We start from the raw sequence: 72,089 nt of genomic DNA, 5'->3' as shown, positions 1-72,089 counted from the left end.
TATAACATTTTCAGAAAAATACAATATGGGCAAATATATTTTGTGTCATAGACAGTTAAAGTGGAGTATTATTGTAGTTGTGATCATTTTACTATTATTAATAATCCTTTATTTTTACTGGTTAGCCTCTTGAGACTTAATGTATCAATTTCAAGAAAGAGATTAAATTGTAAATATATGTTAATTTTGTAAACCCAAATTTAAAACCTTGTACATGAATAACACATTGTGTTCTCTGTTTGCCAGAAGCCCCAGAATGCCTTGGCCTTGGGTGCAGGGCAGAACAATGGCCTCCCAGTCCTCCTGTCCAGAAATAGTGTATAGCTCACTGATGGAGAACATATTTCCCAATAGCAGGTGTCTGGGTGAGTCCACGCTGATCCTCACCATGACTGTAAATGAAAGGGCCAGCTCGTCCAGGTGCGGGGCAGTCCTTTTGACCGCTCAGGTTACTCCTTGATGCAGGGGCTCTCTATGGAAGAATGAACAAGACAAATATGAACTTAAAGTCTTCTATAAAGTGGAGACCTTGACACAAATTTCACAAGTTTTTAAGGAGTTGTGGTTAAGGAGGTTAATTGACATTTTGTTTGTTAATGATTATGCTTGTTGATGAATCAATAACACTCAGAGGTGTTTAACTATAATTTATTTGCATTTGATGTATATGCAAGTAAAATTTTCTTTGAAAGTAAATTTTATTTACTTTATCTCTAACTACTACTATTCTGCTATACACAAATTATAGGCCTACTTTCAATGTAGTTTTTTAATCATTATTAAGTATTATTTTATCTTAACTGCACTTGTACATACCTCCAGATTTGTTCAACTTTCTTCTTGTTAATCAGAATAACCTTAAGTTTTTTCAACCACACAAGAATTACTCAATTTGCATACATTTAATTTTAAAACCAGCTGGGCTCCAAACCAAATCAGCTGCCGACAAAACTGTATGAAGGCTACGATTTGGCATCACAGTGCAATTAATGAGCTCTCGGATGTGTTATATGTTTGACTGAGAAATGAAGCCAATTTGTGGAAATGGTGGCCTGGGGTTGCGGAGGGAATACGGAGTGGCTTGTAAAGATGAGTGATATCTGGCACAGCATGAAGAGAATGAGAGGTGTGCTGCCCGGTGCTTAGCTCAAATGAAAGCTCTGATTAGTGGACCAAAGATCAAAATGGCCGATCGCACAGAGGCTTCAGCTGGGCCCTTTGTTATTGATAAGTCTGTCATCTCCGCAGATATTGGAGCAGTAATGGCAGCTGATGATTAGGCCACTCCTGAGCTATTAACTACATTTCTTATCCTTTTTACTGGGGCCCAAGAGAGAGACAAAGATAGCCTTTATGAAGCCGAGGTCTTAAGCGCCATCCACCTGACCTAAAAGCCACAACTGTTACGTCTTTCTGCCAGGCCAAAGCAGTGCAGGATCATGATGAGATACATGTCAGAGGTCGCCCTGAGCTGCTGTTTGAAATGAAGGGGTTCTGAGTGAGTAAGCTGATGAAAGAAGGCCGCAGTGAAATTACAGAAAATTGGCTGTTTTGTCAACATTTCATCAGCAGATTTACAGAAAGCTGAGCCATGCCGTTCTCTCTTCTCTTTCACAGAGCTGAGGAGATTGAGTAGGTCCGAACTGACTGACAAACAAATCTCCTCTTTATTTCTTTCTCGCTTTCTCTTTCCTTTTCTCAAAGTGACATTTAATATGATCTCTTTTTAATGATCTTAAGTGGCTGTAATTCAATATCTCCTAATGGTAAAGGCTAGTTTATCCTTAGGGGATCTGGCAAAAATATGTAAAAACATACATTAAATGTATTTATATAACACAAGACAGACTATGGCCACATGAAAACAGAACACTGTATAGTACATTGCCAATGCTAATGCGTTATTCAATTTAGTTTAGTGCTTTGACATTCTTGTAATGTTCCCCTACAATGAATTTTAGAAATTAGCTATCCACTTATGTACGTCATACTTCACACTGCCCTTGTATAAAAGTATATAGATACAGTATATTAGATACATACATTCAGTGTATTTATTCATGTTGTACAAACATGTAGTTAAGAAGTATGCAGGCAAATTAAATGAAACTGTACAAATAATTTATTTTGATTTGAAAAGCAGATGTCTGTAACATAATCTATAATATTATAGTCTCCTGCTTTTGTTTAGGGCACAACATTTGCAGCCTCTGCTGTGCTGTCTCTGACCCCAGCTCAGTGTCTGGCTCTCACCAACAAAGGCCAAGTGGAATCCGAGGCTTGTTGGTTTAGCCCCCAGTGGCTGCAGGCAAAGCATCTTTCATTAACGTCTAAAACCTCAGGAATGAGATACTGGCCCCACGATAAGATCTGGTAACGCAGTAACATGGAATTATGGAAGAAGAAAATTGCCATTTTGTTTATAAGCACCTGTGATCTCCCATGGAAGCCCCCCACTCCTGTTCCCTCTGCTTGGGCCAGTCCCAGGAGAAGAGCTGAGGGGTCCCGGAACCCAATCCATCGAGGGGAGATTTTCAAGGCCTGGAGCCACGGTGCTGCTATTGAAGGTCAGCCTAGAGGAGCAGACAGTGAATCAGCGCGGCTGCCAGAGAAACTCATCCCCTGCACTCCTGAGACATTTTCTTTCTATGGTCAGCAAATGCTTAAAAGGTCAATATACAGCAGTTATAAGGCACTCTGGAGGTATTGTCACTGTACTTTATCGCTTTACCAGTGAGTGTGGACAAATCAGACGGCTGCCCTGAGAATAAGGGAGTTCTTGTTTTGGTGTTTTGCTCCTCTGAAGGTATGTCAGCCGTGCAACTTTCAGAAAGGTGTTTCTTTATCCAAGCCACAAAGGGCACAGCATATCGGTCACAATAGAGTTATGAGTCATTCTGACATTTGGAGGAAGTTGGATACCCTTTTACTTTGACAGGGAGGTCAGATAAACCCCATGAGACAAATGGGTTTGAATACAAATAATTAAATAATATGCAAAAAAATCGAATTTCCCAAAAATATTAGAGGCATTAGGTTCTAATGCATATTATGAGTAGTCAGTCAGTTTATCAGACTAATAACCACCCATTTTCTTTCTTATTTTCTTTTTCGTGAGAATATCTAATTCACATTTACATATTCTTGCAACCACTATGTAGAAACCATGCCATTTCTTAGTAAAATAGTAAAACTTTTTATTAACTTTTTAGGTATTATTATTCTCAAAACTTTGTGATCTGTTTTGTCTCCTTCACAGTCTTCAGACAATCTTTTGCCACCTAAAAATAAAAAATAAACATTTTATCCATCAAGAAAGAAGACATGATGCCACTACACTCAACTTAAAAGCACCAGAGCAACTTAACCAGAAAACCATTCATTTGAACGCTATGCTTCAGAATACACCCATATGGTATAATAACATACAAATGTAAAGTGTATTGGGATTTTAAATAAAGGGCTTTATGAGACTTTCCCAGAGTTTCTTTTAGCAGATTTTTTTTAGGTTCCAAATATGGGACTGAATGTGAGACCCAGTTTAAATGGCTGGCAATGGGTGCACACAGAAAAGCCGATTGGATGAAAGAAGAAAGAGAAAAGTCTTATTGTGGCAGAACTGATGTGTTTTTGTCCTCTCTGGATAGTTTCTTCATCACCTCTTTAAATTTTAAAGCATTTGGCTCACAACCCATGGGCAGGTTCTCTTGAGGAAGCAGCAAAGCAATCAGGGTCAATGGCACCATAAATCTTCAATTGTCCTCTTCTGAGTCCAACTTGAACACTTGAGATCTGCATATTTAATAGAATATTCATGGTGGTGTGATTTGAAGGGTCAAGAAACATTTTACAAGAACACATTTTGGTTAACATCCACCAAGTGAGTATTATGTTTTGTGTATTTAGTGCTAGTCCCAGCCGATATTTATTTGTGTGCAAGCCAAATGGATTCTACATTAGCTTTGTCTTAAGGGGATGAATTGGGGGGTCTTAGAGCATGTATTTTGCACCTCATTTTAGATCAGGGCCTCACCAAAAGTATATGGACTTAACATAAGCCAGCTTTCATCTCTTTGTTCTACTATTGCTCTATACATTACAGTCCACCTCAGTGGCTCGTTCATCAAATAGAATACAATAAAGATGGACAAAGCAGGTGGACAAATTCTATAGCCTTGGACATTTTAATTAAGTGTTTTTAGAATGGCAGTACAGACAAAAACATAATATAACCACAACTAAGTGGGAAAAGTGAAGTCTTACAAACAGCTTGTTGCGAAAGGAAAGGGTACAAGTTCATGACAATATTTGGAAGCTAAGAGGCTGACAGTAATTCAATTAGAGAGGAATCCTCAGCCATTCTAAGGGTCAGAGTTATCCATGTTAATCAGTGCAGACCGGGGACTTATAAGCTCCTGGTTTCCTGCAGCGTCTCTACAGTCTGAACGTGTGGTAGTGCTGTGTACACAATATGAACTTTTGCAGCTGATTCCATATTGAGAATAAATTTGACCAATTATAAGGTTGGATACTATAGTAATAGATATGATATATTTGAGAGATGAGATATTTTGTTTATTTCATAAATTAAAATCAAATTAGTTACTTTAAGTCAAAGTAGGTCTGGAATTTTGCAAAATTCTAAGTAGAGACATTCTTAGTTGATACCTGTGGCCCCTGAACAGGTGGATGCTGCAGACTTGTGCATGAACCCAAACCCACACGGAGGGGAGAGAGCCAGAGCTGTCATCTGGACTTTCAGATGAAGTGGAGGATTAGAGCGGAGGTGAAAGCAGCTGAGGCCTGCAGTGACAGCACATGAAGGCAGATGAAGGCAGATAGGGCAAACTTCTGTGGAATTCCCCAGGATTCAATAGGTGGAGCCAAGAGCAGAACCTACATCACTGAGGTGTTTTGTCCAAGTTTTGTTATTCACATCTAAAAGAGTCGTGCACTGGTCTAGAGGTTAAATACAGTTTTCAGATGAGACGCCTGAGTCAGCATATAACATACCACATTTTTGACATCATGTAGTGTGTATGACAAAGCTGACGTGTTACAAATTGCTGCCAGATCGCAGTGAGCCTGTCCACTCTGTGTGTGTATGTGTGTGTGTGTCATATATCTTTGGCAGTATTATGGTTGAACAGGAATGTGCTTTTGACTGAGCTGCGGTGGTCCCTCGGCCCCAGTCATTCGTCCTTCCACAGACACGCTGACTGGGCCGCACTGGCTCAAGTATCTCCACTAACCTCCCTTTGTCCTGTTGCAAAATGGCCCCTTTTGTGTGCTGTTTTCTGCAGGTCATTGTGTGGAGCGCTTCTTAGTGTCAGCTTTAATTCTCACTGTAACCTTAGCTGTGATGCCTCCCGACTATCACCGCAGCGTGCCTGGCATTCGCTGCTCCTCGGGGAGCTGAGTCTGCACTTACACCCCCTTCTCTTAACATAACTACACCCCGGGGACAACTCACAAACTTTGTTGTTTAAATATTTAAAATGCCCTTTAATTGACATCCGTCAGACCTCACCCCAAGCACAACTTACTGCTGCTCTGTGGCCATAAAGATGATGCTGTGGTGTGTCTTCTTTACGCAGGAGAAAAGCAGTGAGTGCAAATGGTGAACTGCATTCAACTGCTGACAGAGGGCTCACTGGAGGAAGCTATTATCAACTAGTACAAAAATTGCATTCAGCATTATATCAGGCTAATTTATATTAAATTCTAATATTTTCTGTGCCACAACAAAATCTATTATATGTAAGATAACTTTGTTACTTTGAAAGTCTGCTCCTATTATGGCCATAGAAGGACCCCCTGTATTGTTTTTATAACCTATGACCACTACATAAACCAGAAATTAAATTGACCTCAGTCCAAATCCCGCCCACAAAGCAGAGTGATGGGAACTGTCCTGGAGGAACACTAGTGGAGTTGCATTGTAGAAAAATGCATCACAAAGTCAACAGCAGCAGTATTTTTCTCCTTCTCTGAACTTAAGCTGTGATCGCAGCTGGAGAGATAGAGCCGCCGGCTCCGTCTGGATGTCGAGACTCTGAGATGAGAAGAAACAACAGGAGAGAAGAGAAAAGAAGCTGGTGTTAAGACAGCAAACATCATAACCTGATCTCCACATTCAACTGGGGCGCACTTCACTCCTGGGATACTGTGGTCCATCTTCCGCTAAAAATAAAGTCTGTCAATAGCTGAAAATAATGTTATGTAGTAAAAATGGACATATGCCGTATCTACTACTACATATTTAACCAGATTTAAAAACAAACAATATTTATTCACATTACACTTTTTCTCTTGGTGTTTCTTATATTCGGGGATCTATATAAAATTTCACTTGGTCGTATCAAAAGATTTAAAGGAATGAAGAGGATAAAATACCTAATAGATTTAAAGTTATTCCTAAAGTTAGGAAAAAAATTTGAAAAAACTACTTGAATTTTACTTGATCAGGTTGTATCACTGAGTTTCAGCTACATGCAACATTTTTCATCATTCTGAAACCCCTGGACAGCAAGTTAGTATAGCTATCATTGTACACTACAGTTCTATTTAAACATGCCAGTGATGCTGGAGGAGCACACTCGCTGCTCTCGGCTCACATTCTCCTGGTTGAACCCGTGTCTAGGGGCCAAATGGGCGGGACAGTCTCATGTCTCAAGTCCTCACAGTTCACTGGGCCCTTTAAAGTAAGCACACCCATCGGGGCCACGGAGACTACAAAAACTACAAACACTAGTTCAGTCTGAGACACACACAAGCACTCAAGCACACACAATATTTTTACTAACCCATCTACTATGTAAATTATTAAGTATAAGTATTAAGTATTAACAGGTTATTAGGTGCAAGCTGCTAATATGTTTATTGATTTGATTATAATTCCACGGGATTTGTTTATCAAGTGGTATAAATCCTGAAGGAGGAAAATGTCAGAGGGTGGATCAGTTTTCAGACATGGCACACTCCGGTGAACATACTCACACTGATCAAAGCAGAAGTCTTGCCTACCGCAGAGCATCCCCGGCAGATCGGACAAAGTGCCCCCATTGTGTGACCCCCTCCTCCGACCCGGTTCTGAAAATACATGAACTCCCCCTCTGAGATTCAAGGAGTTTCAGGACAGTCCACATTTGCAGCATTGATGATGATCACATGAAGAACACACATGATATGAAATGTCAACTCTCATGTATTGTGACAGGCTCCAAGTGATTAAAGCAACATGTGCCACCAAAAATGACTGAGCACTGTAATAATCAATAATCAATGAAAGGGTGTATTTATGGTAGTTTAAACAAAAACTGTTACAAAAGAAGTTATTAAAGAAATTGCTATTATATGTTGAAATTTACCTTCTGTTATCTATGTATGTGTTTTTTGACAAAAGTATCAAACATTTTCGTTATTGACAAACTACTTTGCAGATGCTGGCTTGAGTTTTATGAAGCCTCATCCAAAGTCTCAATTTTAAAAGACCAACTAATGTGGATTAAGACACCCTGGTTGGAGAATCAGTACTGATAACTATATGTCATGGAATAGTTTGAAATGCATGGTGTAAATCAAACACAGAGATATGCAATTTCCTCAGACAGCATTGTGCTACCATTTCAGTATTCTGAGTTCAGGTCCATCACAATTTGCTAATTGTCACAACTATTGGACCCTATGGCCAAATGAGTTTTCCAAAATCATTAATAAAATATATGGATCCAATTCACAGAAAAATATTTGGACTGTGGTGATGCTACATTCTTTCGAAGAACCTTGTCAGTCTGACATTCCTGCAATAATGCAACTTACGCAACTGAATTTATTTATCTGTTGCCAATTTGACTCACTTCATACGTAATGCACATGCTGTGTTTGGGTGTTGCTTGTGTTCTAACTGCAACTATGTGCACAACACACCCGTATCACATACAAACCACAGCGTTATTCCAGTCTGTCGTACCATCACTGCCTCAGGCTGTCCTGGGTTTGCTGCCCCTCCCTCCTCATAATTACTTTAGTGATCAAGGTTAGCGCAGTAGTAAAGCACACTAACCCTTTAACCTTGCTGAACTCTCCCATTAGGAGACCTCTGGAGGCTGATGCTGGGTGTCAGACACTGCCAGAGCTGGGAATTACTCCTGGCATGGGTCTTTGGGGACATGAAAGGAATGCATGGGTCAAACAAAGATGGGCACAAATAATAATAATAAGTTACATCTATGTGATTAACCTTTTGAATAACATGAACATGTAGGCATTTTTTGCTTCAACCTTGAGTACAATTTACTACTACTTTACCTACATGTTCCCTTTAGGCTCCTTTCCTCACCTCTGGGGTCAGACGCTGAAGCAGAGACACTGAGATCATGAGGGGGTCAAAAATGTAGCATTCTGGGCCTCTCTTCATGTCAGCCCTCCTGCCTGGGCTTACAGAAACAGGACAGACTCCCGCTACGCACCCCTGCCAGCCGGGACACCCCCTTAGGGCTGCTCCAGACAGCTCAGGAATCCAGGATAGGGATCCGACATGGGCTGCAGCTGGGAGGAGAATTCCGACCATCCCGAGTCCTGTGCGTCTTATTGTCTGCCAGTGGTATCCCAGAGCTCCCCTGTCTGCCCATGTTGTCTTTCCTTTGCTGAATGTTTTTATATTATTTTTCGCTGAAGGTCAAAATGTCACCAGGACCCTGACCTGCCAGGAAAATTTGCAGTGGTGAAAACAAAGGTGAAAATTTGACAGCACAGAAAAATTTTGAGAGTAATGCAGTGAACTTCTAAGACTTGCAGTGTTAATAGTTACCTGGATTAGTGGGTGACCTGCCAGCAGGATGCCACTTTATCAGAGAAGGAGCAGGGTTGAAATGAATAATTCTGTATGTAATTATTTTTAGTATCACTCGATCCTGTTGGAAACCACTACCATTATGATTTCTATCTTTCAGAATTTATAATTAACACAATGCAATAGAATGTGATATATTTATGGTAGAGGGTCCGAGAGGCAAAGTGCAATTCTCATTCATCATGTAAACTAACCACATATAGGTGGACAAATATGTGTTAGCAAGTAAGCTAGTAAATTTCACAAATATCAACAAATGCAAAATAGGGTTCACAATATCAACAAATGTAACTTTCTTACCTACTTTAGTTGGCGAGCGAGCTGTCATCTTGATCATGTTTCATTATAACTATTTCACGTAGCTGTGGAATTTTACATTTCGAAACAGACTTCTAAAATCAACCATCTCAGGTTCTGCCATGATCTGATCATGCTCACAGCACACTGCAGACAGCTGTGTGCACTTCATAGACTAATATCCAGGGGGCAGTGTTGAGCTGAGACAAAGTGGTTGAGAGGAAACAGAGAAAACACTGTCTGTAGAATCAATGTTAAATAATGAAAATAAAATGTTTTACAGGACCTGTTCGTTCTAAAATACTTAAACCTATTTCCTCAATTTTATGGTGGCCAGGACTGAACCAAAACTGACATAGGTCATTATACTTTCTCTGTTAGGCTGCTGGCTGCTTCTGACTCAAATAAATGCACAATATATTGAAGAATTTTTATACTAAAATTAGAATCACTATCAGTTGTCGTTGTGTAAAATGATGGAGATAACAAGGTAGGTAGTGACAGTAAATCATCTAATAAAGGGGAGAGACCAAAAAAAAAAAAAAAGAATAATAAATGTAGGCCCTAAGTTCTAAGTTTATGAATATGTGAAAATGCACTTTTCTGAAGTATAAAGATTTGTATTTTCACTGTTTTGGATGTAGGTGTAAGGTGTTCCTATTGCAGCTGAGTCATTAACTTGTATCATTGCAATCTCTATGTGTGTGTGTTGATGATGATGAGACGTGAATTTGTCTGACCTCCCCTCCGGGGCCTGCACAAAGGGCTGGATTCACAAAGCGTGGTTGGGGGGGGGCATTGGGTAGTGAGGGGGGTCAGAGACGTGTGTCGGGGGCCTATAGCTGGCGGCTGTCCCATCTGAAGCACACACCAGTCAGCCACCACCTGCAAACACTGCTGCTGCCCCCCACTTCCTCCCCCTCCATACACACACAGACACACACATACACACCTCACAAAGCATCATCTGCGCCCCGTCATATCCCCCTCAATATCAGGCCAGTCCATCTGATCTGTCCATCAAACTGCACAGGTCCCGGTGACACTGGAGACACTGTGGCCTCAGCTGTGCAGCCTTTTATTCTACCACAATTTTCACATTTGACATTGACAATGAAATCTACTGTCTTTCTATCTGTTCAGTTTTAAAGTAACTCAGTTTTGGTCACATCAGTGTAAAATGTGAACAAAAATAATCCTCTTCCCATGAAACCAACAACAAAATATTTTATGATAGCAACATTAAAATTAAACTTGTAGATAAGCACATAGACCATATTTCAGTGAATACTCTCATGCCACATATTCCCTACAATCCCTTCAGTTCTTCCATTGATTCCATGGGCAAGACACTTTATCCCAACTACAGAGTCTGTGTACATTGCTGTATAAATGTGAGAGAGCTTGAATGGGTGAATGATTCCTGAATGCAAAACAAAGCATAGAAAAGGGCAAATTTACCATTATCTGTAATCTGTCTTTTTTATGTGTTTTTAGAGTACTGAACTGTTAAAAAAAAAAAAAAAAAATTTTGGTGTTTGTTGTTTTTGGTGGAACTACAGACAAGTGCGTCAGTGACTTTGGGTGGTGGCCGGTTAGTCTGGTCCGGCCCGTGCTGGACAGTCCTAATGAAAAGCAGGAGCAGTGAGGTGGGAGTGGGACGGGCTATGTGCAGGGGTCACCTGGGGTTAACTATCAAAGATGAGTGCAAACCTATCCCTGTGGAAAAGCCGCCGAAGAAAACATCAGCCTGGACATGCTAAGCTCCTCCAAACTGGGAGTTCCTTCAGGCCTAATTAATCCAAGACACTCGATTTTCACCTCCAGCTGCACCAAAAGGACAAGTTAACCTCCCTGTCAGTTACAAAAGTTAGTGTACATATGTGTCTTGTATTGTCAATAGAGCACATTTTATTTTATGATTAGCATTGCAGTAATTTTGGATCTTTTCTTACTTTAATTGAAAACATAATTATAGTCACATAATTTTATTGCACATCATTATTGTGGAAACATTTTTTTGTTATAGAGAGAGCAGCTTTAAGCATTATTATTTGGGTTACAGTAGTTGTTGAAAAGAATAATATTTACTGTCTGTTTGGTGATTTACAATTTGTATATTAATCTGTAATGTAATTAAATTTGCGGGTCGAAGTGGTAAGCCACAAAAATAAGTAAGCAATATTTATTTTGGGAAGAATGTGTCTGGGTGTGTTCATTCAAAATAGATGTTTTTGTAATCAGTCAAAATCAGTGTGATTTCAGATATACAAGTAAATAATCCTACTCCTCCTGAACACTGGGGATTTTAATGATCTCTCTATATCTGTTTTACTTTCACAATCAAATTCAATTATGGCGTTAATAACTCAGATCTGCCAACAGCTGTCAACAAGAGGCAGACTCTTCTTTGTGCACATTTTATAGAGCGCATAAACTATTCACTAAATCTCCACTGTCTGACACATTCATCACACAAATGAAACTTACAACATGTAAAACAAATGTTAGAGCAGCAGTGTGCTCATTTTGGTCTTGTAATTGCTGATTCGATATTGTGGAAATTATGCATAACAGTAATATATTGTATTTACTCATATTTATTCATTTTTGGAGTGAATACATATAAAACCAAACTGGAAAGTACATGAGACAAATCATTTTAATATTTCAGGTATAGGCGTAATCTTGTTAAAACATGTTAAATGTAACTAAATAGGCACCATCTGTTATGTTGATATTTTCATTATTATTGAAGAAGAAATATATGAGGAACTTTAGAATTTTTGAAGATTAAGCAACAGGCCAGGAAAAAATATTTAAAAATAGTATTTAGCATTAAAGTACAAAATTATCTTGATTATTATTTAACATTTTGAAAACTACAAAATTGGTCCACTGACCTGTTCAAAACTATAAAACTGAGAGACTCTATTCGTTTGGTGAAAATAGCTGTTACATCAGGCATGTCCAAACTATGGCCCGTGGGCCAAATGAGGCCCTCAGACAAATATTTCTTGGCCCTCAGGCTTCCAGGTGAATTGGCCCAAATTACCTTGCATCAATTAAAAATTAGCTTTCTACTGCAAGTTTTTTGAAAATCTACCTTGATAAAGCTAATATTTAATATTTCTTGTTGTTTTAAGGATCTTAGAATGAGCCATCAGTCTATATTCATGCTAACATATTAAACATGCACATGTTTCAATTATTCACTGTACTGAGGACCAGTCTATGGCCCTCGGTTAGCCCTCTGCTTCGTTTGTGTTTACAAATGTGGCCCTTGATGAAAAAAGTTTGGACACCCCTGTATTACATGTTTAAATCCACACATGCCCTGGAAACTGAAATGTTCTGAGCACTGACTCAGGCATTGAATGTGAGACAGAACTACTCACTCATGAATCAAAACAGCTAATCATGTGACCACTTTATGACATTATAACTTGGTTAAAAGGTCAACATTGATTGTATAAAATGTGTCTCAATTATGTGTATACTTTTGTATGTGTACATGTATTTAATTATTTGTGTATATTTGTGTGAATAGATTTTTTGAAGCCAAAGCAAGAATTTTTAAAGACACCATCATATTACCTCCTCTCTCATGTCTGGACAAGGCTCTCCCTACTAATAACCCTCTAATGATGTGTAGCTCCTTGGGCACATCAGCTAAAGACCATATTATGGAACACATTGACTGACACCATGTACCTCTGTAAAATGACTAAACTAAAGTGTAACTGTCCTGCTCAGCAGCCAAAGGGAAAGGAGGGCCGTGACACTGATGAGGGAGGAACATAGTTTAAAGAGCATGTCCCAGGCCAGGCTCAGGTCAGCAGACAGGACCATATCTGTGAGAAGGCTCTGTGCTGTTGCCCTGGAGCTAAGAGCATTCTGTTCAGACATGCACATGTTTTTCACACCTCTTCTCACATCAAAGCAACAGCACTCAGGCCAAAAATCATCATTAACAAGTTCACCAGGCGGCTTGAGGGATCAACTGTAAACATTTTCTTAATAATATTTGGTTTTGTTGTGATTTAGGCTATTTAATTGAAATATATATGAGACATTGTTTATTGCAATATTAGCAGTGGTTGAAGAAGAATTCCAAATTTCTGTCGTTGCCATGGCCACGATTGCTCCTGTGGCTGGCTGACACAGTGAGCAATTTTGGGTTCATTTTGACAGTCATTGTTTGAGGACTTTAACCAACAAAGAAATGCAAGTTGTACAGTTCAAATGATAGAAGTTAAGAATTGTTGAATAGTACGAATTGAGCTGTTTGTTTTTCCTATATGCTGTACATGTAGACTCCATGGGGCTGGACTTCTGAAAAGCAACAATGCGAAATGAAACAAAAAATGGCTGAACAAGACTCCCCAGAATGGCCTGTCTCACAACCTTCCAAACAGAAATATGGAAAGCAGAGTATGAGTAAGGCTTAGAAGAAAACCTTCCTGTGTCTCCACTGGCTCCCCCATGGACGCTAGGATGCACTACACAGATGAGGGACACTTTTGTCTTGATGGCTGTTACTCACCTCAAACAGTGACACAGGATCTGCTGACCATTCCTCCTGATATCTTTGTTCTTGTATTTAACTACTAGTGTTTGCTAACATTTCCCCTTGGAGATAAATAAAGTTATATTTATTTATTCACTCAAGTAAAACCCTTGCACTGTAGCCTATATTTAAAAGATGAACTAATATATAGGTCTACTATTGGAGCTCAGAAGCTCATGATAATTTGATACAGCTGCTTTGTAACAACCAAAATGAGTGATAGAAAGAATGATATTTTATATGGGTTGAGTATTTGGCAATTCTGTCTGATATTTTTTTCAACCTGAGGTGAGATCCAGATCATTTATTTGTCTAATTTTCATTGTATGATACTCAATACATGTGTGGTTTATATTTCTGGTGGCTGGGGCTGCTCCCACTGAGGTCATCCCTGCTCTTTGTCTGGAGCACAGCTTATTATTGGACCTCCCAGACATCCTGTATTAATCCTGCACTATCACCGTGACGATATTTGTTGGAAGATCTTTGTAGTAAACACTAAAGATGGCTGGCACCTGTCTCCACCGATAGCACAGAGCAGCGGTGGCACCCCTGCGCACTTTGCATATTCATGTTTTAATTGTGTTACAAGCCACATGGTCTATTAATGCTGCTCGGTTTCAATAGCAGAAGTGACACAAACACGCCATGTTCCTGTCAGCCCTGATTTCAATCTGTTTTATTCAATATAAAGGTAGTGACTTAAAAAACACTGGATCAAAAATAATTGTTATTCAAAGGGCATACTGAGATACTAAGGTTTTCTGTCTTGTGAATTAACTATTTTATAATGGGACTTCTAGGGACATTCATTTGGTGTGGATCAGTGGGATTTATTTTGCACAGTTTTCTGATATAGGTTAGTCCAAAGATATCAACCGACCTAAAAAAAAAAAATACAAATCTTTACTTCAGGTCTGGGGGCAGCATCTTTGCCACTGTGAGACTAGACCAATGCATGTTAAAATCTCTGAGCTTTTTCTCATTTTCCTATGTTGTTACATTGCCACAGTTTTTAAAAATCCAAATTAAAATTTCATATTAAGAAAAAGGCTTGATACTTTGATTTAAAAAAAAACAAAAAAAAAACACACCAGACAGTAGAAAGTAATTTTCAACACAAAATAATAATAGTCTTGTTTTTTTGTTTGTTTGTTTGTTTGTTTTTAATAGTATAATAGTGCCATTATACTAGTTCTGATATTGATCAAAATTATTTGTGTTACTTAGATAATACTTTTCAATTAAAGTCTTTTGTAAATTACTTCAATTAGTATCTGGGTATCAAGACTTTTCACTGTACTTTGAGCTATTGTTTTGTGGCAGTTTGCATCTTGCCCCCTCTTATAAAAGTGTTGTGTGGTGTACCAGGCTGGGATTTGTTTTGGAATTCTTAATGCTAACGTTAAGAATTAATGAGTTGGTAATTCACTTGAAAGACATTGAAGTGGTTTATATCTCCTGCATCAGCCCAGACAGTTTGAACACAAACTTTGGACCACAGGGCTGGAATCCAATGTTCCCAAGGCGATTGACAAGAAATATCAAGAAGAGACACGTACCTTCAAAGGGCAAGCCACAGGCAAGGGATTGTGGGTAGGTTGCTTCTGCTGTGTGAGTCTGCAATGGCAGCTCTCTGTCAGGGCTTGCTGCTTTCTACAAAAGGCTCCAGAAACCACCAAAGAAGAAAATCTAGCTTTTTTGTCAGATCAATGTTTAGATGTATATTAACTTGTTTAATTAGACTTTCACATCACATTGACATTCACATTAGACAGTCTGCATTGTACTGTTCAGAACTGTGATGACTACTCTGAAGTGGACTGCAGTGCTGTTACTCAGTTATCTTCAGTTTTTTCAGAAATGTTTCTTTGTATGAAGACTATGTAAACTGACTTGACATGACACAGCCAACATCAATTTAAAAAATAATTATAGCTACAGTCTATAACATAATGAATGAATATTTTCGCACACATAGCTTTCCTTGTAAATGGCTCTTACAAAAGTATGACCAAACCATTTCAAATTGAATATTGTTCATTTGGCACAGTAAAGCGTTTCATAACACACTTGTATTTATTCAGTTCCAGGTTTTGCTCGTGGTGAGCGCTCAGCACTGTGCCGCTGCTCCGGTCGTACTTGTCATCAAAGGAAGTGAGCAGAGACTTTAGACTGGGACAAATGCGGATGCTCTGATGACATGTCAGAAGGAACACGTGAACCCAGAAAACACCATACTGTTCCTAGAGGCAGCCCAATGGTGCCCGGGGAAACTTCAAGAACCACAAACTTTTACATCCAGTAGCCATTTTTCTACCACGTAACTCAGAGAAACCTGAGCTGAGAACAGAGAGGTGCATGCTGGTCGACACAGCAGTGCAGGTATTAGGGCACATATTAGAACTCTACAGTGCATGCTTGTGCTCTGCTTCAGTGGCTCCACTTAACTGACTGACGGCTGTGTGATCAATATTTACTCATAACTGCCACCGAAGGAGGTCGCGACCTTTGGTCTTTGAAACTGGCTGTAATCTTGAGCCAGAGCTTATAGATTGTACAGTGAGAACAACATGTTGTAAACATGCAGGACCCCTTGAACAGAAGAATGTATCGTTCTCACACCTCGGGCAGGACTCTTTGACTAACCCTCAACAATGATGAGGTGGATAGTTTAGAAGGTTACTCTTTGGGCCAAACCCAAGCCTGTATAAATGCAGGTCGCACCACTTCCAAGAGTATATCATGTTATTTAGTTTTCAATGTTGCATTTTTGTCTTTCGAAATTTTATAATAGAAGAATCACTGGTTGGGAAGAAATTTTAGTTAGTTCTGTCATTGTGATCAGAAATGCAACCACTGCTATCAGAATATTTACAATCAATATTAATAATCTGTAATAATTAACTGCCTTCAACACAGAGGTTCCCTTCATATCTGGTATGTTCAGCATTTTCGTTGTCGTAGTAGCTACAGTATATCATTTCCCCATCCCACTACCATAAACATGTTGTCCCAGCTTGGACCCTTGAAAAGGTCACTGTGTCTTTATTATGCCCTACACTTCACTCCTAAATCCATCTTCATTAAACACAGACGCAGGACAATGGGCTTCCTCTCACTTTTAACGCTTACCCTCACCAGGCTCTACAATATTGTAAAAGTGCAAATCTCTCTCCAAAATGGCCCCACGGTTAATAATTAAACCATGACATTTGGGCTAGACACTGAAAAAAATCCATACGGTGAAATATAGTAACCTTTTGAAAAGCCAGGGAATGTGTAGTTTACTCTAGCTTGGTAATAAAACTGTCAAAAACACAAAGCGACACACAAAAGACATGCTATTGGCTGTTAAGTAGAGAGGTACCTATAAGACTAATCAATAACATGCAAATCAAGGCACGGGCTATTAGGGGACTTGGCTATCTCTGAGGACAGCTACAGACTGGCAGGCCTGACAAATGATATTCATATGTGGCTTCATGGATTATAATGAAAGGATGATGATGGCGCTACATTCAGAAGGTCACCAGAGGGCAAAGAACCACAGAGATTGTAGTGGACAGGGCAGTGAGGAGTGGGTTAGAAGATCGAAGAACAGCCCGGCAGTCATTACAACATCACAGGGCAATATAAGGGGAATAATTGGTTCGTTTGATTTACAGTTTTACAATGACGGTCAATTGGATTTACTGTGAAAAAATAAACTAAAGACACTCCGTAATAGACCGTAGTTACTCAAAGGCGAAAGGTCAACCTGTAATTTCAGAGCACTCTTAAAGTTGGACATTGTCATTATAGTGGTTGTACCGGGAAAATAAAATCTAGTGGATTTCAACAACACCACTCACTAACGGAATAGCAATTTCAGGCTCTAATTAGATTGACAAACTCTTCTTGAGTTTAGCATGATGTTATCTTACTTTGTATTGGTGATATTATCAGCATTTCTTACTACTGGTTATTTTTTCAGCACTGTTTAATAATAAGAGTAGTGCCTTGAAGTAGGACATTAAAATATTCAAAGAACTTTACATCAAAGTATTGCAGCAGCTCTTAAAGACAAAATGAGTCCATTATGTGTTTTCTGTATCTAATTATAAAGGATGCTATCGTCCGAGAATCAGGCAGTGTGTGCTTAGCATGATAGTTGTTGTTAGTGTTACCATGATAAATATGTAATATAAACTCATTGTGAATAATCAGGATGCTCAGAATGCAAAAGGTAAATGAGGAATAACTTTGGACCACTGCAAACTATTTAAAATGAATGTCAGTTTTTCATGTTTTTGCCTTTACTAGAAACAAACAAACAAACAAAAACTGGGTTTTCATCAAGGGTTAAAATGTTACGTTCATGTTTAAAGGTCCTATTATGCAAAATTGACTCTTATGAGCTTTAAGCCATGTTAGAATGTTGTAAGCTCTATAAAAACATACCAGGATTTAGTTTCATTCACCCATGTTTGAGTTATCCTTTATTATTAGTTTACATCTCCAAAGCTCAAAATGCTCTGGTCCATCTTGTGCTGTCATGAAGTGGTAGTTTTCAAGTTGAAAGCTCTTTTTACCTTTTGTTCAGTAAGGCAAGATTTGAGTGTTAAACATGTGTAAATGAAACAAAACACAACTCCAGGTATGATTTTGACAATGAAACAACATTATAACAAAGACACAAAAAAAAAAAAAAATTGCATAATATTGGCCCTTTAAGTTGTGACGTCCATGCCTCTCATTACAGTCATTAAGTCGATGAAGTAAATGAAGCGTGGCAGGAAGTTTGCCAAAGACCAAATTCCTCTCAGTTTGGTTCAGCTTTGCTCATGTTGACGTTCAGATTTACTGTCCACACTTGACCCTGAGCTACACTGGCAGTGATTTAAGGCCTCCACAGGTGAGTTCTGTCCATTGCTCCAGGGCTCACTGTACTGCATTGTACTGCACATCCAGGGTGTTTTTATTTGAGCTGCAACAACAATGTGTCAATGTTACACAAGCAAGCTCTCAAATAAATCATTCTATTCCACTTTGTGATGTCATGTGGTAATACAGGAATTGCTTCACTCCATACACCTTCACGAGAATCATTTTGGATAATTTCAGAACTAAAGGTAAAAGGCAGCTGTTACACACAACAAACACAAGAACTCTAGGTATGTTTTTGAGGAGGTGACAACATTATACTTAATTACACTTACTTATGACTTAAAGCTATCAAGAGTCAATTTTGTATAATATAGGATCTTAGTAATGACCACTAGGCTTTTCACACCTTAGGGTGGTTCAGTGGATTTAATTATTAAAAGATATTCCTTACTGTAAGCAATTAGGGTGTGTTAGTTTCAGTGTAGTTTGTTCCTTCATTCAGAAGAAAAAAAGAGAGAACGGAAGTAGCTACTGGGATGAGAGATGAAACGTATTCACTCAGCCATGTTAGAAAGTTGTTATCTCCTTAAAAACATACCTGGAGCTTTGTTTTGTTTCATTCACATGTTTGAATACTAAGACTTTATATTACTGTCTACAGCTACAAAGCTCAAAATGCTCTTTTCCACCTTCTGATGTCATGAAGTGGTAGTTTTCATGTTAACAGCTACATTTTACCCTTTGTTCATCAGAAAAGAGCAATTCCAGGTCTGAAATAATCCAAACGATTCTAGTGAAGATGTATGAAGTTTAGAAACACAGTGGAGCGCCGTATTATTGTGTGACATCACAACATGGAACAGAGTGGTTTCCCTTTCAAAGAACTCAGCCTAAATATGTGGAATTTGTGCTTTAAACATGCGTGAATGAAACAAAATAAAACACCGGGTAAGTTTTTGACAAAGAAACAACGTTAGAACAGATCAGAAAATAGCATGATATGGGCCCTTTAAAACTTTGGTGCAGTTGATAAAATTTCACTTTCTTTCGCACTAAGCACAAACTCCTGCGTGATTCTCAACTTCCTCTATCTTTCTGACATTTTGGAGTGAATTTTTCTTCCTTTGGGCAATGAGCCTGTGTATTTGAACTGTGCGACTGAGCTTACTGCGCTACAACTACTCCATAAACATCGCCATAGCAACGCTCTTCCGGTTTGACTCGTGCTTCTGTAGATTTAATGTAACTATGATGTTTGCTCAAAACATAGAAAAGTTATATCCTGTTGAAAGCAGGGATAAATAAGGATTGCTATTTCTGCTCCAATGTTTAATGCATGCATGAATGTGTTCTTTACTTTGGCATGGTTCTCTTGCCAGATGAGGGCGATATGAAAGACAGTGAAAGTCCATGGGGTGTGTGGGGCAGAGGAGGGCGGACTTGGATTCAAACTTCAGAGAGCCGCTGGCGAAGGTTAAAGTGCTACTTAGGTCACGCCTTGGGGTCATCATATCTCCGACTAAGGCCCCTGGCATCACCTCCTGCTCCACTTCAAACACAGTGGATACATTCCCACAACATGTACCAATAAGCACTAATAATGCAAAGAAATGAAAAGCAAAACAGATGGGCTGCAATAGAGCTGGGATTACAGTGCCATATCCCGGGCTCTGTGCTGCTCTAGCCACTCAAAGGTGAATCCTGCACCAGGGTTTCACACAGAAGGGATACAGGAGATACAAGTTAACTGAGTTGGAACAAGCAGACCTACACTGATCTAAGTCAACAGAAATGAGAAAATAGTAAGAGCAAGAATACTTTTACTGGCACGTTTGCTGATGATGCAGCAATAACTGTACCAATATATGTTGTTAATTTATATATATATATATATATATATATATATATATATATATATATATATATATATATATATATATATATATATTATTTTTTTTTTTATTTATTTATTTTTTTTTACAGTTTGAAGTGGTACAAAGTTTGCTCACACATACCTTACACATTCCTAGCATTTTAATTATTCACAGTGATAAATTTATAAGAACTTTCACAACTCCCAGACACCAGAGCGGAGTTTTGCAGTGAAGTTAAAGTTAACTAGCATGTTAATGGGCACTTCCTGATAATCAAACAATTTAATTTCTTTCTAATTTGATGTAGACAGCATGCAGCAGATTTATTTGACCCAAGTGCTGCTTATACAATATGTCTGTACTGAGGCAAGTCCTTGAATTACTAACTCTGATCACTGTGAGGATTGCTTACAGTAAAAATATTATAAACTAATCAAAAATATAGAACAATGGTCATTATTAAATTATCAGCAAGATAAGATCAGATTGAACTCCTGTATAAAGGAAAGCCAACAGTGTGTTAGTTGTGCCACTTTCTGAGCTGTTGACTCACACATAAGCCAGTCCAATGTTTTCCTCTCACCACAGCCTCGACACACTCTGTCATTTGATTAGGCACAGGCCAACCCCTCCAGCTCACAGACTTTTATGTGTCAGAGACAGGCTAAAAGTTCTCCATAACAATTAACCACACACCATGGAGATTACCCAACACAAACAGCCCCAAACCTCCCCCAACTTACCATCCAGTTCTCACCACCAACCCAATGAGAGAAGCCACAAGGGCCAGGACATCTTGATTATATGAAGCAATGTTCAGAAATTAATATCAGGAAAGATGATGAACATAAACTATGGCTACCGTAATTTCAAATGACAATGTTGAAAGTGATGCTGAGGGTCTCATTGCTGGTCACACACTGAGCACTCATAAGACCACTGGTGAGAATTCCTCTTTAAATTAGCCCCAATAACAAATAAAAGACGCCTATGTTTTTCAAGGGACGGCTAGAGTAGCTAACAGTTGGGAGAGAACACAAATCACAAACGATCAATTGTGTCTCAGGTGGAGAATTTGAGGATTTTGGTTATCTAATGAAAATATTGTCACTAGACTCATTTCCTATGTGGTGCCAGAAGGGCAGAAGAGTAAATGTGTGAACAGTTTAGTGAAGGCACCACTTAACTTCTCTGGGTGAGACAGAGTGTGTGTCTATGGCTTAGGTTACACAGCACTGTTTGGATATCCAGGCCACAGTTACCTCAACCTCTCACAGGCTAGTGCACTGGGAACCCTTGTGCAGGGTGGGAAGAATCTTTTCATTTTTGATAATTAGGGAAAAAATACATTTTTCTATTGGACAGAGGTTGCTCTAGCAGCATATTTTAAATGGTCTTCAATGATGTGTTTGAGGACTGGCTATAAATATGTGGTGGTGATACTTAATACATTATTTATGTAATTATCATAAACACTTAATGAATATCTATTTACAATGCAGAAAGTATCACTTACCAAGAAACACTTAAAATAACATTTTAAGTACCACCAGGCACCAGAGTTAAACCAGGTCTAAAATTGGATTACATCAAGAAATTACCCATGCTAGGAGAACCAAAACATGGATAACATACCACGGGCAGACCATTTCACTGCAGGAGAATGTGCGGTTAGACACAGAGCACTGTGACATTGGCTGCAGTGTGACCTGGTGTTCTCCACACAGACACCTCTCTGTGGCTTCACCTGGTGCTCTGTACAAAGGGACAGCTTCATTGTCATTATCCTGTCCATTTTGTGTAAACACTGCAGCTTGGTCCATGTTTACTGTAATTGGTGCCCCATGTAGTATGTTTACCCAGTCTGCCACCTCTTTCACTGTATAATGCATATAAACCTGTGGCCAGCATGCTCATTGTTGCTACTTTCAGGCTCATTGCTTAAATACAGAGAAATCATGTAAAACATATGAGGCTGTGTCATTTGAGTTGCTTTGAAAGTGACATTTGCATACACTTAAACAGTTGAGACAGACTAAAACTCAGATGACACCACAGCGTGTTCCTTCTTGGGTGCTGGCGTGACGAGTGGAGATGAATGTAAGTGTAACATTGCCAACAAGTCCAACACCTGGCTGTCAGATTGAAGTCGAGATAGCTGACACATATCTATATCTATACAAGACTGTGCAAAAGTCTTACATTTCAAACACAGGCTGTGGGCAAAACATGTGTATAACTGAACTCAAATATATCAATTAAGATCACTGAAAAGGTAAGTCAGAACCACAGTCTAAGTTTTATCTATCCATTTAGCCTCCATCCAAACTTATTTTTATTTTGTATTTAATCTCCCATATTTCTTTTACTATTAGTAACCATGCCTAAACTCATCATGCCATCTAAGTTTAAGATGGCATAGCCTTTGACAATAGAGAAATAGAGAAATGTGCTTATTTACGTCGGAGGTCACATGACAGTTTGAAAGCTTGCTGGTCCACATAGAAGGCTTGTCAAAGCTGTGACAGAGCACCCAGATGGTAGATCCAAGCTGCCGCTGCACAGGCCCTGAGGTGATGGGTGGGGCCAGCCTCTGCTCATGCACTTTTATAGCTATAGCACGTGAACTCTTTGCCTTTGCACTCACAGGTCTCTGTGTCCTCATTCACTTACTGTCACAGAATGACAGCTGAGAGGCTTCTTCAAATCTTCATCTTAAAGACATACTTTACATGATTTGTCAATTTAGATCTGTTTGTAAACAGAAACAGCTCATCTTGTGTAGGTCAGTTCAGTCACTGAGTTGTACATATTCACCTGAGAGACTTATTGGCTAATTGTTATAAAAAAGTAATAGCAGAAGCTACTTGGAGCACAACAGAACTTATTTTATGAGTTTAAGGTGGTTCTTTATTCATAGGGGACATTATATTGAAGGCATGACACCTTTAAGTTAACATATTAATGTAAAGATACAAACCACAAAATGTTCAATGAATGGGGTTTATTTGATGTCATCAGGAGAAATATGTTGTTTACTTTTGTCTAACCAGTCGACTTTGGTCAATTAGCAACTTTTACATTAGTCAGAATGCACATGACAGTGACAACAAAACAGTTTATGGTCTGTACGAAATAAATAGCACATTGCTCATTTACAGCTTGGCTGAAGAGAAAACAAACAAAGGGTTAATCTTCATATTAATGCATACCAATGAGTGGTGATACTCATGTGTTCACTAACTGTTCAACAAAGACAAAATGCTCTCCTTTTAAATAAAGCTTTCAGTTTTAATATGTACCTTCAAGAGCCTGTTATAGTTAAATAAATAGAATGCTTTCCATTTGAACATGCACATCCAATTTGCCTGGGAAAACTATTTACATTTTCACTGATCCTACGTGTCCACCAAATCTGCACTGTTTTTTCCTCTCATACTTACTTACACAAATGTACAGTCACTCTTGCAGACATCATGCTGCAGCTATTCACTATTCACACAATATCTAAACCTACTCGAAGTGATCTGAATGCTAACGGTGAACATGGCCATCCAAGTATGGCCTAAAGACACAACATCTTCACCAGGGGCTTACAAAAAACTTAGTATACAATTGATCATGCACTGTATAAATGATGGTTATTTGGTTTGAGTGTGTCGTCAGTGGCTTCTGCTTACTTGAGTGAACAAAGTGAGACAGATATCCAACCAAATAATGTCATTATTTTCAATAATTTTGAAGCCTTCATCCCCAGGTGTTGTCATGGATCAGTGGTTTCTGTGTCTTGTAAGCTTCCACACATAACCAGGAGCCGTCTTCTTTCTAGTCCTCCAGGCCATCACACATTTAGTTGAGTTAGGCAGTTTTTCTGGTGCTGGTGTCATTTTTTGTTTCAGTTTTTCATGACGCAAAGTAAGAGTTCTGCATGGAGTAGAGGCGGTCAATGGGGTTTCCCACTCGGGCCTGCAGGGAGCTGACATCTGATGACGCCATGAAGCAGTCACTGAGGCTGGTTAAAGACGTGTCTATGTCGTGGAAGGCCGAGTCGTTACCTGTACGATACACACAGGATCAGTTGTAATAACCAATGTTTTAACTACGTTACATTTTAAATTATTTTTCATCAACTCTCAATGTAAATCAGATGAGGTTTTAACTGTTATTCAGCATTTGAATATCACAAAATACCGTATGTATTTATTTATCATTACTTAAGTATTTTGGTGGCTACTTTTAAATTGAATTATACTAAAATAATCCTACTTTACTACAATTTTTGTCTACTTTCCTCACCGAGCTTTATATACAAGTGACTGTATCATTAAAATGTGATCCCAGATACTTATGTTTTAAAAAATTTCCTTCCAACAAAGTAAATAAGTACTTGACTACACCAACACTACACACAATGACTTACAACCTCCTCTTCTAACAACACTGAGTAAAGTTTGCAAGAAAAACAAGTCAATCTTGAAGAACAAATTTATAGCAGTGTTGGGAAATTATAATTACTAATAGTCACCATGTGAAATAGCTGCATGGTGTCATCACAACAGTGAGAAGTGTTTCGGTAGATATCATCAAAGCTTCCTGTTTGCTGCCCTCGCTGGGACAATTGCGGTCTATGATGGGGCATGTAAACTAGGGGCATCCCGCTCAAAGATCTGGTTAATAGCAACTGTTTACGCCTTTCATAAAAGCTCAACATGTTATTTCTCTGGAGGGAATAGTTAACTTTATTACACTCTGGATCTTAATGATAGTGTTGCACAAAATGGGGACAGTGTTTGGAGACATATCTTTTAATGCCTTGCCAATATTGTTGCTTTCCCCAAACCAAAAGAGAGTGATGAGACTGGGGATTTGGGTTCTCACTACCAAGAACAACTAAATGGAGGCAAATTATGAGGAAGCTATGAATACAAGGCAATGGTCCCACAGGGAAAAGTGAAGAACAGTTACATCCTGTGGACCAAAGTTTGATTGACAACATTTTGTTTTTTAATTTTACATTGTGTAACTCAGAAATCAGTTGTGTGCCATTTGATGGATTAGCTCACACATTTTAATGGTGTGGTTCACCATTTAAATCAATCGCTGGAAAACAGTAACATGGGGTGGCTTAGAGCAGAAGGCAATAAATTAGTTCTAAAAAAGTTTCAAGATTTATAAATAATGGCTAAAGAAATTAGAAGAGGGGGGTGGGATTAAATAAATTTTCTTGTTCCCAATTATATTTTGCCAAATTTTTTGTTGTTGTTCTTGTTTCTGTTGTTATGATTGCACTAATGTTATTATGGATAATACTATGTGTCACTGTAAAAGAATGTACATGCATGAACATAAATAAAAACTATTAGTATGTTTTACTAGTAGATTATGTATGTATTTGTATTTAAGGCTAAACACCTGGCCTTTAATCTATTTTGATGCATTCTATTCTCTTTGAAATCACTAGAATTGGTGTATGTCCCAAACGTTCATGCATAAGTGAGTCCTTTGGTTTTCTGATGTGGGAGGAGAAGCTTCTTGTATGTGTCTATGAAAGTCTAAAACCAGGAGGCTGTGGCCAGAACACATGTCCTGCATTGAGGAGCCACGAGGTTGATCAAGGGACAAGCATGTGCTTAGAGCAGGAGTGGAGTGGGTGTTGCTTTAATGAAAGACGGAGAGGGGGGTAGTAGTAGTGACTGGATGCTCACCATATGGGTTCATGTGGTCCCCGGGCATCTGAGGGGGGGTGAGTCCCTGCTGGAAGGGGTCTGTGCTGTAACTGTTCTGGTCCATGGCCACGAGCTGCTGTTGTGGGGGGGCCAGCGGCGTGAAGGAGCTCATCATACCCTCCATGCGGTTGGACATCACCTCTGCAGAACAACACAACAAACATGAGAGTGAGCAAGTGAAACAGCAAATATGGAGGATCATATATTACTATGATTATAATATAGTCTTTTAATATTTATGTTGCATCATAAGGCTCTGTGTCTTAGCTAAATGTGTATTAAAATAGAGGATTAATTTAACAGATTATGGGGTTCTGACAGTCAGATTCATCACCAAATAAAATAAAATATTACATATTGCATATTTAAGACGTTTACAGTGTTAAATGTAAAACTGTATGCTGCATTAGACACTAAAGAGAAAGGACCCCTGTTATAACTCATGTGGCTCCCCTTTTCCCACAATCCCTTGCACAAACACTCTGCTCTGGACAGCCGTCAAAGTTCGAGGACATATTTTTTGTGGCTTCATCCCCAAATCCCTGCCCCCTGAGCTTTCCTGTGCGGTGGTTTGGTCCTATGAAGTCATCATTTTAAACAGCTTGACTTTCAAACCAGTTTGAAACACAAAACACATTTTATTCATTTTACATAAATTGTTAAAATTGAGTCAGATTACATACCTTGTCCAAGTCTTTGCGAGTTTTGCTGTTCTTGCTGTTGCTGCTGTCTTCTCGCCAACTTCTTCATCTGAGACAGAGGAGTCAAAGTTGTGAGGAACTCCCAAAACTAACATGCACTCTTTAATTTAAAAAGGATGCTCCTCACAGTTCACCCTTAAATGAACTTCATAAAACTGCAGCAGAGTGCACTTCATTGTCAAGAATCAAAGCTTTTCACAGATAATAATCAGTAAGAGAGGAGGGTGTAGATGTTAAATGCAACTTTTTTTCTACATTTGTGGTTGGAATGCAGTGATAACTTTAACAAACACAGTGGAGGTGATTTATAGGTGACACTGTGTAAATCCCTGATGGAAAAGAGCTGTTGTGAGCTCCCCAGCAAAGTTCTGCATTGTGCAAGGGTCTTACCTTAGCTCTTTGGTTCTGGAACCAGACCTGAACCACACGGACACTCAGACCGGTCTCTGCTGCCAGCGTCTCTCGAACCTTGAGACAAAATAAGAAATATGTTTTTTAAAAGTCAAAAAAGTGAAAGGATACTGATCTGATGCAAGCTTGTGGTGGGTCTGTTTTATGGTTAAGGCTACAGGCAGTAGTGTTGTGTCAGTTTGTCATTCATTGTAGTCAGTTAACACAGACCAGAAAGCAGAGCCCTACTTCAAAGCTCAGATCTGACGAGAGGGAGTATTTTCAAAGTTCTTTGGGCCATTTTGGTCGGCAGTGTTTGTGAAAATGAATGTTAACACCAAGACCTGCTTTCTAGTCTTAGCAGATCTTTACTGATTTATTTTGTCACAGTAGCTTAATAAATGCAATTAAGCAATTCATTTTTAAAAACATATAACATGGCAAATTGTTTTATTATTTGTTTGCAAGCACTACCACCAAACAACTGTATGTTTAGGAATTAACACATATAACACATGAATAAAACACAGAATAGATCTTTCCATACTATTTTATCTATTATTAGAAACATACCTTTCTGCAGGGTTTGGAAGACACCTCAAAAGAAGCCTTGAACGCACGCCTCTGCTGAGTGGTCAGGATGGTGCGCGGTCTCTTGGGTCTCCGTGGATCTTTCCCATCATCCCCTTTGCCTTGACCTCCAATGCCCTTCTCTGGTTTGATGTCCAGCTCCTCATCGTCACTTTTCTCTGCACAATAAAACTAAGATTTACTGACAGTGCTCTGACAAATCTGTTTTTTCTTCTTTCCCTCTTCACACACACAGAGTATAATCAAAGGAGACATGTGTTTTTCATACGTTGTTATCAATTTATTACAATAGCAGAGGGCCGCACGAAACGATTAGCCTACAGAAGTGAAATATGCACATTTGTCACTGAGCTGGATACTGCATCACTTGTAATTTATGGCTCTCAGCTTTGTCTGATTTACACTAAATCAATCTCTGATAAGGGAACTACACCAAGTGCAGCATGAAAAGGCAGAACAAGCACATAAGGAGAATGATATTTTATTACTTAAATGTTTAAGAAAGACAAGATGGTTCAGGATGGTTATTTTTAAATGGCATCAGCAGGTGTTGCAAGGAAAACAGAATAGTAAAATATTTCATATATATTATGAAATAGATATTATGTTGTATATAAGTTTACTTTTGGACTATGTGTTAGTTCTTTCTATGAGCATCACTTCTCTGCCATGACAAATCATCTTACACTATCCAATAATTTACAAATAGATGTTTTATACTACATGCCATGCCTTCTTATTCATATATTGAAGTTTGGGCCAGGCACAAAGATTATGCAGATATGTGGCTCGATTGGTTTATTACGTTATTTATGTAGCGTTAAAATTTCAATAAATATCCGTTTGACACCACATAACAGGAGATCGTAAATTTAAGTGAGTCAACAAACAACTGTGTTACTCACGTGCTCTGCTGGATTAATGTTTCCAAATGAGAAACAGCACTAAACATGACACTACAACGTCCCCTATCATCTGGTTTTGATGTCTTCACAGGGAAGAACCCATATTAAAAAAAAAATGGGACACTGGCCTCTTCCTTGTAAATATAGCTATGTTAAAGAATGTCTTTCAATTTCTATAGTGAATAATAATGTCATAATGCAGTTTCCCATTTTCAAAATTTAACTTGAACATTTTTGTCTTTTGATAAGGTCATCTTCTGTCTTCCGAGTGACACGACCAAATGGGGAAGAGGCCGAGCAAATATTCCCACAAGTTGACAAAAGTTGACACAGGCACAGATGTATTTGACAAATTCCCTTGCTTTTGTGCATGTTTAAATGTGAGCCAGATGGCGGTGAACGGCGAGGCTTGGCGAGGAGCCGTGTGGTGTGCAGTGTGTGTAGAGAAGGCTACAGGGCGAGGAACACTAGAGCTGATAAGACTGGGGCGCATGCAGGCCCCAAATCCCGCTGTCACTCACTATCATGCACTGCTTTAATTCTTTCCAGCACATGATTCGACCCACGCATGGATGGCCATTAATACAGGTTTGACTTGCTCAGTTTTGTTTCCACTTCCTACTGTATCATAAACCTATACTCTCTGTTTATATTTCCTTAGACCTTAAGGAATCTAATTGGCAATATTGTGCAGTGACATTTTGTTAAGATACAAGACAAGAAAAGTGAGCAGAACATGGTAAGAGAAAATTATGGTCAACAGAAAAAGGAATAATCTAAGCAATGTTATGCAGATATACTAAATAAATATAAATTAGCTATTGATCTTAATTGGAGCAGTTGTGAAACTATGTGTCCTAAATCCTATTAAATGGAAAGGATTGTGTTGTCATTGCATCTTGTATATAAATCAAGGCCCAATCCATCAGTGCCAATGAGTAAACAGAATATTTATCAATATATTCTAAGTGTATTTAATTTAATACATTGTCATTTGAAAGTGACAGATCTATCATATGTATTTCTCCAGGCGTGAGTGAACCCTGTGGCATTTGCACTTTCCGCACGGTGCCCTGCTCTAGCACTGCTGGGTTAGGTCCTTCATGGCGGACTTCTCTGTTGGCTGCGAGTGCTCCTGGCTGGCGTGTACAGAATACAACAGGAGGGTGCCATGTGATGGTCGCACCCCGGTGTGTGCTTGTCATGGAGGTGTGAGAGGGTGCTCACCTGAGTCTGAGTCATCGGGGCTGACGCTGCTGAGAAGGTCCTTCTCTCTCTCATAGTCCACTTTACACAGCAGCTGGCCCTCCTTCAGCACAAACTCATCACCCTTCCTGAGCTGCCGATCACACACGCAGCAGCAGAAACAGTTCAGGTGGTAGACACACTCCAGCGCACGCATCACAAACTCTGTGGGAGCGATCTTCTCCATGCACCCACTGCACTTGGTCGCAAACAACCTACAAGAGAAATAAGAACACAAAGTGAGCATCACTGACTTTAAAGATTTTTTTCTTTTCTTTCTTTTCAAATTGAGTTTGATTCTACTTTCCAGACCTTGCTGCATGTGAAGGTGTCAGAAAATGTTTTACAACCAAAAAACTACAAATAACCACACTCATCTTATTGACCCATGAAGTTTATTTTTCCAAAAAAACGTGAAAAATTACTTGAGCACTTTTGTTATGAAGCTAATGATAAACAATATTTCATGTAATCATATTTTCCATCTTATTTCTGCTACTTAGAGGATCCTGTTTGTTGCAGATATACATAAAAACAATTCCCTGGAAGGACATTTCAGTTGTACTTTTGTAAAGAATGCATTTATCAGTTTGTCTTTTACTAAGGCAAAGCACATGCATTCAGCACTGGGTTTGCTTGATAGTCAAAATTGGAGGTCGCAACTATAGGCCTTTGGAGGATGCACCTGGACAGTGGCATAGCACAAACAATCATAAAAATTATATAGTTAATAGGGAAACCAATTAAATAGTTATATAGATTTTTTGACAACACTTCCCAATGAGTGTGGCTTTGCTCTTATGAGACTGCAGTTGACGTGCTGGTCCAGTGGGCATTTTTGGCAGAAGCTCATCTATTGGGTGGACCCTGGCTCGTGTCTGTCCCGGTGAGCTCAGTCACGGGTGCCCCCTCCCCCTCAATCACATTCAACAGGAGTCGACTGCACACTGCACCACCAGCAGGCCTGCTCCTTTCACATCCATAAGTCTTTATCTATGCAAGCGGCCATATCTGAGCCCGTGATTCATTGCCAACTGCCAGGCTGCCCTGCGGTCGCTTCATATCTCATCTCAGCGTTTGATATTACTCCGCAATGACCGCCTCCATCACACCTCCATCTTCTTTTATATCCTTTCGGGAAGATGTTTGCATTGTTTTATTGGCGACTGAGAGGCATTTAATTGTGTTGTTCGGAAGACGCCACATTAAGTGCAGCAAGAAGGCAAGGGAGTGCGGTTAGATCTTGTCCGGCCGTAAAGCCCAGGATTTATTAGTGGACTCTTTTGTTTGCCCTGGTGTGTAAGACAGCTGGCAGCCGCCTATCTATTTGTGGTGGACATCTTTTTCATTGTCGAGGGGAGCAATTGACATCACGAGAAGCAGGATTCGGGACAGGGCTGAGCGATAGTGATGAATATAATGTGTAAATATGAGAGAGGCGGAGACCAGAGGATGTTTTTTGTTATGCTAATGTAGTTATAGGTGCTGATAGAGTAGTGATATGGTCTGAGCAGCTGTATGCACATTCAAAAGCACATTGTGTGGTTGTCATCTATACAGAGCTGTGAATTAATAGCCAGACCAATAATCAACAATGAGAAATATTAGGGAGCCTTAATTACATCATAGCGTTTGAAAGGGCTTTTTTGTATATCAAAAGCTAATGTTGAAACCGCAGAAGATCTCCAATTACAGATGCCAATTGCAGAAAAAGGGGAGGTATATTTGTCTTTTTATCTTTCATTTATTACAACAGATTAAAAAGATTATTATTTCACAGTGGAAAAAACCTCAAGGGTTATCCCACACAAAAACACTGCCACTTTCAGTCATCTGCCAAAACAGATCTGATGTCCAAATAAACTACATTTTGATCACTTTATAAAGACATTTAAAAGTGACACAAAATAATCTTAGACACTTAACGTAAAATTACTGTCAATATTATAAATGCTACCTCTATTATCTTATTCAGAAGCATTATCTTATTACATGCAGGGATCAGTACAAAGTGGTGATGAATCTGTCAAGACAAGTTCTCAGCTCCAACTCTAATGTTTAGCTAATGATTGCCGGCTTAGGCTCTTGCTCGTGGGTGCAAAAGGTGGCGGAAATGACTTGTTAGCTAGATTTTGATACGTCCATGGCCTGGGCATTCACCTATAACATCCCGCTAAAACCTCCTCATCTAGATGAAAACATTCTCATTCAAGCCCCTCTTTCCTTTCTTCTCACTGAGTCTAATCTTGTAAGCCATTATTTTTCTATTTCCCCTCTCTGTCACTTTGCATTATTTTTGCTGCTGTAATTCCTATTGGTCTCTTCTGGAATCTTCCTGTCCTGCTTTTGTCCGGGACCCTAATCCGGACTTTCGGCCTGTTTTCAGTCTCCAGTCTCCATTCTCAGCGGGACTCAGATGGAATAGCCATGCATGACGCCTCCTCTATGGCAACCACACCTCCACAGGAAGGCAACGGCGACTTTTCGGATGGGCAGAGAGGGCCTTTGAGAAGCTGGCAGCAGAAGTAAATCCTTCTCTAGGGAACAAGGGGAATTAGCAGGGAGCAGTGGACTAGGGATTTAACCCTACCCCTGTGCTTTGAAAGGGCTCGGTCGGTCCCACTCCTGCGGCTAGTCACAATCAAACAGGGGAGGAGCGGGGAGGCGGCAGCAGGGACAGAGAACACAAACTCCCTGAATGACACAAGCAGTGGATTGTGGAGGAGCCTAATCCCACTTTAATACCTTTCCAAGTTCAGCTGCTAAAGAATGCTCTCTAAAACAACACCACTGTGTGAGCAGTGGAGGCAGACCGGAGGGAGGCTTGCCATTCAACCTCTCGACATTACCTGATTAGTGGTTAGAGGAGCAGAGGAGCAGAGCAGCGGGCCACTGGGCCAGTGTATACAGGGAAAATGGAATGCATTGTTTTAAAATAATTTAGCACCATCTTTAAGGCTCATGTTATTCTATACGATATCAAATATGTCATGAACCTGTTCTGTCAATGTTTTGATGACCAAGAGGGACAGTGAAAGTTAGATTGTTGTGCTTAAAGGGTCAATCTATATACAACAAAATCCTGCAGGGACTTTATGAGGACTTTAAAATGGTTATGGTGATCATCAACCATGTCCTGTTTCTTCTTTATCCCACTGACCTTCTCCGAGTCCCTCTAAAATCCACTTTGCTTGGACTCGCGGGTGCCTTGGTAACATGACTCCCTGTCGCAGAGCTAGCACAACATAGAAGGGACCACCAGAGTACAGCCACATCCCTGCACTCTCTCTCTCCCTCTGCCCTCCCACACCTGAGTGCATGGATGCTCGGAAGGACCCTACTGTGCAGATCAATGGCTGCATCTAACTCACAGAAATGTCAATATTTACACTGGCCTCCCAGAACTGGACACAAACCATAAGGGAGAGTCTGTGTCAGCAGATCCTCCAGTGTCCAGCCAGTGTCCAGCCATGTTTATTCTTGCAGACACTAAATGCAACATTCTTTACTATATGCAAACTATATTACAAAGCAACAGGTTTTGGTTGTACAAGTCAATACTGTGCAGTAATTCTAGTTTTTAATTTCAGAATCACCAACATATATTGCAATATAAATTGGCTGAAGTTTCTAATGACTTTGTGTACGAATTGTACTTTACAAATAAACTTGCGTTGACTTGCCTTTTATGTCAGATGTCCTGTCCAATGCAGGAATCCTTCTCCATTTATGCTGGCTTGGAACAGGCACAGAGTGTACAGTTCATGGGAGGTGACCATATTTCAGTGTATCGGCATTATCAAAGTATTTGTTTATGTTGTCTTTTATTTAACTCTGTAGGCAATATACTAAAGCTAATGCTAAAAATATTGGTTGATCTTTTCCAGTTCACATGGTTGTATTTGTATCAGACTTGGGAGTTTAACCAACCAGAGGCCGTGAGAAAGAGCAAAAGTTATTTTGTGTTGTACTGAAAACCCGAACAGTGAAAACTGGCCTCTCAGGCACCCATATTTGCCTTTTCCATGCACTTTTAAGAGCTATATGTGCTCCCTTTGAACAGATTAGTGCTAACTTTAAGTGTGACAACATCTTAAGTTCGCACCACATGTTGTCAATGATTCCTCCGCTCCAACCATTACATCTAATGCTTCTGCCGCAGTGATAAGCATCAGGAGGACTGGGCTGGGATAAAAGAAGAGAAAGGGGAGGGGCCAATATGGAGATGCTTATGAAGGATGATAATCAGGTTACATTTACAGACATTTGCAACTGTCTCACCTATACTCCCTTCTGCTGCTGCACACTACAAGAAATAACATAACAATTTTGCATTAGAATAGTTAGGGCTATTATGTTAGGGCATCTCTTCAAAGACACAAGGATTATTCAGGCAGCAGCTGTAAGCCATTACTTTGAAGATGGTCGATGTTTGGGCAAGAAAACTGTGACCGTGCCGATCATCAGAGGTGAGGCATGAGGTCACACACAGACCTCTTCTGGACAAAGGCCCTGAGGAGCGACTGGTCAAGCGAGCCGGCCGTGGGGGCTAATACTTCCTGCTCTACACACATCTATTCTGTGCAGTGCAGTGGTGGATAGGCTGGTGTCTTTGTGGGTATTCTTAAGGCTAGATTACACATTCGTGAAAAGTGATGTCATTTCAAGAACATTTGTCTAAACATGAGCACGAATCAAGTCTCGGTAATATTCCAAGCTCTTAAATGTTTGGTGTGAAAATGACTAATGGTGGTGCAGGTTGCATTGTTGTTGACAAAAGGTCATTCTAGTACTTTTAAAAATAAATTATATATCTATACATAAACTATTATATTTAATACATAACCTATTACATTTATTTAGTTATTTCTTCATGAATTATTTTCTTTTTCTTTTGGAATAATCAGCAAAATATAATCTAGTTTAAGTTTTTTTTTCCCTTCTGCATTGGGCATCTCTTACTTGTCATCATTTATTAGTATTACAAATGCACATATTACGATTCAACTTTAGTGGACTGTTTGAAGATTACATTAAATTACTGCACAAAATTTTAACTAAAAGACACATGACTAAAACTCAAATGTAACCCCTCCCCCATAAAAGGTGCTACCCCTGCTGTGCCTCCTGCCCCTGATTTCAGGTGGGATCTTGTGCTGTTACTCTTCTGGACACACAACAAACAGAGCTGTCTGACTCAAGCAGAGGAGCCTGTGGTCTGCCAGCAGCCACTTCTCAACAGACACGCCTCATCAGCTCCTAACAACAGTATCAAGAGCTTTAACCAAAGACCAAACACATTTGATGCCCAGATGTTTTGCACTGTACACCTTTTTAACTTTATCTGAACATGATTAAAATTACTTTGTTATGTTGGCCAGCATTTGCTTAGGAGGCAGCGAAAACTTGATATTGTCCACACCAGGCAGCCTAAAAATAGCTTGTATACATTACATGTATATTCTGCCAGACACAAGAAGAAGTTAAGTCTGTGATAAAAAATTTAAAAAAGAATATAAAAGTTTCCCAATAGGCAGTCCTGTCTTTTTTCTCCTGAACTACTTGGTCGAACAGCTCTGTGTTTGTACAGCTCTAATATTTATGTAAGAGTACAATGGAACATTTCGCCCAGAATTGGAAATGTATTTCATTCATCACTGACTAAACACAAATTGTAATACATACGTAATTTTTATTATACCTGAGCGATTTTCAATACTATTACAATTAAGTAGTAGATCCATGTAATAGTACTTTTACTTAGGTTCCCATGTTCTCTCCACCTCTGATAATAATCCTGTCTGCATAAATGTGCTCAGCGGCCGGCCTTGTTTTATAGTATCAGCGTTTCTCTTCGGAGCAAAGATTCATGGAGAGTAATGAAGCCAAATAAAAAGTGCCATCCTTCCTCTCCCAAGGGCCAGCTCCAGTCAGCCCTAAAAGCTGCTTAATCACCACGCCGTGCTTACTGCATTAGCATAATAATGGCCTTTAAATTGAGGCTCTTTGTTTTTTAATTAAACTCCCAGCAGGTAAAAGTAAAACACATTAACGGGAGATGTGCACACTGCTAATGGCCCAAAGGTGCCTTCTTCATCACTGGCCACAGGGTTTTCCTTCCTGCCCATGCCACGCCGGCTGTACAGTGGCTCGCGAGGGACACACAAGCACTTGGCAAAGCACAAATGCATGCACCTGGCCTACATTTCATATGGGAGACACTTAGTAAATTCTGCTGGGCAAAAGCAGAGTGTGCTCCGTATGTCCACTGTAGTCAAAATAAATGTGTCTACTTTTCCATTGTTGGTGGCTTTGGGTTCTACGTGTGCAGGAATGTAAAGTATGGACATGTCTACTGTACAAAATACTAAACAAAAAAGGAAACAAGGACCGTGGTCAAGAAAAGATAATCACAGTGGTGAAGATACTGTATTCATACCCAAAACAGGAATCAAAAATGTCTAGCAACATGTGCATTACTCCCTATAGAATTTACTAGTCTGAAAGTGATTTGTTTTTATTTCTGCAACATACACAATCACCCAAAACTTGATATACAATGTATTTGTGATGTGTGATTAGAAATAAGACTAGGTTACCCAATTATTAAAATATACACTGGTTTGTTAACATCAATTACAGAAATGTGACAGAACTGCAATCCATCCTGGAGCTGTATTGTTTTCCTTTAAATGTATCTGTTAATGAGTGACTTGTGAAAAAGTGTATGCCTCCCTATGTGGACATAATCCTCCTGATGCACCACAAAGGTAGAACAAAGCTGCTGGGGTAAAAAGGACAGTGCAGAGGAGGCTAAGTACACATCCAAATACAAGAGTAAGCAGACAGGCACACAGGATGCTGTTTGGACAGCTGCTGCCTATGGAAGATGACTGCAACATTGCATTTAAGCCTAGTTTGAGAACTGCAAACAAACAACATCCATTTAGAAGGTTTAGGCCGGAAATATCATGTTTTTCCTGTTGTTTCCCAATAAAGCCGTGTCATATAGTATGCTATAGGCAAAAATTCTACAAAATGCTTTGCTCTGTTTTATGTCAGTGTAATTCTTATTAATTTAGCTGTGACAAACGGTGTCGCTAAACAGGAGTAACCACAAAACCTAATGTTGCCAAAAGCACCTGCTAAAAATATCACATTCATAATGAGTAAGTTTTAAATATTCCCTCACTGGTGTCTGTTTGCTCGCTCTGAGCTGATGTGAGTTGGGGGCAGCAGCGGTCGATGAGCGGCTTCACAGGCATCGAAGAGTGGGAGAGTGATGGCTACAATAAGTCTAATGGCTATCACATGTTACACAACTGCCCACACAATTACTACAATTATTTTTCTACTTATTTTTAATGACAGGGATGTGTGTCCGGGAGAGTCATGTCCTCCTGATGCTTGTATGACTTCAAAAGACAAAATACAACTTAAATAAATCCAATAAGGTTCAATTTACTCTGAGGCTTATGTTTTTTCAGACGGAGTTAGTTTTATCATACAGGCATAAAAAAATAAACTCTCTTAGCATAAACATAACTTAAATAGTTTACCAACCAGATCAATATCAACCCAGGCCTTTATTTTTCTTTATTACATCAGATACATTTTAAAGGTATATGTTACTTTTTAATGTGAGAAACTAAATAGACTTCTCTCACACATGCAGTAGTGAAATGGTTAAAAGACAACATTTGGATTGGAGGGCTTTATAATTACTATTGACCCAAGGGTTCTGGGTGTAAGAAATAAAACAAACAGTAATATGAGGTGTTCAAAAGCACAAGTCTGCAAATATGCAAAGAGCGGGCCTGGAGCAGAGCATGGCAGCCTTCTTTTGGGCCCTAATCTGAGGCCTACACAATATTAAGACGGCTTTGGAGCCACTTGTGACCCAGCTGTGCACTAATGAAAAATTCCTCAGCTCTGTGCAGGGGCCAGCCGAGCTTGACCCTTCCACCCTCCACCAAACCACGGCCATCTTGAGGAGTTTACCCAGGCTCACAGATTCTGGATTAATCTGTAAAAAAGGAGAAAGACAGACAATTCCCCTCCTCTCCGAGTCCTCCTGTCTTTAGTGCATTGGTCTCTCATAAAGTGTTTGCTCTGGTCTTAATAGGCACAGATGATTTGCAGATCATTGTGACAGAGGCTGCTCAGATGAAGGGACCATGTTTATTTAACAAAGATTCAGTCTAAGCTCAAAATGAGTTTGGACCAGAGAATGTGAGGTGACCAGGAATTAGAGAGTGTTCACGAGATCTGGATTCATCTTTGTGTGATCCCACTGATCCTGTGTCTGTCTGTTGTGACTGAGACATGACTGCTCTGATGATGAGAAAATCAAAGAAAAAACAGAATCAAATTAGGGAAAGTATTTTTAAAATTATAATATATTTAATGCAATTAGAGTTATGTTGTTGTCAAGTTTCTCAATTTATGCTTGATCAATGAACCCATCCATCTTCAATTGCACATTATTTTCTCTGACTGTCATATAATTTTCAAAAAGGCAATTTAAAGAAAAGAAAAATGATCTTCAACCCACTCATCTGCTAATGTCTAAAGCATATTGTAAGACTCACCGAGCAGCACGAGACACTAAAACTCAGGAAATTGAAGAAGGGAGTGGAATGAGAGGGATGCTGGAAATAGAATAAATATGCATTCTAATAAGTGGCACTCGCATGAAAAACCTGGACAAAATTACACACCAAAAAAGTTAAAACAGGCACAAGTTTAGATAAAGTGTGGCGTTAATTTGAAGGACTGTGGCAGATTAAACCAATTAAGCCGAATCAATATCAGGCATTGGTCCCTGGGCAACCTCCACACAAAGACTGAATTAAAGTCCTCATCAGACTGAGCAATAATAATAATAATTCATTTCTCCAGGGCCATCTGAATCATCAATGTGTTCAAAGTGTCATCCACTCAAAAAGATGAGTCCACAGCTATAATATTCAACTGGGAATACTCGAGATTAAGAAGATAACTGGGGGAGGCGCTAGTCAAAATGAAAAAGGAGAACGCCAATGAAAAACAAACACTATTATTGAAAGACAGGATGCTTTAAGAGCTAGAGGCCATGGGATTAACATCGAGATTAGCATTCAGACAATATATTTGAATTTCTCATCAACAGAACCAATTCAAAGAGCCAAATCCCAAGATTAGCAGGCGTTATGCTAAAAAGCTGTGATTTTTTTGTGTTGCGGATACACTAGCCAAACAAATATGTCTACTGCGAGCGAGAAAGGCTGGCTTGGCGTAGGATGTATGGCTGTAACCAATGGCAACGGGCTGGTAGTTAGGAGCCAGAGCAGCGCAGGAATGTGTCAGACAGACAGAGGGGCGCACACTCACCACAGAGCAAACCAAGAACCTGCTGCTTTCACTAAAGAGCCCAGATCTGCACTGCTGAGACCACCAACACGTACCAGCAATGCGCCAAGGGGACATTGTCACTATATCTCTTCACATATTTACACTTTTTATGAGTTCAGACAGAGGATAACATACATGCTATTAAAAATATGAAATCCAAAAAAATAAAATAAAATCTGCCAATTAATGCATATTAAAGAAGGACAACTAAGCAATGATAGTTTGTTCTTATATAAATTTGAATTACACAAACAAAAATAAAATATACAAAATATTATTGTTATTTATCCATCAGTTGCATTCTAATATCTATAAAAAAAAAACAAATCATAATTCCCAAAGACTGAATTACTATTTAAATATCATGACTTTACTGTCCCTTTATATGGTTCTGACATTTTTGTTCCTGGATACTTTTTAAAAAATTGTTTGTGTCTGATTTTGCATTTTTCTGCAAAACTTCAAACTGCCCAGAGTATATTAGGAACTATATATTTTTATTGTTAGTTCATCTGAATAATTTATTTTCATTTGTTTGGAAAATTTTACTAAGCAACCAAAGTTATCTATATCAAAAATCGTAACATTTGATCTTGTTTATGCATCCTATGTGTAAATTCCAGACAGATAACAATCAAGAACAGTAAATGAATTGTCTTTCTGCTTCTTGCTGTGACCTGCCATGTGTGTGTCATTGTTTGTGCTCAATCTTGAAAGGAAAATTCTGTCTTCATCCTGAGCTCCTAATGTTACTGTGAAACTATTTAGTTCTTCAAGTACTCAAGTATGCCTTTAGCCTGGGGAGCTCTGGCAGAGTGACTGTCGTCTGATGCCCTTGTAGCGCCTCTGTTCTTTTTCCCACACAAACAGTGGCTGAGTGTCTCTGTGTCATGCGCCTGGCGGAGTGCAGCACAAGCTCAAGTCTCCAGCTGGAAGAGAACTGGTTTGACTAAATTCTGCCTTCCCCGGGAGCAGCCCTGGGGTTGTATGGCAGAGCATGGCACGGCACGTCTGGTCTCTCCACACACCAACCGACGCTGCACACAGCCGCCGGCGTTCCTCCTCCTCCGCACTGTCACCCGGCTTTTGGTGGCACCATTATGACCCTAACTGAGCAACTGTGAGGTTTGTTTAGGCTCAATAAGCAGACATGGGCCTTTGAGTACAGGTGGTGATTCATACATATAAGGCTGCTTTAAGTAGCCTGATATCAACTCTCAAGAGAGTGTGATTGCAGAAGCTGTAGTTATGCAGATTTAGGCCTGAACCAGCACAAAGGCACTGGTGCCTCTGTTCATTGTACACATGATGCAGCTGATATGGATCCTTATTTGTCTTCAGATGTGATGACAATGTCTCCACCATAGTGACACCCACGGTCAGCCCTCTCAGCGAGGAGAAAAGCCCTGCATTCACTGAGCAATTTTACACTCTCTTTAGGGCCACGAGTGTCTTTGTGTTGTAAGGAGCCGCCCATTCTCTGTGGCTGTCTGCAAAAGCAGCTGTTTCTATACTGCTGTGGCAGCACTTTATGCAGCCCAATGATAAATGAAGGGGAAGCGGCCGAGGCGAGGTGCAGCTGAAGCACACACACTGAGACAATGGCAGAGGCGGAGCTTGTGTTACAGCTCTGCTCCCTCTCTCCCTCTCAGGTTAGACTCCTGCAGCTTTAGCATAGCTGCAGGTTATGTGTAGGAGCAGGGGGCTAACACACTGACACGTCCCACCAGCCCTGCTGACACCCAAGGGAGAGAGAGAGCTGGTGCGTTTTGTCCCACCAGGACCTGTCGCTTGTGTCCTCGGGCCAGTCCTCTTCCTCTGCCCATCACTCTAATGACAGAGCCCGGGGCCTCATCACTGCTCCTGTCCTGGTCCTGCCCAGGCGCCTGTCACAGGGGTGTCTGCTCTGCCACCGGTGTACCCGTCCCAATAAAGCCCCCCCATAGTGCCCCTCCTCATGGCCCGAGGCACAGCCTTTCATTTTGAAGTGTCGCGCTATAGCTCCGCTCCAGCCTGGGCTTCGGCCTGCAGCCTGCTTCATTGTTCTGCCTCAGAGAAAGACTATTATTTCAACTCAATTTACTGTGAGTAAACACTGACTGATAAGGGCCCCTGTCCTATCCCTCCCTCTCTGACCGTGGGCTGTAATATACACTGCCAACAAATCACCGCTCTCAGCCCATTGCCATGACGCCTTTAGACCGGAGCTCCCTAATTCACTTTCCAACACAGATCAGGGACAGGCCTCATGTGTCGCAGAATATGGCTCCTGCACCAAGGGGCATGGAGAGGGCTTGTGGCCCTATGGTTCACTGTTGTAAATTTTGTGCTACTGCTATTTTGCATTTTCACCATGCTGTTTACTGCCCGGGTCTACTCTAATGAGCCAGTAATAAATACCCAGAAAAGACACTTTAGCTTCATTACAGAGGCACACTTGTTATCACTCCGAGTATCAATAATATTGGAGATGAGATGGATGCTTCCATTATGACTATGTCATGAGCTGGGGTGGACCAGTTGAGTTTGAATAATAATGGCAGCTTTTTGTTTGATTCACAAAAGACAAAGTGTGACTCACAGCTGCAGGAATGACACACTGTGACTAAACACAACAGAAGATACAGCAAAAACACAGAAACATATACTGTTAGATCCTCTGCTGATAATAACTGATCTGCATTTAGCTTCCAATTCCCTTTAAACACTTTTATACACGATGGGCTGTTGGTTCTCTATTTCATTGTTTTACCAGAATAAAAGCCCTTGATTCCACTTCTGTGTGAGAAGCTGTAGAATACGTCTTAATTATACCGAATTATCAAGCAGCTTTAAATAGCAGTCGTTTGCACTGTCTCGGCCCTATGCAGCTAATAGAATTATTCTGGGCCTACTTTATCTTAGGCAGAAAGAGGCTGACACAGTAGCACCAGCTAATGTGATAAAAGCTTAGCATATTGCGGCTTGATTCAGGGATTTTAAAGGTAACCGCTTATGACAAGGTAATAATGCCTCATGCAAAAGGCTGGCCGTAAATTGGTTAGTTAGGGCATGATGGATGAGAAGGAGCCTAACCTTATTTCCAATAGAGCTTTTTGATTTCTAGAGCTGACGATAATGAATTTGATTTAATTAGGCCATCCGTCATCTAATTAAAAGTGTGAGAAATCTGACCCTGAGTGTAGCCTTAAAAGACTCTGTAAAGCATATGTCTAAACAAAGACTCCATATTCGCTATTGGAAATAAAGAAACGCCTCATTACGAAGACATCCCATTATCCATGATTCATTTTTATCCTTTCATAAAACAAGGCTCTAAAAACTTAATCAATTAAAAACATGATTACTGTATGGAACAAACTAGCCAAGCCATTAGGAGAAGAGTTGGAGAAGATGGGGCTTGGGATTAGGCTTTAACGGCCCAATTAAAGGAGTGATTCATCATCAGATTATTAATGGATGTTGAGAGCGCCCCCTGCAGGATTAGTAATGGGCAGGTGGGCCTTTGGGTGCAGAGCTGCTCCTTACACTGCCCGGGTAATTTCTTTAAAAGCCTGGGTGATATAACCTACTACCACTACTACCAGTCCCTGAATGCACCACAGGGATTCTCCTCTAAACCTGCTACACCATTTTCCACACTTGACAACACCTATTATAGATACAACTTTTCTAAGCTTCACCTCAGCGGGGGAAAAATTCTTGTGACAGCCCCTGGTGTTACATTTGTCAACTTAAGACTAAATAGACATGTTAGGACCCTATAGTAAAAATGTCTACACATTTTTGCAAGTTTTCTTTGAACTGAGATCGATCATATTTCATAATTCTACGCCATTTTTCTATTTGCTGACTCTGTACAGCTGTGTCCACTAAAACACCCCAAATCAGCTAGGCTATAGTTGCTCATAATACTTATCATTGACAGTGCATCTTGTCCTGCTTTTGTACAAGAACTCGCTTACAATACAAAACAATACAGGAGTAGATGCTTAGGTAGCCAACACAGCCCAGATCCAATTACCTGTAATACTCACTTCAGTTTATCTCACTCGCAGTCATTATCTAAATTGCCGACATATTATTAGGCTACCTTCTTTGGTTGCTGTTTCTCTTCGTCTTCTAATAGGGCCCAAAGGGAGTGTTGTTTTGAACGCAGCCCTCCGTAGGCTCTAAAGTAAGGGGCTTTATAACCATTTTCCAAATCAGAGGCGTACACAGGACCTCACCATTATGCAGCCAGCACAACCATATCTGTCATGACGCGGTGAGTGGTAGAATCAGGAGATTAATTATGTGATTGTAGGGAAGGAGGCCTGTGCCTTCAATACGTCTGGTCCCTCATTACATTACCTCGGCCTCCGGAGAAGACCAATTGACTTCTGAGGCGAGTTTCCTCCACTGTGAACTATAGCTACCTTAAACACTATGCTGATTTAGTATTGTGACTATATGGGCCTATTGCACTGGACATACAATAACAGATACTATATCAATATAATCAACCAGGAATAAGATGGTGAACATGTCTGTGTAGGTTTGAACACAGGTTGCACTTAAGTATTAATTTATGTGGCAATTGGATATTCAATGACCAAAAAATATTTCTTATTAGATTTTTTTTTTTCATAATTGCCAAACGCACATATTATATAGCTTGATACAACATTCATATAGGTTTGACACAATATCAAATTTCTATAGATATATTGGTGTAGTAAATATAGGCAATGATATTAAAACCAAACCAAAAGGCAGAATTGTCCCCAAAAAGTATTCTAAATGTAAAACATTGTCAAAAATATAAACTGTTGTAAATACATATCAGAATAAAACATTTTGTTTCACACTTTGTTCTTTGTTTGCTATCTATACGGAAACAGAGAAGTTCATAATTCAACCCTCTACTCCTCAAATCTACTTAGAACATAAAAATAACCTACATTTTCCCACTAGTACAAAAAAAATGCCCATGATAAATACTGACCCCAAAAAGTATTGTTCCATTTATTGTACAATAAGTCGATATAGTAATCATTGTGACAGACCTACATTCATACATCATCATTTTAGATGAGAAAATGAAATTGGCATAAAAAAAATATTTTATGCTCTGAAAACATAATTTACACCAACAGCTAGTTTTTAATGTATGCACATACGACTATAGATGACAATAAAACTACCTTCCATCTAACAACTATCTTGCAACTAACATGAACAAAAGAAAATGAATGCACCTTTTCATGTAAGCACCATCGCTGCTACAGAGGCTAAAACATTCTCTCTTCCAACATTCCTTGCTAGATCTTCCCAAAGATATCATGGCTTCAGACAGCTCTGAATTTACCACGTGGACACTCTGCTCTTTTGTTCTATCTGTGCTTATACTGCTGCTATATTTTTGTGTACCACCCTGGCACTTGTTTAATGAGCACACTGAACTGATTCTAGTCCAGAGACATGCACATCCACAGAGGGACAACTGAAGGCCAATAGGCATGTGCATCACTCAAACCGTGTCCATGCAAGTGAGATACTCCTGACACTGGACGCTCCTTCGAGAGCCATATATGCAATTGCAGAACAGGCCTAAAATGTCTCATCCATAGGGAGGCCTGGCAAGTAATAATGCACAAGAAGACAGCTAGATTCAATAGAAAGACAGCTAGACAGGCAGGGATCAAGTCCAATCCTGCACCCGTCATCTGCTCCATGCGCACAGGTCAGCCTTAGCTAATCTAATTCTTGGGCTTTTCCCGTAGAAATGGAAAAAAATCCAAGTGCCACTCAAGAGAAGTGGCAGGGAGAAGACAGGAGATGTGGGATGGTGCGGGTGCAGTGGTGGAGGGCTTGAATAATTATGAATCACAGAGCTTAACCTTCTGGGGAGTTAATTTGAAGAGCATTGGGAATAGGGGAGAGGGACTCTTTATTTCCCTGGGGTGCCCCTAATGCCATTGTGTGGGAATGGAGAGATCAGGACAGAGTGGGCCAATATCGTGTCTGTTAGCGGGCCATATGACGAGCTGACCTCCGGGCTGGGAGCACAATCAAACCTGCCGTCATCAGGGCTAATTTGTTAAACATATCAATAATGCGCTGGTGGAGCCGTGGCTGCTGGCCTTTTCTGCCATTGATTCAGACACTGTGTTGAGTGACAATGGCCCCCCGACAGGACTGCAGCCTTCATTTTCCAATACTGCGGAAAAGGGATGTGTTTTTGTTTGGTGGCAGTGCCAAAATCAAAAGTGGTATTTTTTTCTATGGCAACTATTTTTTTGTGTAAAATAAAGTTGCATAATCATAAATTAGTATTCTGGTAAAATGTCAAAGTTTGTGTCAGGAAGAGAATAAGGCATAAAGAAAAATTTAATCTAAGAAAAAGATTTCAAATCATGAGACTTTTCAAATAGAGTAAATTCAACAAAACATACAACATTTCCAGAGAGAACGTTCCCTCTGCAAAAGGTGCATCACATATCTTACATTTAGACTTGGACAAACTTTTTTGACCCACAATTTTGAAAGATACATTGACTTTACTGCAGGCAACAATCAATCCACATTTTCCTCGAACGTCACGGTGAGATTTCAAACTTTACTTTAAAGCTGGGGAATTGGTTCTTTAATTTCTCTCTCTACTTGCCGCTGTCATAGAGCTGGTATACAGGCTACCATCTGATTGACTGGTGGGTAGAAATACCCTGTTGTGTTAGTGGCAGCAGTCAACATGGCAGCCCAAACCTCCACATCTGGATCCAGTTTGCTGGAAGCAGACAGGCCTGACTCTGCCAAAGGGGAATCTTAGCCCCGCGATTCCTATACTCCCATGACCATAGTTCTAATTGTCATCCCTCATTATTTAGTCAAAGGTGCGCAGATGAATCACAAACTATTACACAGAAATGACACTTCCTGCTTGGAGAGAAATCCTCCCCGTGCTCACCCCTCTCTCATCTCAGCTGATAAGAGGCATAAATCTAACACACTCCAAGGGAAAGAGCCCAGCTGCACAGTGCACATATCTGAGCCATGCAGGGACTGTAAGGGCAGGGCTGAACCAAGAGAGAGAGGAGAGAGAGAGAGAATGGGGGTAGGAAAAACAGAGAGATAGAGAGGGAGAGAAAGAGAGCTAAAGGTGGTGTAACGTCAGACCTCGATTTGAGATGGAGGCTGTGCTGTCAGGGACAAAGAAACAGCTCTGACAGGATGAATGGAAAACTTACGAGACCTCTTTCAAAACTGTACTCAACATTTTACTTTTTATACACTTGGTTATTAGGCTCCTATAAAACTAAATAATGACAACTAAACAAACATTTGAACTAGAAGAACAAGACATATCTAAACATGGCACAGAAAAGGCTGGAAAAATAAGTGTACACTTTTGACAACCAAAAAACTTGAATCCTTTCATTTTTATTAATAAGCAACAAAATAATAGTGCTGTCTGAATTTTGTTTAGTGAAATGAGCACTACACAGTACACAGTACAGTATTCAGACAAGCATACTAGTTTGTGATATTAATATCACTTAAAAAGTCTCAGGATGTACTGAAATATTGTCATATCTGTAACATTTCCAGAAGCCACTGTTCACTCACCACAGTGTGGATCAGACCTGTTTTTTGTGAATGCTCTGCTGTGCTCGGATGAAGCCATCTCTGATTTCAGCACTAATTGTACAGTCCACTTAAGGAGCTGACAGCCTGGTGAATGAGGAGGCTGCAGGCCTCCGCACATCCTCTCTCATCCATCACAGCCTAACCGATTGCATCCCTCTGAAGGCTCAACACGCTAACACCATTAGCTCTACTGCTGGGCATCTAACTAGCACATCACTCACAGCGCTACATGCTAACAGCATTACGGCTAATGCTGCCCCTCTAACCAACACATTCGTCATCATGCTGAAATCCTAGGGCTCCACACAAACATGTGAGTGAGGTGCCTCTCTAAGCCAATCACACGTTACTATTGTCGGCTGTTGATAAACGCCTCATCTGTCTGAGGAGACCCAGTGCCACTGGAGAAAGTTGTTTTTGTCTCTCTCTGCCCACAACAGACGTGGGTCTGGGACTGTGGTTACATCTGCATGGCTCTGAGAAAGGAGCCATTCAAATCCGATTATGATTTCATATTTCACTAAGACAGTACACCACACGGATGATTTTTAATTAGAACCAGAATCAGTAAAAAGAATGGGGCATGGAGACAATAAAATGAGGAATGCATTCATCCATGGGATGATTCTCAAGCTTTATTTAAGATCTGTGCCAATGTGCTAACAGCATTAATGAAGTTATAAAGAATTATGAGGGGAAATCAAATTTGCCTCGCCACTTGAGCGCCACTAAAATGCCAAACAATAAACTACCAGATTGCAAATTAGATCAGTAAAAATATCAAACACATTGCGGTGCAGGAAAATCCATAATTGCATTTAGTGGCTGGCCTCTCCTGGGGGAAGAGACACTAAAGATCATCAGCAGGCTACACAGGAGTCGCTATTGACAGAGCGGTAAAAATCGACAGGCTAACTAAATAAACACTCCAGGCTCCATTAAATATTCAAGGGCTGAGATTTGACAGTGGAGCATGCCTCTCTCTCCCCATCGGCAGCACTGGCTTCTCTGCAGCACATCCTCTTGTACCCCCCCCCCTTCTCTCCCTGCGAGTCCTGACAGCAATAAATGATGTGGTGCCTGAGGGTGCTGCTCCAGTGGGAGACCTGGGAGGACACAGCAGCAGAGCAAAAGAAATAAAGGCGAGACAGCCTATGACCAATGGCCATTAACCAAGGACTGGGACAGGGCACCACCCTCACGCCTGCTGGTACAATCATACAACACTCAAATGTGAGCACATTTCTAGATGTAGCTCTCTACAATCATAGGACATCTGAGGGGAAACTTCATCATCATTATAGTGTTTATCACATCTGTCTGGAAGAATGGTGTCACCTACAGGCAGGTAGAGCTGTGTACTTCTGCAGCCTTTGACAGGATCCCAGGCTTCATCTGTTGTGCTGAGGCGAGCGGGGTTATGCAAATGAGAGATGACAGTGTTATTGTGTGTGGAATATCAATGGAGTAATTACTGTTCCATGTCGGCCTATTGGTCCGCTGCTGCCGCGCCCAGCCAGTGCTTCATTTCTCTGCTCCTCTCGGGGGGGAGATGAGCCCAGCTCTGGAGAGCAGAGCTAATAATGGCAGCTCACATCCAGGCCGGGCTTAGACCAGCCCCGGGGTCCACATCGCAGACTGCTAAACGTTGCAGGGGTCTCAGGAGAGCCCCACAGCAAAGATGAAATGATTAAAAAACCACCCAACCTGACTGACAAGCTGACCAGCCGCTCTGTGTGTGCACAGGGTCAAAGCACCACTCTCACTTCTGTCATAACAGCAGCTGACCTTTGTGGATGTAAGCTGCTGTTTCTCCCAAAGAACAAAAACTGAACATTTTTCTTCCAAAGAAATAGGTGAAATGTATGGAAGATCAATATGTTCCTGCAGCCATAACATTCTGGTTTGCTCTCTTTTTCCTCCTGGCACTCTTCCAAAGAGAGTCCTCCTTTGGCATGTCAGTGTCATCAAATTTAAAGCTCAAATTTGTTGGAGCGTTCAACAAAGTGCTGTTCTTTAAGCACCAAAGCTGCAACTGCCTGTTACATGTCAACTTTATCATCCTTTACAAGTGAGGGATTGTCTAATAAATAAAAGGGCTGAAAGGCCATAAGTTCACCTGATGGGAGACGCACAGAGAAATGTGAAGAAAGCACCCGGCTGGCCTAGGCCCTGGAGCGGTGAATTAACATACCGAACAGCAGGAATGTTTCTCCCACACACCTTCTCCAGCAGACGCCTAATCACTTTCCTTTTCGCTGCTCTAATTTCTTCATTTGTTGTGGATAATATTTGTTCAGTTGGAATTACAGCTGCTAAACAACAAGTCACATTATAGGATATGTTTGTAAAAATCCCTTAATGTTGGAATAAGAGTTATCTGAAACCTAGCAATAAAACACAGGGTAAATATATGGAATAAGAAAATAATATCTCCGTGCATGTACACTGGCATGTAGAAGAGTCTCATAATGTTTGGGAGCAGGTTTACATCTCAGGTGCACATTTGGCAATGTCCAGACACCTCATTGATTTTGAAGGAAAAAAACAGCTTATCTCCCCTTCCTCAGTTCAGACATAATTCCTTCTTAAATCTGCAGCCCTCATAACTGTACAAGATTCAGACTAGGGTGGTACTTACAGTATGCATTTCTTTTCACAATGAAAGTCCTGAAAGTCCATACTAATTTTAATGAATTATTTTTTTGTTTTGTTTACCAGGTTAAAACTCAAAAAGTCTTCACTACTAATGCTGATCATATTGTATATGCCCTATTCACAGCTATAAAAACTATGATCTGCAGATGTCATAAATGGGAGTCATGTTGAGCTGGTTGTCTTGTGTATTATTGCTATGCTTTTGCCTAATGTCCTTTCAGCACAGCTTTGATCCGGCAAACCTTCTGGATGCTCACCATAAACACTTACCTCCTGAGGACATTTTTATCGCCCCAGGCTTGCTGCCAGGACTTTGGGAGGAAGTGCAGGCAGAGATAAATTGCCAGTTACCAGTGGGGGCAAAGAGAACATAAAATACCTAAAATATAAAATGCATATAATAATTCTCTACAGATTTGCAAGGTATATTTTTGACTTTCAAATATAGACATGTATTGTGCTCTACCAGCCATACACAAATAGGTAGGGCACTGGGTATAAAATATAATGCAAGTGACTTTATTTTAGTAACAAAACAAGAAAAAGCTTGAAAAAAAAAATCAAACTAATTTATTGATGATTGTGCCAGTTTCAAGGGTGACGGAAACTGTAGAGGCAGGTAAGGCATCTGGCATAAAATCAAAATCAATTGCTGCACACTAGGAGACTGTTGAATTTTCACCAACAAGAAAATTTTTGTATTTTTGATGTATCTATGTTATGTATTCTATTGGTATCGACAGCAGTAAATAGATACCAAATGATGCCTTAGCCTTAAAACACAATCTTATCAAATCTGTTAGGCATAAATACAAATGAAAAAGAACATTATCAGTCCACACCAACGCAGTATACGAGTCTCAACATATGCACACAGACAAAGCCACCCGCGCTCTCCGACTGTTGCCAGTGCTGTTTCAGAGCCGACCACAGGAATTGTTTATCACTGGAGATCAGAGTGAGTAATTCAAAGCAGAGCTACGCTGGTTCAACCTGCAGCAGGTCGAGATGGTTCCTCTTCTTCTTCTACTCCCATACCGACAGCAATGTGTCGCGGCATGATCTAACCACCCCCTCCTCCCTCTGCCCTGCCAGAGATGTCTGTGATGTTCCCAAACTATCACTGCTGCAGGGCGCCAAGCAACTCAACACAAATGTTCCCTTTCGCTCTGGTTTATTTATCCTGCTCATAATCGGAATAATTAGTAGATTAAAGCTTATTCTTTCCACTGTTTTCGATCAGACTGCAGTGCCCTTAATAACCTCTGTTTCTTCAGCTTTGATTCAACAAAAGGCAAAAACAAAATGTGAAATGTAAATGAATTCTTAGTAGTATTCTCAAAGTTGAATACCTAAAACTTTGTACAGGCCATAGGTAATATGAGTACACAGTTAAAAAAAAAATTCTGAACAGGGATTATCCCAAAGGAAGACAAATGTTTTTTACCCTAAATTCAAATTTTCAATTCAAATATTTGAAGCGCAGAGTAATGTGTTTACCACACAGAGTCAAAATCACTGTGAGAAATAAATTGCGCTTATATGGCGACCTCCAGTTGCTTTTTATTATGAATTGGGGCCAAATCCAAGCCTACTTACACCATGTCTAAAATAAATCAAAACTGAATCTTGGATTACACCTTTACATAAGAGAGAATGCACAATAGTAAATAAAAACCACACAGAAGGTAGTGAAATGAGATTGTGAAAGTAAAGTAAGAGTTTCCATTGGAGTTTGCCAAAGTGCCATTAAATGTTATGGGCACATGAAGGCCCTCAGTGCATGTTGGTCAGCACAGTGGGAGTATGACATCTTACACTGTGCAGGGCCTCCTTCTGAACCAGGCAGACAGCTTCAAAAGAAACTGAGAGAAAACCATTTGGGTACCTAAACCTCACGGCACCACTCATAACTGAAAACTGAGTCTGTTAATACAAGACGCATTTTATTTGGACTAATCACTCTTTCAAAAATCACAGTGAATTGCACCTGTGTTTTCAGTACAATCCTTAAAAATGAGAATTTCTTCAAGAAAATCAATTTTTACTGTAATCATAATATTATAATTAAGAATTAAATTGAACCAAACAATGGCATAGACAGGACATACCCAGTATTTCCACATCAAGGACTTATGAAGTAGCAAAAATCCCACATGAATGACTGAGAGACATCAATGACTTAAAAGCACACTGATAAGGGAAAGATGAAGTGTCTTGCTCAAAAGCACACCAACTTTTAAGCTACATTCTATTTCTACCACCAAGTGACCGCAAATAAAAAAGCAGGAAGTCAAAATCAAAACAGTATTTCTACAGCACTACATGTACCACAATTTCAGAACCACATATTTTCACCATCTCCACATAAGGCTACAAAGAGAGGTAGAATGACTAGAGTAGAAATAATGTTGGTGAGCCGATGTACCATAGAAGTGATGGAGCAGTGCTGTGGCCCATGAGGGATGTCTCAAAGCCACTGGAACGCTTGTCAGCACGCTTTATTGCTTCCTTGAAATATCTGTAAAAAGACGAACCGTTGAGCAAAAGAAAACTGTTTAAGAGCCTGGGGTGTAAATCTCTTTTTATGCTCCTGATCCCTCAGTTAGCGGCACATCGAGAGAGAGAGAAAAAAACTTTCTTCTTCCCTACAGTCTCCTCATTACGCATCGTCTAGGAGAAATGGCTACCTTTTCACTTCTCAAATATTGCAAGCTATAAGCGGTTTTCTTTTAGTCATAACTGTGGGGTAGGGCGTCTGCCAAGTCTGCTCAGCCCCCCGTCCGCACTTATATTTCTGCGGCTCTGGGTTTGGAAAAGTTATGTCACTATAAGCCAAAGTTGTGACATAGAGATGCATGTTGTTGATACAAGAATATGATAGGGGTTTGTGATGCTGCACTTTGACTGATTTGATGTGTGTGCTAAGAATATCCAGACTGCAAGTGTAGAGGTAAGTACCATAAGTTACCATTTTCTGCATATGCATTGTACTTTTAAAACTATGAATACTGGAGTAATACATTTTGCATAATAAATATAACAATTTAGTCAGTATAATTGTGGCTTAAGTGTGTGTGATTGTACTGATTATAGAAGTAGTGCTAAAATAGGTGGGATATGAGGATTGCTAGTTTTTTGTTGTTGTTTTTTTTTACTTTGCTATGCGATATTATTAAAAATACTACTGGCACCTTGTTTTTTTTTCTTCCTTTTTTGTCATTTACAAATTGCTTGTGATTTTTTATGTCTACTTTTATGGATTACTTTTTATGTGAATGGTTTAATATTCACTACACCTCCTTCTATTGGACACTAGTTTTCTTTGGTCAGTGATGTTAAAGGAATGCTTATTTTGATGTAGCCATACACCGTTTTCATTATATTCCTTTCTCTAAAGATAGATCCTGATGTGAGCCCAAAGTTTCTTCTGCTGCCCCAGGTTAGGTGAGCTCCTAGTGGGATGTTTTTGTGCAGAGAGGCCACTGCTCTTTCTTATCTTCCTGTCATCTCAGCAGGACGGCAGGGCATGACTCTGGCTCTGGCTCCAGAACCACAGGCTGCCCCAGGACTCCGAACCAGTGCTCCACTCTACATGAGCTCAGAGAGGGGCGAGCTGTTTAGGTGTGTCAAAGCTTATTAACACCAGAATGTGTCAGGGGCACAGCAGAGGTTCAGATGACATGTTCGGGGTTAAATCATGGTTTTCTAAGTGTCTACAAAGTGGGGATTACATGTAAAAACCATAACAATGAAAACAGAGTAAATCAATAGATTATCTATGTTATACTTAAGGTTAAGGAGTTACTCTGGACTAATATGATGCATATGGGGTTGGGATTGCTGCAAAGAATATTTTAACTTGTGATAAACAGTGACTGGGCAATACTTTTTACACTGGTTACCTTTTTCCATAACTGGGTTTCAGCTTCCTTTTATATGCACAACGTTGAGAGCACATTTTCTCATTCAAAGGTATACAATTTCTAGTTTTTAACTGTATCTTTCTGGCAATAATGATATATATTTTTTTATCATTCTGACACCCCTGGGTACATTTTCTTTTAGGGAAAAACACTTATTGCTAGCGTAAACATGAGTATAGATTTTTATGTATTTGCTTATCTTCTTATTTATCCACAAAGCACTTTTAGACTATATATTTTATTTCATCGACAAGCACAGCGCCTGCCTACTATGTAAACAATGTGGCAACGTTAAAACCTATAATATAATGCTGAATGGTAGCTCGTGTGTAGACAGCTCCTTGCATGGACATATTTGTGGGCAATTAGAAAAACATACAGCGGGCACCCAGGCGCGAGGCCTTTGCCCAGCTTGGCAAATGCCTCTGAAGATTATGGTTAATCATATTTAACAAAGGGCTATGCATGTTTTGCTGACTTGGAGAAGGACGAGGATTCAGCCAAGCAACACTGAGCTTGGTGTTTATGTTGCGAAAAAGGTTGCGGTGTCAAATACAACTTTTTCATGTTAAATACCTTCTTGACAGTCTGAAGAAGGCTGGAAGTACTGCTATAATTTTCAGTTCATGTAAGCCATAAAGAGATGCTGATGCCAGAGCCTGCTGTGACCCTGCCGACCCCACGCCTGTTCACTGGCTCCTGCCGAATGTCGCGGCATACGGCTCCTCATGTGAGTGTGTGATGTTTCCAAGCAGAGATGCAGCAATTAATGTGATTATCGTGGCAGATCCCCCAACATATGTAGGCCTGTCTGTGGCCATATGCACTGCAGATGTGGTTCAGCATGTGTTTACCTGTATCACCATCAAGAGCAAAGAGGAAGTGCACTTTGTTTTGTGTTGGGCAAAAGCTTAACTGACCGTAACACTGTAATACTAAATCATGGGATCAGAAAAGCTGGATCTGTGCATCTCTAAGTAATATACAATGAAGGGTAGAAAGTATTTACCATATTTACCATCAGCATTACTACTGCTGCTTTTATAGAGTGTTTCAACAGTGTTGCTCCTCCTGCATTTCTACTATTGCCACTATTAAAAGACATATATACATCTGCTTTTACTCTTTTGTCCAAAAAGCTAAAATTTTAAGATATATAAATAAACTATGGATATCTGTAAATGCAAAATTACCCCCTTACAAAGTTTACAAAATCATGATTTAAAAATGCCCAGAATGTAATATTTCATGTGCTTAAGTAAATAGGAGAAGTACTGGTATCAACATTTAGTGGCGTTTGGCAAGCATTCAGTGCAACTGATGGAAATATAAGTGTGACTTACACAACGACCATGTAACTGTATGCAAATATGCTGCGGGTGAGCGACCAGACTTCGGAAGTGAGAGAATGACAGTTAAAAGCAGCTGAAATGGAATCGTGGCTGAAATGTGAATCCATCTGTCAAAGCTTTCGCGGTCTGTTTAAAAACACAACAGTCGAGCACTTAAGGGTTTTCAAGAGCCCTTTTCATTGGCGTGGATATGAATATGCCTATTCTGAGGTTAATCCTTTCATTTCCAAAGCACATATCTGAGTGTGCTTGCCACTGACTGCTGCCCGGCTCTGGAGGAAGTGCAACCAGGAGCTGACAGACAGGGCCGCGATACAGCGCTTCCACCACAGGCCAATCCCCAGCTAACCCCTGTGCTGACAGCCAGGATGTAGCACTCATCCACAGGCCTCAGCCCCGGCCGAGGGCCACAGAGAGGGAGCTGGGAGCTGGGGGAGTGCACTGATGATAGAAGGGGGTTCGGCTGGTGGTTTGAGTGGCACGCACCATGTTCTGCCTCTGGAGCAGTGTGACCGAGAGGAGAATCCACAAAGTGTGTTGTCTGCCAGCAGCATGGTCTGATAGGGGGCACACACTACACATGAGGATGAAAAGGGGGATCAAAGTAACGTAAACAAAACTAAAAATGAAATATGTGAAATATATTTATCTAGAGAGATATAGATACATAGATACATAGATATAGATATAGATAGAGTCAAATCAAAAGTTAGCCTCTACTGAATGAAATGCTATGATGTACACTTAACCAAAGACAGACAGCCACATACAAAAAATGTAAAGGACATTTTCCAAAATCATGTTTGCTCCAGTTACTTTGCAGGCCAACATTAAAAATGAAACCTCTGCACTCAGACATAACAAATTGTCAGTGATTGTTATTATTACAAACCATGTGGATCATTCATTTACATAGTCTAGACGTTTTGACGACAATCCTACTTCCTAAAATCTATTTCTTCTACAAAGCTTCAGAAGACTTTTTGACCAGTGGGTCAATAACTAACATGATTTAGGAGTATGTTGAATGGAGTTGAGAGAAACTGGTTCAGAGGTCACTGATGACCCAGGCGGCCCACTGTGAGGAGGTGCAGTGCAGTCTCTCCAGCTGGGATCAGCATACACTGTGGGGCTTGGGTTTCAGAGGAGAGCTGCTGCCTGGAGCTCAGGTCTGGAGCTCAGAGGCTGAGGCCTGGGGTTGTGACAGTGGTCCTGGGGGGTGCCTGCTCAGCCAGAAGACCCTCACTCACTGGGCTGCACTCCGGGGGAGGCCGCCACAGGCATTGAAGAAAAAAGACTGATGGAGCAGCATCAGCCACAGCTTTATATTTGAACTGCTGAGTTTCGCTTTGCATCCAGCCCTAGTCTACTCTCTATTTCTGTTCAATTGAACTGGCCCTGGAGGCATGTTCTGTGCATAAGTAATGTTCTATGAGACTATGATGCTGCATCAAACTATATAATGGGCCTGAGAAGAAAATTTAGATGAATTGTGCAAACAACTCAGGCCTAACCGGCAGCATAACATTTTTCTTATAAAGCCGAGCGAATAGATATGTCTACCCAGAGAGCACTATGAAATCACACCAGCACCAAAAATGCTTTGAAAAATGTTTGTGCTTTATCCCCTTATCCATCCTTTTCATGAACACCAGATCATTTTGCAGCATTCAAGCGTCGTGGAATTTCCCAAGAAGATATATTGGTGCAGCTTTCTGGGAAATATTAATATGCAGCTTCAGAGGCATAGGTGTAGGGTGCAGAGAGATGAGCCAGGGGAAGCTACAGGGGGGTGGGGTACAACGTGTTTCATGGCATGTACCTGAAGATAACATGCCTGTGCTCATTCCTTTACCCTGTGTGCAGCCTCTTTATGGCATCTAGAGCAGAGGGAAGGTGGAGTGTTACCTGGGGGGGCACTTGGGTGCTGGCTGAAGCTAGTACTGGTCCAGTGTCTACACACTCCCCTGTCATCACCAACACTGCACTGCAGATCCTCACATCTGCCTCGGCTTACACCAGTTAGCTGTGCTCTCACCAGGCCCCACCACACCGCCCCCATCCCTCCCACGTCTCCACTCCCCATCAGGATCATCCAAATATTTCCCCTTGCTGCTTTTTGAAGCTTCCATGGGTCACGGGACCTCATGCACAAATCATGCTGGCTGGCTGTGGGGGGGCCGGTCAGAGAGGATGGGAGTGAGGTGGCCGCATAGTAACCCAATATGCACTGTTTTCATACAGGCTTATTTTTCTTTGCCCAGACAGCCATCACCAATCAGCCGCTGCTTCTAAACAGTAAGTTTTAGGGATCGTTTGAGAAGCTCTCCTGGCCAGTGACTTTCAGCATGTTCCCCTGCCATGCTGAGGGAGAGGAGGCCTGACACTGGAAGTGCTTTAGCACTGGAAGTAAATGGCCTCAGGATTGTGTTGACAGATAACGAAGTTCACCTCACTTTTTATGCCACGTTTGCAATAAAACATTTTCTTACTGTTGGATAACATGTGGAGTAATGTTTACAGAATCTTACTTCTATTCTGACGGTCTTTTAATGCTTAAGATAAATATCATAAAATGTACACATGGGCATGGGATGTTCCATACTGTCCATCAGAATAAAATAAAATATTGTCCAGTGTAGAGTGGGATGAGCCAGCAGACTTACCCTCCCACCTGCAGAGCCCACTATAGCCTAGGATAAGAGGAGGAGCTGCTATAGGGAAGAATCTGCAGTGGTGGTTAAAGTAATCACATTGGTCTCACTGCATCTGATCTGCAGGCTAACAGACTTCCAAATAGTTGAATGAGTAAATAAAGTGCCCCGGGGGACTCCTGCTTGGAGATGGATTATACCACAAGGGTGCGCACAAAAGGAGCTCAAGTCCTACATAGGGACAAAAGCCAGCAATGGACCTCAACAGGAGAAAAAAATGTAAAGGGGACATATTTAAAATCAACTATTATGAGTTTTTATGTTATCCATCGTCATTGCTAATCAAAGATCTATTTTGATTGATTCATGCATTTTTGAGTAATCCTGTATTGTTCTATCTTTGTAGAATTGTGGTCAGTGGTCAGAAAATGTTAAATTTTTACCTCCTCCTATCTTCACCCACTGCTATGTACTTTGTTGCAGTCACCCAAAAAGGATATGAAGCTGGGTCATATTTATTGAAGTTAAATAATTTTTCAAAAATAAAACCATTGCCACTATGAACGAGACAAATCTATCAGTTACTGTACCCATTTCATTTAACTATAATGTGGCTTATAATGAACACAACTATCGATGTACGTTATAGTTAAATCATAAATATGAAAAAATAAAAGATGATAATAAAATAATAAAACTGTGTAAAAATCTCATCCTAGCCTCCTTACTCAAGCTGTTAATATGTTGCTTTCATTCTAGCCGTTTATATGCACACGCTTGACCAAATATTTATCCATACTGTACTGTAGATGCTCTGCTTGTGTGTGTGGAATGGTGTTCACGTCCGCTCGAGTGCAGAGACCACATAAGAAGGGATCATGCTCACTTGGCTGTGGAGGCCTAGAGTCTGGACCTATTCTTCCCCTCTTTCTGGGACTGACACAAATAAAAGGATTAGGAGCCCCTGTTTCCGTCAGCCCCTCCATTCAAAGACAAAGCTTGCACCGGCTTAGTGTCACACTTAATGATAAAAGCGCAGTTCTCTGTCACTCTCTGGGCATGGACACCAGTGTTTGGGCTGCTAATCTCCCATAGGACTGCACAGTATACTGGAAATGTATCGTCACTATATCAATGTGCAAAATCTGCCTCTATTTCCAGGATCACCCTTGCAAATGATTTGACACATAGCATTCACTCATTTGCATGTTGATGTAGCCTGTGTTTGATACCAGATGCCTCTCTTTTTTCTCATTTTATTTACATATCTTTGTACCAGCAACACTCCCTTGTCTCTCCTGTAGTTTGATTCTCAAAGCAAAACAATAACTGATTAGCAGATGAATTATGAAATCATGTACTTTTTGGAATTTTATATACAACAAACAAACACCATGAAATATGTGGTTACTCTATTTATAGTGAAATATGTAGTTTGGTTTACTTAGTATATAGTCATGAACTGGTCTCTTATCAAAGCATCAAATGTAATGACTAACTCTATTAAATCTATTATCGTTTATAAAATAAAGTGCTATGGAAGGTTGTATAAGTAGGAATATATGCAGTAGATGACTCCAGTGTCCACCTACACATGCGCTCACACTTGGGTCTGACCTGGTGCGTGTGTGGACAAACAGCACATTCCCATAAAGAGGCAGAATGTGTGCAGTGGCTGTGAGAGGGAGACCTGGGCACACAACAGTCTGAATGTAGCACTTGCCACCATGATGCCAGTCCTCTCTAGTGTATCTGCGAAAGGCTACGTGTTGGAAAAACATTCCTGAGTGGGATCACATATACACAGTGAAGCCAAGTAGCATACAGCAAGTCAGCAGTAAGTCTCCATTTCTCATGCAGGTTCCACAGGGCTGCCTTTAGAACAGGCGTGGACTATAGGTTCAACAAAGGGAAGGATGCAGAGGTTATAATGGAGCAATAAACTATGTGGTTAATGTTACCGGTCACAACAAAGTCAGAAAGTTTAGAGTCAAATCTACAATCACAAAAATTTTAAACATTTGCTGCATGTGTATATACAGAATGTATATGATTGTTAAAAGTGCACAATGCCATAATGCTTCAATTAAGCCAAAATCTAATTTGTAAATTACATTCAATGGTTTGTGGTTACTTCTCCTTTTGTCATGCTGTGAAAATAAACCTGAATACCCGCAGACTTGGAGCTGGTGTGTTAGCATTAGCGAGCTAAGGGCTTTCTCTCTGATTAGCCTCCTCCACTGACTGACATGTCCCACTGGCTGCCTAACAGCCGGCTTTAGGAGATGAGGTTAAATTGTGGCTACCAACAAATTGCATGCTTGAGTTGCTGTGCACCCCTCTGTTATCATCCAATGTAATGTGAGCACACCAGGCAGATCCGTGTCCCCCTCCCCGCTCTACTGCCCCTCCCAATACAAGCCTCCACTCCACCATTCTGCTCCTGAAGTGGTGAGGGGCATTAGCGCGCCTGCGCCTCTGTGACTCCCCAGAGCGCCCGGTGAACTGCTTTGTCGTCCAAGTGCTGCTGTACACATCCTCGTGAGTGTGTGATTAGGCCCACCCATTGCCTCTACGCCCACGCACTCCTATTCAAACACACAGCGGAAATGCCTTCACAAAAGTCAACTCGCACCAGATCACCTGATTTAATATTTCTACCTCTACAAAAAATAATCTGTGAAAGCCACCTGGCAGCATAAACAGAATCAGAGCTAGTTTTGTATCATACATGGATCATACACATTTAATGCTTTTTAAAACTATGGATAAAGAAAATATTTATTTAACAAAGAGAAAATTTTATGATAATGCGGTACAGCTTTAAACATGCTAATAGTTTTCTCCCAGTGGTGCTAAACACACTGGTAAGAGTTAGCAGTGTTGGAGATGACAGATGATGCATCGCCGTGTTCTTTTGGGACAGGCCGGGCCATGTTGACATAGAACCCAATACTTCCTTACAGAGGAGCGGGCCAGCTTCAGCTCGCTCCTCGCCAAGCACTCCAAATCCCAGCAAGCTGAAGCAATATTATCCAGCTTAGGCTTTCTAACATTAGATTTGTTTCACCATTGAGATTCTCTTTTATTTATGCAAGTGAAGTGGTAAAAATACATATTTTTACCCTTTTAGGAAGAAAATAACAGCAAACTTATAGATACAGTTAGTTCATAGAATGGGGAATGTTTTCATGTAGACTTTAATTAACCAAAAACCATGCTTAAGCACTGCCAGTGTAAAGCTGTAGTTTTTTCCTGTTTTGATTTGTGAGTGCATTCACAAAGCACTATAGGCCGCAGGGGAGTGCCCTACTATAGTGAGCAAAACACGCGCACGGGTTAGCCTGCACAGAAAACTAGTCGTCAGCATCTAGGATCTTGCACAGGGCGTCCCAAACACAGGTAATTAAAAAACAACAATTTCACAGGAGGGCACTGCACACTGTTCTAAAAAGCAGCACTCAGCACACAGGGGGGATGTCCACCGTGCACAAGAAGTGAAAGGCATTCTGGGGGTTGTATTTTTATGGTTGCTTTGTTGTTTTTCTACTATTCATACTACTGTGACCTCAATAGAATCTTGCTTACACCACTAAAAAATGGACAACATTATGAATGATGGGTATCTTACAATGCCTTTTGCGTCTCCATAATAAACTCTCTCCCATGAATACATTTGATAAAGATTTTAAATATTTGCACAGTAAGTGGACTTGTGGCATAATTTGCTTAAACACCTTTTAGTACAACTTTCAGGAAAAAAAATTCAAGTTGAATGCTTAACCCCATTGTTTCAATTTTACCAGGCTTGGGAGTGGCACAAAGAGTAAACTAGCCTAAGCTGGGAGAGCAGTGTAACTCTATAGTCTAAAAGGGCATTATACGGGATCATAAAACTTTATAGATGGAGAAAAACACACACACAGAGAACCCAAAATATACTGAGAAGTGCTGTTACTGTACTATATGGGGCCTATATGGCAGTTTCTAACAAGGCTGTTGATTACAGGGGCGTCGTCCAACACTTTGGTCAAGTGATAGCCCTATTATATGGCTCCTTTCAAGGCATCTGCAGGGTCAGTGAAAGACTCCCTCTGGGGGAAAGATCGCCCTGTTTCTAATGAGCTATAATTGACCCCAAACACCAGGGCAGGACACACTGTGGAGGTGCTGCTGTAATTCCACTCTTCATGTACACAGCCTGTCTGCTCAAGCATGTCCCGTCAGAACAGATACGGATCACAAGTTACTCACAAATCAGGGTATCGAGATGAACAATTATTTTGATCTCTAAATATGCCAAAGAAATTCAGTATGATTTTATAATTAATATTTCATTTATTATATTATAATAATTTAAGATTATAGTTAAAAAAATATTCTATATTGTATTTTGCATTTTCTGTGCTATTTTAATTTTAGGTACAGTTTAGAATAGCTATTCACAATAAATTACAGGTTATTTGCAAATTAACACAAATATTTTTACTATTTAATTTACATACAATAACTATGTCATTCTATATACTATAAAGTGCTCAATATTGTTGCATTGCTTGAAAATATACCTTACTAATTTGCAAATGATCAAAAATGTGGCATTTAAATACAATGTTTTTTTTTTTTCCTTTTTTTTTTTACACGGACACAAGTGAAAAAAAAAAAAAAAAACAAAAAAAAACACATATTTTTTCTTTCTGTCCTTATAGTAAATAGGCCTAATAAAAGCATAAAAAGGCAATTTCTATGTATTAAAACTGACTGAATACTGAATATTTGGGAAAATTACTTTTCCCAAATATTCTAATTTTGTAGTGCTGTCCTGATAAGCTGTGATGATTAACAGTCAGCAGCAGATTGTTCTATAAAAAGGTGCAAACAGTGGATAAATGCTAATAAAAGCCCATCATGTTACACCAAACACAATATGGATCTGGGTGCTGCTTAACCAGTGGAGGCTTTAATAACGGTACACAACTGTTTTCCCCTGTCTGCACTTAGACCTGATCCAAAGGTGTGAGAAAATACGGCTTGCCAATTCCTTGATTTATTATAGCTAGTGAGCCCTGATTACAGAGAATGAATCAGTTGCTGTAGGAATGTAATTAGGCACACAGACGTCTGTAAGGCATAGAAGCTCTCCTCGCAGCTCTGAGCAGTTTGTGGGCTGACAAATGCATCTTAAATGGGTGTCATAAAAGTCAAAAAGGTGCCAATTACATCTTTAAGTATCTCATCCGTGTGAGTGAAATAAATAAAAATGGATAGTTGTGTGTTTGGGTGTAATGGACGGACCCTCCAGCTAGCTGTTAACTTAGGAGGGGAGGAGATGAAGAATTAAAGGATGGAATTAGTGGTTAAGTGGATAGCCTGACTGGTCCAACAAGGCAGTATGATTAACAATACCAAGCCAAACAGGAGGAGAAAAAGCTGGCACAGAGTCAAAATATGAGTACAAGTGGGAAATTAATTATTGACAATGAGAAAACTGTTTACAGACAGAAAATAAATAAGTTTGGAAGATTGTGGTGGAGCAGGCAGCAGAATGAGGGACTCTCATCTTTAGCTGCTTCTGAGCCGTGACGGCGTGACTCTGGTATCCCATAGTTACTGTGGTGAATTTTCCATTGTTAGCAGTGGACTACACTCCTATCACAAAGCCCAGTGAAAGGAACGCATGGCAATACATGTAACTCTTTGTTGTGAGCAAGGTGTCTGACAGACAGCCTTAATATCAGTAATCTAAAGAACATTGTTTAAAACCCCAATAGCTGAACATTTAGTAACAAGCATGAAAAAGGCATTCATGCAATAAGGTGCACTGGGAACCACCAGGGTATACTCAGGGCAAACACCATTCTCTTACAACTCATACACTGTATACCCTAAGTATCATTTGCCCCATTCAAATAACATAACAGCAATAATAATGACAATCTACAATAATGCTGGAAAGGGCATTCCGATATTCAAACATGGGCCTGATAGTTTTACTAACCTATTCATTGGAAATTATCGCATAGACACAAATCAGTAAAAACTATAACAGCAAAAACACATGTTTTAATTACTCACTTATAAAAAAAATAAAATAAAATTTTAAAAAAAGCTATCAAAATGTATTTCAAGTAAAGCACAGGTGCGCATAAATCAAGTGATCTAAATTGCGCATAAATCCGCATTGTTTTGATGTCGGCTACTTGTTCGAATAATGTTACTCCAATAAAACATTGTTTAGATAAAATTAATTAAATCATTTTGACAATAACAACATTATTACAGAATGCCAAAAAGACACACTATGATGGCAGTTTGTGAAAATGTATTCCCAGGATGCAACGGCAGAAATCCGAGCATTTTTATTATTATTATTATTCATATATTTTAGTTAAAATCTTATGGCTGGTTTGATTATTCACGAATTATAAATCTGAATTGTTTAGGAAGAAAATTCCAATTCCGAAATCTGAACACGCGCATCCTCGGCCTTCACACACTGTACAATAAAACAAGGGTCTACGAAAATAGTAGAGCATTTTCATTGTAATATATAATATTAGCCCACATCCAGGCTACAGCCCACAACATATATTTACAATCTTATGTGGTGTGATGCCACAATCTAGTACCGGTAACCTGTAAGCGCGCCCAAATACGCACACACGCGCTTCATATTATTTCTGCATCTTGTTAATTTCTGGCTATGAGGGACACTCATTACACGACCAGTCACTCACTGAAAGACTTAATAATAGACCTGATATTAATGCAGATACGGCTCAATCAAAGGCATGACTGAAATAGTAAGGTTCCACATTGCACATGGTATTTATAAATACATTTTTAAATAAACATAATTTATAAATACGGACATCGTCACTACAATTAAAGGAATATTTTCTTGCCTAACAGAGACTTCTGTAATGAAAAACACACGGAGAGGCCTAACAACAACCGTTTTGCACTGCACACACACTGCACAAGCATGCAAAGAAATGTATTGTGCTTACTGTTGGTAGTCATGTTTGCAGTAAAGTTTCCTTTCTCTGAAGTAACAGCTGGTGGTGAGGGGCTGTTGACACACGGTGCACTGCAAACACTCCTCGTGCCACGACGAATCGTTGACGCGCATCAAGAAGCGGTCAGAGATGGGCCGCTGGCATCCTTCACACACGGAGGGATGGTGACATTCAGAACCTGCTGAAAACCGTGCATGGGTTAAAACAAACCTTACAGCAGATACATACATACAGATATTCAGACCTTTGTATTTCAATTATCTAAAATAATTGCAACAATAAGATTCGGGTCTTACTGCTGTTTACAAACGTGAATAAATCCCCCCACACTAGAAAATGCCACACGCTGACTGTAGTGTACCAGGAAAATGTACCGTGTTTTTTTGTTTTTTTGGTTTTTTTTGTTTTTTTTTGTTTTTTTTTTATGACAACATTTTAATATTGACCTATATTTGGCGAGCGTTTAAATCACTCACCGAGCATGACTCCAAGTGTGGCTTGCCCCGATCGCAGCGGATGATCCTCAATTTTAATGCCGTCTAGCATGATGCACGTCACGGACAGATCCTCCGTGGAGAGGCGCTCCGGTGACACGAGACCTGTTGCAACGTCCATACAAATACAGTCAGACACAAAATAAAGAGAAGTTTCCACTTTTATGTAGAAAAGCTGTAAGACAACGAGCTGCTAACAGACTGGAAACCTGTTGAAAGCGTATAGTTCCGTGGTTACGGTCTGTAGTACAAAGAAGGGGGAAAAACTCTAAACTGTAACTCTAAAGAAAGGCGTCCTTTGAAGAGTTTAATGCAGGCTATGATCCTTGTAGTGGCAGTGTCAGTGAATCAAAGAAACAAACAACACACGTGGAAAACTATTTCAACAGTCACCTGTTATTCTTGGGGCTAAGGAAGTTTTATCAGTTTCGTCTTCAAGCCGTACGAGGAGAGCGGGGAGAATCTGGAGGAGGAATCTTTTTCACCGATTCAAAAAGTAATAAGAAGACAAAGTATACAATTCCAAAGTTAGGAGAGCAAAGATGTCCCGTCAGTAACTCTGGTTGAAGTGCCGAGACGGTTTGCTATGCCCTGTCGCTGCCAAAGTCTCAGCCCGAGAATGGAGCGGTGGATCCTCCCACTTCTGCATGCATGGGTAGACTTCTGTCAGTCCCCCATGGCCATTGGGATGCTGTTGGAGCACGGTGCGTGCGCTTTACGCAGGCCAATAACCACATACAACAGTCAATCAAACTGCAATAATAATAATAATAATAATAATAATAATAATAATAATAATAATAATAATAATAATAATAATAGTTGACATAAACGACTCATTTATCAACTATATCTTTTTCAAATCTGCCTTTGAAGGCAGGCCGTGCGTTTAGTTTCATTGCTCTTTTGTGTATTGTGTAAGGCGGCTGCTGTGGCCCTCAGATGATGCACCTGGCGATGAGAGCTGATAACAGGTTTGTAGGAAGCTGCAGGAAGCAAAAAGATGGACACCGGACCGTGCCAGTGCGCCTTTACGCACGAATAATACACCGCTACACTGGTGCATTATTTTTCTTTAGTTTATAACGTGACGTCACGACCATTTACCGAGTAGCTTAGGTTTATAGGCTCCTTTCATTATGTTGCCTTTACCCACACCTGCAACACAGTAAACACCATTCTGAAAATAACTACGTGACATGTTTGAATGAAAGGTATCAGTCTAATTCATTCAACATTTTCACGCGGCAATTTTTAAGAGTAAGTTCGAAGTGTGAAAGATAAACGCTATTTGTTTATGTGCCTGGAATTATTATGAAGGCCTGTATGAAATGACAAGCTGCTAATGGGCCTGCCCGGTGCGTCATGGCACGGTGATTGTTATCAAGGCCCTAACATAAGCAGTGGGGGAGAAGATAAAAGCCCTACATACCGTTGGCCTACAGCATAAGTCCGATATTATTAAAAAAAAAAAAAATGAAGGCCTGGTCCAACGTAAATACTACCACTGATAATAACAGGATAATAATTTATATTTCATACAGAAATATTACAGTACATCTGAGAACTCTACAGCATGGTTTCATAATAAAAAAAATACGTATATTATTATTATAAAATATTTTAGTACATTTGAGAAGTCTGAACCCTGATTCTTTTATTTTAATTTAGTCAAATAATAAATAATTACTGAGACTATAACTGAGACTATTATAGACTACTATTAATTCAGCACGTCACATCAAAATCCTTCTAGTGTAAATATACGTGTGATAAACTATAACATTGCATTTATAAACAGACCATATAAAAGGAAATATTAAATACTATTATTTTTTCTTCCCAACACATTTCGCAGGCGGCAGGCCATGCTCAGCGCTGGTATTTGCGGTGCCTGAGTGGCAGTGAGGCTGTGACCTGTAGCCCACTTTGCAAAACAGAAACTAGATTGTTGCTGATGCCCTCTACTGGTCACGGTAGTAAAAAATAAATGTTACAAAAGCACGACTGCATGACTGAAGGAACATAAAAGACTGACAAGAAGAGATGTGAAGTATTCATAATGAAAACATACTAAAAGACACTTGGATAATATGACCAAACTTGCCACACATATTACTCATTTAGCTCAGTTCTCTTTTTCATCTGCTTCTATCAGCAGGGGTCAATTACCTCCAGCGCGCACTATATTGGATTATCTTGCCACTAAGCAGCATTATTAGCCCGGGACTATCAATATACAATATAGACTAATCAATACATTCAAGAACACATAAAGCCGGCTGTAGTCCCAGTGTTACGGCCACCCCCTGCCATTCATTCAGCGGGTTATCAGGCGGGTCACTTGTGCGGATGAGGACATCAAACATTCATTCAATAAATCAATCTACCAACTTTAGCCTGCAGTGTTTTAATGAGCCCCTACACGACAGACAGCCCTCCCTCCTCGACTTTAACTGCAGCAGGTGTGCACAAGGAGGCTATGAGCAAAGCTATGTCTTCCTAAGTTAAACATTTCTGCTAGTTTCATCATAAGAATCCAGCGGTAAGGTAAGACCACAAAACGCACACACGCGGCGTTTACGCACCGTATATTCCCTGTCCAATATAGTTAGGTTTTCTGAATCAAGCATTGTTGTTCTAGATGAAAAGTTGAAGAATTCGAACGGAAGAGTTTTCTAAAGAATTATTTTAAGTGGAGTTAGGCAACCATTGCGCAAGTCCAAGTGTGGCTAAGCGGATCAATCCATGATGATGGATTCCTCTGTATAGAGACTTTTAAAACACATATTCTGGCTATGATTATTATTATCATCTTTAAATCATGTCCAAAACAATGCATATGCTGTTGTAGTAGTTAGTAGTTAGGACGTAAATGTTATTCACGCCAATAGGTTTGTGATTGCATTCTCACAGGGTATTTTAAAAGCCGTTATTTTCCCTTCATGGACAATGAGTCAATAAGACTGTCCAACCCCTGTCAATCCCAAGACTCCAATCAATGCACCAATATTACACAAAATGATCGTGAGTAAGTCCCCGTCATTATTTATTAAATTACATGTGGACAGTAGCAGAGCTTTGTCTCTGTCAGTGGATATATAGTCTTATAATAGCCCTGGAGATTTCCTTAATTTGAAATACGAGCACAGTTAATTATAGGCCTAAAACAAAGTTTAGCGACGGTCATTAGAGAATAAAATACCTTAACTAAAGCCTGACATCCTCAAAGGGGCGCTCATAGGCCGAAGACATAATAGCTCCCTAAATTGCAGGGAGCGAAGACTTTGATACTTAACTCACTTTGATCTTTTTTAACGACTCTTTCTTGCGCACCATGATGCTTCTTTAAGAGCCCAAATAAACACGGGCGCACGCTTATTTGGACCAAACACAGTGTATGTGAGTTATGTGAAAGACTGCTTCAGTATTTGACAGTTTTTAGCGCGTGTCGCCGCGGTTTGCCGAGGACTCGCTTTAGGCCGCGTGGAAAGATCTGTCCTCTGCGTCGTGACAACGGACTCGCTGACCTGCGACCACTCGCCAAGGGTTTGCTCGTCGGCATTTTGGAACAGAGTAGGTTAAATTTAATATCTTTTGTAAAGCGTTACTTCTGTTATTTCTGTGCTAGTGGTTAGTTTTAAAAGGCCAAGGTTGGGTGTAACAAAATAAATGACGAAAAGTTTAAAAAAAAAAAAAAGAAAAAGAAAGAAAGAAAGAAAGAAATAGCCTAGGTAAGGTGTGATAGATCCTATAGAAATTCGGATATTTTAAATGTTTAAATTGATGTAGTAGGCTAATAATCGATATCCTACAGACTTATATAGGCCTACAGTAGGCCTATCTTCTGTTTCAGTCAGCGCATAACATTTGTGCTTTTATTCCTCTCAACCACTTGGCCCCTCTTATCTTCCTGAGACAGCCAAAAAATGATACTGCGGGATAATCCTAACTCCCAGAGGGTTAAGACAAAGTACAATACAGCACTGTCAACCTCTGGCCAGATTTGTTTACGTTATGATTTATTGGATTCGCTTTTTTCGCTCTGACAAATTTATTGAGTTCCTGACAGATGGCCTGACAGGCCCCAGTCTGACAGTTAGCTGACATACTAGTTTGAGATGTGGCTCTGAAAATCGTTAAGGTCTTTTTCTGCACTTTTCTGCTTCATCTGTAAAAATTAACATGCGGCAGTATTCACAAAATCAGATGCGTTTTAAGAACTTTAAGAGTAACGCTCTTCTGTGCGTAATTTGGCTATAACGTCCACATCATAATGTACGAATGTGTCAATTAAAAATACAATTAACCTAAAGTAATACATCATTCTTATTTGAACTGCAACCCTTTTAGAAAACAGTTTACTAAAGGCTATGCTATGTAGGCTAAAGTCAAAGTAGGCCTAGGGAGTTTGGATGGCCTACTGTGTGTGCAGTAATATTTGGTAATGTGGCAGTTCGTCTAGGCCTATAGAACAAACACAATTAGACCTAATCAAAAGTGTGATATTAGAGGTTTCAGAAGTTAAGTCCAAAGCTACATCGATGCAAGAACATGAATGAAGCTTATAAACATACAATGTCATTGTCGATTAAGAAAATACACTTTAGAAACTCACAGTGCTTCTGCGCCACCATTGCGTTTTACTTCCACAAGTCATTTAAGCGGGAGGAAGGCACTCAAGTGTCTTGTAGCGGGACCCCCTGAGAAATCATTAAAACTACAATACCGCCCCCTGCTGGTAGAATTACGGTATTACAAGGTACCAGTGCATTCAATACCTGGAGAAAATACTTAGACCGTATTATTGTATATATTGAATATTTCAAGGGAAAAAATGCTTACATTTAAAATATTTCTGCACATATTTTCTAACGGCTAGTATATGAATACACTGGAATTAGTGTTCAAAGGTAAATTTGCTTCACTTTTTTATACATAAAGAAAACTGAAGTATTTGTACATAAAGACATTGTAGTGCAACGTAGAGCACAGTTGTACTATGTTGGGGACAGTCCATGTCCAAGGAATTACAGTATGAAGTATGAATAATGCAATAAGTTATTCCTCTGGATATATTTTTACTGTTACAAAAGATGAACTTTTTTTAGAAGTAATTTAAATTGTAATGCAGATGGCAGAGGATGCATTTAACTAGTAACACTAAATCCTTCTCCTCTTTGATGTGGGGACGGCCTTCATCTGTTTGACTTCACAAATGAGCTACAGCCAAATACGCCTATGACACATCTCTGCTCGAGACACTATAATGGGGATTTCTCTAAAATAAAGTGGTGTGTGAAAATCTTCAACATGGCTGCATTAAACTGCATCCAAACTGTAGTGAACAAAAACACAGGGTAAATGTATTTAATAAGATTAATACGATATTTTGGAGAGGATGGGTACTGGAACAAAATAACTCACCTATTCACAATCGTTTTGTATCGGAAAAGTATAAATAATAATAATCATTGTTTTATATATGTTCCCCATTTATCAAAAACATATTCTTTCCCACAGGCCTTCAACTACAATATAATGACTTAAAAAATAATTTGACTCAAGAGAAGACTCAAATTAATTTACCTTTTTAACTTTTTAAAAATTTATTTGCGTATGTTGAACAAGATCATTACACATTGCCATCCTCAGAAAGACTCACATTTATATAGTGTTTGTTATTAAATCTTAAAAAAAAAAAAAAAAAAAAAACTTAAAAAAAAAAAGAAAAAGTTTATGTTTAAGGCTAAGCAATTTAAAAGTGCTCATGCACTCAAAAACAAAACAAAACAAAATAAATAAATAAATAAATAAAACAAAGATTTTTTTTCTTCTTCTGAAACCTTAAAAAAAACAATATGGCTTATACCATTTTCATTCAACCAGGAATACTTTTACCTGATATTGTTCCAGTTCTGTTTTTAACATTACAAAACTATGACACTTGTGGTAAGATTTGCAGCACCTTTCACTAAATGATCTTGTTATTCAGTGGATTTGTCTCAACAAAAAAAGCAAAGCGATGTAAGGCCTGAGCACGGCTTCAGGGTATGTGCCATTACCAAAAAGCGCCCAGGCCTCAAACGCTCCTCATACAGAAGGCATAAATTAAGTGTCTGTTGAATAAATTGCGTGTGCTAGACAAACTTTGTGGTGAAGTTTTTTCAAAGTAGTGAAAGACATTCTAAGTACATCTGCTGGCTAATACAAGGACTAATCATTAAGGTTATAGAGCAGCTAGTAATAGTAGTTAATATGAGAGGAAAAGTTCATTATGGGTATCACTATAATGGTAATTAAAGATAAACGAAAAATTATGACTTTTTGATTTGAGAATGTAAAGAAAATTTAATTTGGTTTGCATTAATAATAAGGTGCAAGTAATTAAAATATTTGGAGTAAAATGCAATATGATCATTTTATCTCATGTTTTGTTTTATTTATGATTAATTACAATTGTCATTGTTCTGAAAAAAATATGATTCTTACTGCACTGCATTCAGTGGTAACACATTCCATTCCATAGGTCTACTAAATGTATATGTGTTGTCACTAAACACAAGAGCGAATATACTGATCTACACTAACATCAAGAATTGTGTGACTTAATATTTGTTGGTCAATTGAAATTCAATTGAAATTTCAATGCATCATGCTTTGATTCAGTTTTATTAAAAATCACGATAATTATGAGTATTATTAAAAGCAGTGTACTCAAAATGCACATGTTGCTATAATATGCATTACAGTTTGATTTGACTATGAGGAAAACCTTTTTCATGATATTGACATTCCAGAGGATCGCCCAGTAAGATATGTACAGTTTAGCTGTGCTGCAATCATATTTTTGGGGAATTTGAAAAGACGAATCTGCGCGTGTTATAAATGTCCAGTGGTGAGTGTGTCATTAATAGGCCGGACTTCAGAGAAAAGGTAAAA

The 72,089-nt window shown here is 39.8% G+C and overlaps 1 protein-coding gene across 3 annotated transcripts; it reads right to left on the bottom strand.

Annotated features, from left to right (window-relative positions):
* Nucleotides 1-23,468: 23,468 nt before the first annotated feature.
* On the bottom strand, nucleotides 23,469-65,644 carry lmx1bb (LIM homeobox transcription factor 1, beta b). 3 transcript variants are annotated; one of them, XM_055161642.1, is made up of 9 exons: nucleotides 65,541-65,644; nucleotides 65,130-65,252; nucleotides 64,645-64,834; nucleotides 30,005-30,237; nucleotides 27,855-28,030; nucleotides 27,282-27,359; nucleotides 26,874-26,940; nucleotides 26,170-26,331; nucleotides 23,469-24,519 (listed from the first exon to the last, which is right to left on the bottom strand). In XM_055161642.1, the coding sequence occupies exons 2-9, from the start codon at nucleotides 65,197-65,199 to the stop codon at nucleotides 24,368-24,370; spliced, it is 1,128 nt and encodes a 375-aa protein (XP_055017617.1). In that variant the 5' UTR covers nucleotides 65,200-65,252; nucleotides 65,541-65,644; the 3' UTR covers nucleotides 23,469-24,367. The 3 variants fall into 3 exon arrangements, with proteins under 3 accessions (XP_055017617.1, XP_055017616.1, XP_020791206.2); XM_055161641.1 differs by lacking the exon at nucleotides 65,541-65,644 and having other exon boundaries at nucleotides 65,130-65,294; XM_020935547.2 differs by lacking the exon at nucleotides 65,541-65,644 and having other exon boundaries at nucleotides 64,645-64,831; nucleotides 65,130-65,294.
* Nucleotides 65,645-72,089: the final 6,445 nt, after the last annotated feature.

Source organism: Boleophthalmus pectinirostris, unplaced genomic scaffold (genome assembly GCF_026225935.1).
Source record: "Boleophthalmus pectinirostris isolate CB_2022bp ecotype Guang Dong unplaced genomic scaffold, ASM2622593v1 HiC_scaffold_4, whole genome shotgun sequence".
Lineage (NCBI taxonomy): Eukaryota > Metazoa > Chordata > Actinopteri > Gobiiformes > Gobiidae > Boleophthalmus > Boleophthalmus pectinirostris.
This window is presented reverse-complemented; position numbering and strand designations above follow the sequence as displayed.

Bases quoted from the DNA above. Each gene is read 5' to 3' on its own strand.
- lmx1bb (XM_055161641.1), bottom strand. From the start codon at position 65,268: ATGGACGTTGCAACAGGTCTCGTGTCACCGGAGCGCCTCTCCACGGAG. The intron at 64,835-65,129 runs GTGAGTGATTTA...CACGGTTTTCAG, and splicing joins CACACTTGGAGTCATGCTCG to CAGGTTCTGAATGTCACCAT. The intron at 24,520-26,169 runs GTGAGCATCCAG...TGTATCGTACAG, and splicing joins GGACCACATGAACCCATATG to GTAACGACTCGGCCTTCCAC.